This window comes from Ambystoma mexicanum, chromosome 5q (assembly GCF_040938575.1).
Source record: "Ambystoma mexicanum isolate Mex_15411 chromosome 5q, UKY_AmexF1_1, whole genome shotgun sequence".
Lineage (NCBI taxonomy): Eukaryota > Metazoa > Chordata > Amphibia > Caudata > Ambystomatidae > Ambystoma > Ambystoma mexicanum.
In genome coordinates, this window is record NC_090933.1 from 1,005,673,943 (window position 1) to 1,005,746,031 (window position 72,089).

A 72,089-nucleotide genomic window follows, 5' to 3' on the forward strand; every position below is an offset into this window, starting at 1 on the left:
CTTCAAAAGTCAATATACAGAGCACCATGACTTGGTAAACAATAACATCCATTATTGTGCAATTAAGGAGAGTGGAATTCTCCATGACACGGTGTGTATATCACTAAAGAAAAAAAATAAACACCCGATTATTCAAATAGCAGGAACATACGCCGTCGAGGATTTGTAGTCACTAATGAATTTGCAAATTGATTTAAATATCGTGACAACCACCCAAAGTTATTCTGAGTGCTGACTCACAAGTGTACAGAAGTGTACCATGAGATCACCCAGGCGGTCAGAACAGACATAGGGCCTGATGTGAAAAGCACAACAGCTTTACAATGGTGTAATCACTTTGCAAATGGCGTCGTGTCCGCATTTTCACTCCTAAACGTTCTATAGAGCAGCGTGGAGCGAACCTTGTGCCTTTTTCATTGATGCAGCTCAGAAAGATCATTTGCAGGTTGGTCCTTCTTTCCCTGCTGTGACTTGTGTCTCTCCCTCCGCGGCAGCTGCTTCGTCTTCTGCGTCAAAAGCACGCCACTTCATGAATAAATTACAATTGCGGCCTGGCTCGCGCTGCGTCCCCACACGAAATATAAGGTGTAAGTGATGTGCAGTGCGAGGCTGCCTACTTTCCAATGCTACCTTTAAGTGCATACGGATTTACTGGTTAATGTATCACAGTCAGGGTGAGCTACTTACGCAGCACGTGCAGGCAGAGACTCTGTGGTGATCATTCAAGGATGATATCTGCAATTCGGCTTTTTTATCCTGTACTTTGGTCCCCCATGGCGGTCATTGTTTCTTTCTCCGAAAATAGAATACATGTATAATTATAAGAATGGAATGTACCTGAAGTGGTTGTTCACATGTGGACATCCCGCATGGACAAGAAACAGCGTTTGCGCTGAGTAACTTTGCATGGATCGTTTCTGCTTTGACGGTATAAGAGATCTGTAGATTTCTCTTTGCACAGTTAATAGGTGTACATGTGTATTAGTATATCAGTGTTGCCTTATTTGACATTAGATGATAATGCTGATAAACTGCCAGTGCTGGTTGATCTCTACGAATAGCTGAGGTGAGTCCCTAACTGTAAAACGTAACTGTCTTGGAATCTTCCCCAATCACACTGTTATTATCTCTACAGTACAGGGCAGCCGGGAATACTGTTGTGGTAGTTTATTGTTGGAGTTTAGCACAATGGTGCAAGAATCTTTCTGCATTGTATCACTTATATGAATCCACAAAATCCATTGTGCATTGTATTAAAGTTCCTAAAATATGCGTCTACAGTTTGGCGATTGTGACGCCATAGTTATAGTTAAGTTGCACTCCACATAGGAGGAGCAATATTGATTTTTTTGGGAAGATTTGGGCTCTTCGACGAATTCGCATAAACCTTTCTAAAAAATCGGAATATTTTTGGAAACTATGGTACAGTCTCGTGATTAGAGGTGGGACCCAAGTTATAGTTGGGGTCCCAAAATTTGAATCCCGATTGACATGAATTGGAAAACAATAGGCCTCATTATAGGTTTCCCGGTCGTAAAAAACGGTGCCGTTAATCCTACCGGCACCATTGTTTCCAGATCGGCAAACTACAAGTCTGCCTGCCATAGTCGCTGTGCCCGACAGGTCTGTCCCTGCCGGGCACAGTGGCCACAGTAGGAAGACTTGTCATGGGGGCCTATGGGAATGGGAATTAAAGAAATTGCCGGTGCCTGACTTCTCAGCAGTCGGACTTGCAATAGCCTGGTGGCACCGGGAAGTCAGGCGCCTGTAATTCAGGGTTACTGACAGACTCGGAATGAGGTCCAATGTCTTTTGAACCTATATCCCAAACCACTGGATACCTAGATGATCCTGAATGCATGTGTTTGCAAATGTGGTGTTAGGTAGCATATTTTAGAGAATTCTGGGTCCCTTTTCTCTGACTTAGTCCCTGGTGTACACACTTATAAGGGCCAGTTTGGGAAACTAAATATGAGAGGATTATCAAAATATATATATATATATATATATTTTTTTTTAAATTGCCTGGCCGACTTCAGAAACTACCAGCCAATTTGTGGATATAGCATTAAGCATTACACAATGTCAGATATAATTTGTGGTAGGCACCTGTATGAAAAAATAAGGATCTTGGACACTTTTACAAGTTAAAGCAGACCACACCAGAACTTTGCTAGCAATTTATCTGGCTATGACATCGGATACATTTACTGATAGGTTCCAAAAATTGAGTCTTTTCAATTTCTAGAGGACTGCACCATGCCATTGAGGTAGCTGACCTATAGTTGCATATGTTTGGATGCATTTACGTGTAGGTCCTAGTAAGAAAAATCTCCAAAAGTCCAGAAAATTGGGATTTTGACATTTTTTCAAGCTATGGAAGTCCCACTGGGACCTAGCTATAGAGGTACCCAACCAACAGTTTCATGGGTTTCTATAAATGTACTTGTACGCCACATTATGAAAACATTTCAAAGTCCAATGTCTTTCAAGTTATGGATGACCACACTGGGACCTAGCTGTAGAGACTGGCAATTAATTGAGGGCAAATACATGTATTACCAGTGTGTATCAATTTTAAATTTCATGAATGGGGACTTTGAAATATTGTCCAATTATAGAGGACTGCACTGGGGCCTAGCCCCAGAGGTACCTGACTGACAGTTGCATGAGGTTGGATACATTGGGCCTTTTTTTTTTTTTCGGTGCCTGGGAATGGGCAATTACTGGGGCATTACAACCCTGGCGGTCCCGGTAATTGCCCATACCCGGGCACCGCAGAAAAATGCTCCCTATTCCCATTCAAGACCCATAGGGCTCAATGGGATTGGGGAGGCCGGATGCACCGGCACCATCATGAATGGTGCCGGTGCATCCAACATGGTCTGCTCGCGGGTGCCAGTCTGGTACTGGCAAGTTTACCTGTACCATAGTTACTGGACCGGCAAACTTATGAGGCCCATTGACTGGTAGGTCCTGGTATGAAAACATTTAAAAAAGGACCACAACTGGTCCTATAAACAGAGGTATCTGATTGACAATTCATGGGTTCATATAGGCTTACTGGCAGATTCCATTGTGAAAACATTTATAAAGTCCAGGGACTTTGACATTTTTTCAAGTTATCGAGGACTGTTACAAAAGATTTCTCTTGTAGCAAACTTCCCCTCCGCATATTCTCTTACCTGAAAGTGGGCTCTGTGAATTGAGCGTTGGACTTTGTTTGAAGCTGACTTTGGCCCCAGCAGCACTGCGAGCGGAGCTCTTGCTGCCTGCCTGCCTGCCTACTGTATTTCCTGAAAGAGGCGGGGCCCACTACGCTCACGTGACGGATCACGTGACCGCAGCCCAGCACAAGTTCCCGGCCCAAACACCCTTGCGGCGTTAAGCCCTGGAGGCACTAAGGGCTGGAGCAGCTGTTTTGCTGTTTGGTTGTGACTTGTCCTCGCCCTGCGGCCGTGTGAGTACATCTGACTAAGGTCATACGCTCCGCCATCAACTCAACTCCAAATTGTAACTAGGGTAAGGGGGGAGAGTCGGACTCTGGCCGCTCCTCGAGCTGTCGGGCGTTCCTTACCCTATTACTGGGAGCTTTTCAGGATCATCGCTGCTTGTCTGTCCTTTTTAAACAGATTTTTCAGTACATATAATTGCTCCCATATCCAGCCCTGCCTTTTTTTTTTTTGAAAGAGACCCATATCTACTGCATTCGAGAATAGTGTTTCAAACTGTCCTTGTTGTGTTATTGTATGTATTTTTACTAATCTTTGGGTTCAGTGCATTTTATACATTGCATGGCATCTGACTATAAGAGTGTACTTTGCCCTAGTTCCAAAGACGTCTAAACTTATTAAGTGCTTTTTATTGCATGGTAATTCTTGTAACGCTTTTTTAATCAGCGCTCCAAAGTGCATTTCTCTTCTCATTACTTTCACTTGCGCAGTCTATATTGGTACTAGCTGTCTGTTATATACTCCAAGAAGTAGCCATACTAGAAGGCCACTTATGTCTCGCATGCTGTATACGCTAAAAACAGACATGCCAGAGGTAGCCGCAGCAACCCACACAAGTAACATTTCGGGTGATGTGTTGATTAGTAACGCTACCTCTGAGACTGTGGCACCAAAGGTAACGCTCAAAACTCCAGTAAATGGTAATAACTTCAAATTGAGTGAGGAAAAAAAGAATTCCTCACGAATTTCCAAGAAATCTATCACTCTTACTCCTGTTGCTAAAACACCTTCCCTAAATCAGGACATTAGGCATTTCTATGACAAAATAAATGATCCTGCAGTAGAGATTCATGCTCAAGGCCCATTGGAAAGTGCACTGCCGGTAACGAACAAGCAGCCACATGATTTTAAAAACATCCCATCTCCAGGCCTAACTGAATCAATCCCTACTGTGATGATTTCTGATCAAACCCTACTCACCTTACCTCAAACTCCTATTAAAATTTTTCAGGTTAATCAATTGGTAACTGTAGTTGAGGAAGACAATCTGGATGACTCGGTCGCACTTGTTAATGCAACATTTCAAACACAGTCTATTATCGAGCCTGGAACAATTTTGCAGCCCCAAACCTTCCACCCATCAGTAGGTGATACAGCTTGTGTGGATGTGTTTGACATTATTGACGTGAATGCTAAAGAATCTGTAACAATCAATACACCCTCACGCCAGTGTAACATTGACCTAGAAAGTTCGAGACTGTCTGTCATCATGGACTACAATCTTCCTGGCTCTATGACTCTACAAGGCATGCAATTGAAGAGTCCTTCATACAACCAACCCCAAGACGCTGCTTGTCAGCAAAAACCCCGAGTGACTCATCTGTAAATCCGGCCCTCTTGCAGATTACCTTAGGGGCCGTGAACACAACAATATTAAGTCTCTTCAAACTCTTTGAAGAGTTGGATCGAAAAATAGCGCTCCAAACAACTAAAATTGATCAAATTGGGGAGTGGATGCAACGATGCTCGCAAAACTCATCCTCCCCCTCGACCTTAAACCTTATTATGCACAGATTTACGACCTTAGAAAATTTGAGCACTGCGAGCTGGTTGGCCACAGCCCCCCTCAAGTCCACCATTTTGCAGAGTTGGTCAGGTCTGGAATTGAACAATAATTCGAATTCACAGGGCGCTAGAACCGTGTTAACAGTGGTTCCAACATTTGAAAAAATAATTCGCCCTGTGGAGTCCATAGATGCCATAACTAATCAAAAAAATGATTCTTGGATTAGCGTTGATTCCCCTCAGTCTTCTCCACGCACTAATGTCACTAAAATCAGTAATACCAATGAAGGTCAGCCTCTTTCTCAGAAAAACAAGAGAAAAACCACAATCTCAAAACGGTCTAAATTGACAACCAAAGTAACAACAATGCGTAAGCCCGCTAAAGAACCTAATAAAAATCCGCAGGTCATATTTCCACCAACCAGTTTGGTGATTGGCGCCTCAGCGCCTATTGTGCCTCCCCCTCAAGGCTTGGGAGGTGTTATAGATCTTGTTACCCCCTTAGTGGTAACGGTTGCCTCTGAGGCCGCATCTAGTTCTGCTCGCAAGTCCCCCAGGGTGACTTTGCGCCTTTGAATGAACTGGTGGACCTTTTTGAACGCGAGGCTTCTTCAACCTTGCCCCTTAAGCCTTTTATTCAAGGCAGCATGACTCACTCCATCGCGACTGGTACTGATAGGGGCTCCTCTGGTCCTCAGATACTTCCTATACCATCTGTTGACTCTGAAGATCGTCTATCCACTCTGAAAACGGTGGTAGATGCCTATCTTGGCAAAAGACTGTCCGAGGCACTCCCAGAGCTAAATCGAGCAGCTGAAATTCTAACCGTTCCGAGCTTATCCAATTCTGTCAAAGCTCAAGAAGAGTGTCTCTGCCATGATCCGTCTCTGGCCCGCCCAAGTAACGCACAAGGATCAAGGGCCCAATTTAAACCCTCCTCCTCTTGCTCAAACATGAGAGATCCGAATCAGAATTATTGTATGAAGTCCAAAATTCAAGCTCATAACCAAAAAGACATCAAAACTCAGCGTTTTAATTCATTCCACACCTTAATCTTAAAATGTCGTGAGGGCCCTTTTCCGAAATATGATTTGTGTCGCTCTAGTGTTTTGAATATCTTTGGAGATATCCAGTCCATGGAGGACTTGTCCTCGAGTGATTTTGACCAGATTGAATGTATTTGCGAAAATAATCTATCAATTGTAAGATTATGGATTAAATCGGGCCTGGTCCGGAACGCCCTTTAGAAAGCAAAAATTGACTTATTCAATCTGGGCTTTTTGCTTGCGTTAGACCCTGCCCGTCCACCTACACATGAAAATACAGTTCAAAATGAAATACCAGTACGGATTCCGACCACAGAATGCTCTTGCACCTTTTGCACAGAGGTTATCTGCCCACAGACCAGATTGACATCAAAAATGTGTTATAACCATCAATAGTTGGGAAGAGAGAAATTATCTCTCTGGCTAGCTGGAATACTAGAGGGCACTCACATCTACAGTTGTCTGCGAATGTTCAATTAAACAGTTACGATATTATAGCCTTGCAAGAGACGTGGCTGGTATGTGCCCCCACTTGGGATGATCATATTATTTGTTCTCTCCCAGCAGTGTCTTCCAATAAAGGTGGACCAACTGCGGGCTTATTGGTGGCCGTTGAATCTAGCAAAAATTTCCAAATTGAGGAATGGCTGTCGCCGAATAGATTCACCCAGGTGGTCAAAATCACTCATAGACTGCAGGTTTTTGCTCTCATAAACCTTTATCGTAATCCTGCGGGCATTACTGATGATGCTTTTTATCATGCCTTATCATCAGTTTTTGAAACTATTGCCCTACAGTCATTTTCTGGCATAACGGTGGTGGGAGACCTAAATTTTGTATGTCTGCATGCCCCTAATAAGGGGTTATGCAATGCAAGTATGAGATGGAGCACCTTTATCAAAGATCTTAATTTCTAAAGTGATGAATGGTTCAATTATGGGCGATATCCCGCTGCAAAACATGTGGGAAAGGGGAAACTCTAGTTCCATCATAGACTACATCTATGCAAGTGAAAGCTTATATGCTAACGCCATTAAGTTCGAAATTATAAAACAAACACATAGTGATCATCACATATTGTCTCTTCAATGGTTGACTCCCTGTCAGACAGTCTCCACTACTAAACATTGGTTTAAACAATCGCTGTTACTTAACAATGGTAAGAATCGTTTTCATTGGTCAGCAGTTTTGCTGCAATCATTAAACACAGCTATTTTACGACACCAAAGCACAAATTCACTATCATCTTATGTTGAGGTACTTGACACGTTCGGAAATTGTCAATTTTTAAATACTAGATCTTCTCGCTCTCATACTCACGGCTTTGATTTAGCTTCACACCAACGCAAAGCTCAATTAAGAAAAGAGATACGTTATTTCCGCATTCTGCCGCTAAAAGAACAGTTCCAAGCAATCAAAACAGCGAAATGTTCATATCGCAATTGGACGTGTGCTAGAAAAGCGCATTTATTTCAAGTTGACAGTGAAAACTTCCTGTCTGCTTGCTTCTCGAAAAACTCAGCACAAGTGTGGCATTTATTGAACAAGTGCACTACCTCTTTCCAACTGGAATCCAAAATAAATGGTGTTGCAGAAACGCAATGGGTAGAACATTTTACCCACCTATATGTTGATCATAACATGTCTAAATATAGGGGCGTGGCCAGCGCGCATGCCGTAAGGACAGACCTCCACGGAGCTCCGTCCGCGATCCTGTGAATATCGCTTAACTTTCGCTGAACCCAGGTCTACAAGACGAACGGAGGCCAGAATACTGTGGGGGAACCGATTGCCAGCACTCGGCAACAACTCTGGGTGGAATCGGAGTCCGAAAGGCGGAGAACGGAAAGCCCGAACTCGAGCCCCCTGGGATTCCAAGATGGCAGCGCCCGCCGCGGAATAGGAAAAGGTCAGCCTCGGCCCCCTGGGTCATACCACAAACCGTTGCGGCTGGGGGCGGCCGCTGTGGAGGAGCCTGCCGACGACGAACATTTGAGAGCAGGGGCCGGCGCAGGAGACTGCTGCGGAGGTAGGAGAAACCGCGGCGCGGGCGTGGCCGGGAGGAGGTCGCATCTGCCGCGGACGCCGGAGCAGGGAACACGGAGCAATTCCAGCGGTGCGAGGGCGAGACCGGCCGCCGGGAATAGAACGAAAGGCGGCGGGCCCCTTACTAACGCTGGAAGCGGGATCGGGTCCCCTCCACAGCACTCCCTAACGGGACCACCCGCAATTGCCTCACACGGCCTCAGCAGCCTGGGGGAGCGAGGCTCGGCCGGCCCTGAGGCCCAACACTGACTCCTGCAAAGAGGCCTGGTCTGAATCTGCGGGGGCCCGATCGCCCTAGAGGCTGCCTGATACGCGGGAAGACCCGCGGGACGAAGACCCCAGCGGACTGGACCCACTCGCACCACTAAGGCCCGAAGGAGAGAAGGGTGACAAATATTCTGACTAGTGGTGGGAAGACACCTACATGCCGGTACCCCCATTGGAAAGCCGGCAGGAATCAGAAAATACTGGACACAACCTGTGGCTCCGGGCCTATCTGCACCACAACGACTCCCAGAGCGGGGCCCCCCATGCAACCTGAACCTAATTGCTGGAAAACACCAGTAGCCAGAAACAACCGAATACCTGAGGTTGGGTCCCTGGGACCAAAGCTCCCTAGTAGCCCACACGAAAATTTCAATACAGGGGTCGCCGACGGATTCCCACTCTGCAGGGGGCAGCACTTACAGAACATTAGTCAGGAGATGTCTCCCCCCAGGACCAACCCGAAACTGGTCACGATGGACTCCTTCACGACGGTCAGACCCCAACGGCAGTCAACACAACAAGACCGAGAAACCCCCGAAGACCCGCCCCAACAGGAGGAAGACCTTAAACACACGCAAGTCCTCCAAGCAATAGCTGCCCTCCGCACATCACTCGAGGGACGGCTCGAAGAGGTGAAATCTGACATGCAACTTATGCGGCAGGACGCCCGCAACCTAACAGAAAGGGTCACGGTGACAGAGACTGCCCTGCAGGAAAATGTTGAGAACACCCGAGACTTGGAGATGACGGTTAGAGATTTGGAACAAAAGGTAGCAAGGCTAGAGGCCCGCTCTGAGGACGCAGAAGGTCGAGTGCGCCGTAATAACATTCGTATACTGGGGGTCCCTGAAGATCTGGAAGGCCCGGACCCGACGACCTTTATCGAAATGCTGCTACAGCAAGAAATAGGGGCGGCAAAACTCTCCCAGGGGTTCTCCGTCGAAAGGGCCCACAGGTCTCTCCAGAGACGTCCCCCACCTGGATCGCATCCACGGCCAATTATAGCAAAGATCTTAAATTTCAGAGACCGCGAAATCATACTGCGGTTCTCCAGAGAAGGCGGGGAGATAAAAAGAAATGGCTCCACAATAGTCATTTACCCAGACTACACCCCTGCAGTACAGCGAGCCAGAAACTCTTACATTCCAATAAAAGCCCGGCTGAGAAAGCTCAACTTGAAATATATGCTCTTATACCCGTCCCGGCTCAAGATTCTATATAAGGGGAAAGCAACGTTCCTGGAGACCCCAGACGCAGCTAATATGTGGCTTGAGCATAACAACCTGGCGGATGACAAGGAGGATCCACCGAATTCGGATCGGGGATGACTACCCACCCCCGGGTGCATGCGGGCAAAGGGCAATCCCTGCAGCAAATAGAAGGGATGCTACACGAATCGTAGACGAACGAACCATCATGAAAGACCTACTACTAATCTCGCTACATCGGACGCGAGACCCGAGGAGCACACAAGCGGCGGACAAACAACCCACCCCACCAACAAAGGTGTAAGCTGTTTGCTCACACACAACCTGATCCGCAAGTTTAAAGCAGCTGCTAGGGTCAGTTTGGAAAGTTTTGTTTGGTTTTCTTCCCATATAACACAATGGGATCTACACAAGTTCATGAATCTCCAACCTGCGAAAGACCTGGGGCCGGAACGAGAGGGCAGGCGGGGAGAAGTCCAGGACGAGATGGCGGGACATGTGAGGACAACAGGGGGCGGACAACTGTGAGTGTGACTCAATTACCCTGTAATGGCGGCTAAAATAAATATAAAGATACTGACCTGGAATGTGAGAGGCTTGGGATCATACCTACGCCGAAATAGAGTCAAGTCCTATTTGAACAGAAAGAAAGTACAGATAGCGTTACTCCAAGAGACACACTGCACGGCTGAATACTTAGCGAGGCTAAGTGAACACTGGGGAGGCCAGGGGGTCGGATCTTCGTATTCCAGGTATGCGAGAAGGTTAATATACTTGGATTCACCCACAACTCCCTTTCCGGTTAACTAAGTCCGAGTCTGACCCAGAGGGAAGATTTGTAATAATATGGGGCAGGCTAGAACAATCAGATATTTGTATAGTGAATTCTTATCTCCCCAACACTAACATCCCATCACACCTAAACTCCATGTACACTAAGATTACGCTAAATAGGCATGAAATCCTTTTCTGGGGGGGAGATTTCAACTGTGTCCATGATCCAATACTTGATAGGTCCTTCCCGCACCCGAAAGGGCCCTCAGCAGCTACTACAGCCCTCACTCTATTAGTCAATAGGTTACACTTGGCGGATACCTGGAGGGAGTGTCGCCCTGATGTTCGGGGGTATTCATATTTCTCCTCTCCACACGGTCTCCACACCAGACTGGACTATGTTTTTATAAGTAATGAACACCTTTCACAGATAGAAGAAGCTCAATATCTGGGCAGAACCATTTCTGACCACTCGCCTCTTCTGGTGGGCTGGAATCACACTGGCCCCAGGCCTCCTATCCCAATGTGGAGAATGCCGATAGATGCCCTGGGTGACCCGACATTTAGGGCGGACCTACACGAATTCATAGAAAACTTCATAGAGAGAAACACTGGAAGCGTAGACCGCTTAAGTACAATGTGGGACGCCCTGAAAGTAGTGACGAGAGGAGAAATAATAGCAAAGGCAGGGGGCATTAAGAGACAACTTAGGGGCGACCTGGCCCGCTGGGAGCAGGAAATAGAACAATTAGAAGCAGCCCCGGTCGACACAGAACAAAGGGAGGACAACCTCAGAGCACTTAGAACTAACTCTACCTTGGCATGGAATAGGCTCGCCAAATTTGATTATGACACCAAAACTAATAGAATACACGCGGAGGCTGACAAACCAGGCAGAATGCTCGCCTGGCTCTGCAAGAAAGAACATCCCAGACACACAATCACTGGAGTACAGACTGAAGAGGGGGGGGGGGGTAGCACAGACACAACAAGCTATTAACGAAACGTTTAAGGGCTTCTACGAACACCTTTACTCTCATGACGACCAGGTCCCCCTAGACAAAATCATGGACACCCTTGAAGAGATAGGACTCCCCAGGATGCCCCCAGAACAATCAGAGGTCCTAGATGCAGATATCACAACAGAGGAAATCACGGAAGCTATTAGTTCACTAGCCACTTGCAAGACGCCTGGGAGCGATGGCCTGCCCACGGAGTTTTATAAGACGTATGAGCCTACATTAACGCCCCTGCTACACGAGGTCTTTCGGGAAGCATATGAGACAGGGATATTACCTGATAGCATGAGAGAGACCCTCCTGATCCCAATTATTAAGCCCAATAAACCCACTGATAGATGCGACTCTTACCGCCCGATAGCAATGCTTAACTATGACGCGAAAATCCTGACAACAGTGTTAGCAAATAGACTGGCCAGAATCATAGGGGAAGTAGTACATGAGGACCAATGCGGCTTCATACCAGCCCGAAACACAACCATGAATTTGCGCCGAGTGCAGCATGTCATCGCCCAAACTGTAGATAGCACAGAAGCGTTCGCAATGCTGTCCCTGGACGCCATCAAGGCATTCGATTTGATCTTTTGGGAATGGCTGCTGGCGGTTCTGGAAGGGTTTGGTTTTGGCCCTAGGTTCATTAGGTGGATCAAGATACTTTACACGAAACCTAGAGCCAGAGTAAAAACTGGGAAGCATATATCGGAGGTCTGGAACATATGCAGAGGAACCAGACAGGGTTGCCCCCTCTCTCCCATGCTCTACGTATTGGGCCTGGAACCCATTACTATCTATTTTCGAAAGCAATTTTTTGATGCTGGGATCCGGCTGGGAGACATTGACCACATTATTTCTCTTTACGCGGACGACGTCCTATTATTTGTCAGGGACCCATACTATAATGTGCCCACGATGCTGGAGGTCCTAGATAATTTTGCGAAGGTCTCTGGAATAAAATTCAGCAGAGCCAAATCCTGCCTCTTCCCCCTGGCAAATCTTAAGGGAAAGGAAGCATCGGAGCTTCCTTCGGTGGGAATAAGGTGGGAACACACCTCGTTCAAATACTTAGGCATACACATAATGCACTCCCCGGAACAAATGCATGAGCGCAACACTAAAGCTGCTCTCCCGGCCTTGAGGAAATCTATGGCCTTCTGGGCGAAACTCCCCCTATCCATGATGGGCAGAGCCTCAATAACTAAAATGATTGTCCTTCCCAGACTCTTGTATGGATTTCAGAACGTACACTTCTACATCAAAGCGCCCTTCTTTCGCCTACTGGAAAGTATGCTGAGAGACTTCCTATGGGGGAAGGGAAGACGAAAGATTGCGCTTGCCACGTTGTCACTACCGTACACTCAGGGGGGAATCCAACTCCCAAACTTTGAAAAGTACTTCCTAGCAGCGCAGCTTGGCTTTGTCACCAAGTGGCTAGCAGACGATGCCACATCGGAGACGCCACTCCTGCAGCCACTGGTCTCCCCGTTATATATGAAAGAACTTCCCTGGGCCCCCACCAATTTGACAAGAAACGCCCCCCTACTGGTCTCCCTTGGACGCAAAATCTGGCATAGGGCTGAATCCCTTGCACACGTCAAACACCAATACTCCCCGAATATACCGCTTGTCTCAGACCTATGCAAATCCCCCGCAGATCTGCAACACCTCAGGCACTGGGAACGGAAGGGGATTTACTCATGGGGGGACTTATACACGGAGGGGGAGTTCATGGAGTTTGAAACACTTCAAGAACAAAATGATGTCCACGCTGGCCAGTTTCTATGGTACCAAAAATTAAGATCCACGGCACGCACCAGATGGTCGACATGGCCGGAGGAACCAGACACGAACCCCCTGATTACGCTACTATATGAACTAGGAGAAGGAGGGAGACCGGTGTCTCAGATCTACGGCCACCTAAATGACACCCCCAATCCACGCAGTGCTGGGCTAAAATCCAGATGGGAAGCAGACATAGGCCGAGAAGTAACGGATGGGGAATGGGAAAGGGCCCTCATATTTCCTAAAACAGTGTCCAGAAATCACAGATTTAGACAAATACAATTGAACCTTCTGCATCGAACATACCTAACCCCATCCAGGCTGGCCAAACTCTATAACACTCAAAGCCCTGATTGCACCTGGTGCGAAATGGACAATGCGGACCTGTTCCACATGTTCTGGCGGTGTGCTAAGACACAATCACTGTGGTCTTTTGTACAGCAGATAAGCGAATCTCTGGGGCTGACCAGATATGAATGGACCCCTGCGGAGTGCCTACTAGGCACGTACCCCAGACCAGCAAAGCTAAAACACCTTAGTAGATTAATGGACATTATGTGTATTCTGGCTAAGAGGACAATTGCAATGTCCTGGAAGAAACCATCGGGACCACAACAGAAAATCTGGCACAGAGAACTGAAACGATGGGTGCAAACCGAAACGAAAGCCTGGGAAGAAAGTGTAGCTAGATCCACAGATGCCTCGAGTGTGACCCTAGATGCCTGGAGAGGACTCACAGACCCCTTGTTTTACCCCTCGGACGATAAGCCCCATGAGTCAGCACAAACCCGCAATAGGAAGTCCCACGGACAGGAGTGGAATCCTCGAGGAAGCCCAACCATAACTTCATGCGAGCCCTGCTAAAGGAATTCCTCTCACCCCCCGAAACTCCCAATCCCCCCCGGTGTCCCACCTGGCACCGACTTCTCAAGAAGCAGTCATTTGGAGATAGTTAAAGTTTCTATGTTAAGTTATGTTAAGTTGTAAATGTTAATAACCTGAGACGCAATCTGATTTATTGTTTGGTGGAAGATTTGACATTTTCTTGTGTTTATAACGAATAACAAATGCCAATAAACAGATTTAAAAATAAATAATCCAGGATGTTAACAGTTATGTTTTATCCTGCCCGGTTTGTGCTTGTAAAAGGCTACTACGGGCAAGCCCATTGGACTACTACAACAACCAATGTTACCTGGTTGCCCTTGGGAACATATCTCTACGGATTTCATCATGGGTCTACCCGTGTCCAATGGCATGACTACAGTTGTGGTAACTGTTGACTAATTTAGCAAGTTGGCTCACTTCTCAGCGATGTCTCATCTTCCTTCCGCACCCGAAGCAGCGGCAATCTTTTTACGCGATATCGTTCACTTGCATGGACTGCCGAGAACTATTATATCTGACAGAGGTTCGCAATTCACCTCAAGATTCTGGTCTACCCTATGCCATCAGTTGGGTATTCACAGAGCACTTTCCTCAGGCTACCATCCGCAGAGTAATGGCCAGACTGAGAGACTTAATGCTAGTCTCGAACAATATCTCAGATGTTTTTGCAGTGCCAAACAAGAGGAATGGGCCTCCTTTCTCCCTCAGGCCGAATTCGCCTACAATAATTCCATTCACACATCGATACAGATGAGTCTGTTTTATTGCACATACGGTTACCATCCTCAACCACTGCCCTGGAGAGGATTACCAGCACACCCGCTATATACAGTCTGTTAACAGAACTTTCAGACATCCATTTCACAGCAAAGAAGGCTCTAGAAGACAGTAGACAGACACAAAAGAGATGGGCTGACCGCAAAAGAAGAGCCAACCCAGACTGGAAGCCAGGTCAACTGGTTTGGTTATCTAAACTGACAAGAAAATGAGGAACCTTTGGGGTGGGTATTCCTTTGGTTGGACCTCAGTGCCCTTGAATTTCTTTTTGTGTGAATTGTCTTGATGGTTGCATGGAATAGTAACAACGGAGTACTAGGTTCCTCTACTCCGTTAAGTTGAAAGACAAAAATTTGACAGTTACTTGAGCATAAGGCCCATGCGCCCACGTCTTTCTGAGAGTGCAAAGATCACAAAAAACTCTTTTCTCTGTTTCCCAATGTAGTTAATTTGAGTTTTTATTATTACAACAATGTCCTCTGTGATAACATGTGTTTCGATGGGTTCTCCGTCTTTCTCAAATCAGGGCTTAGCAAGTTCACAAAGTAAAAAATATATGTATTCATGTAATTTTCAAACAGTCATTACACACATATGAAACATCCATTCATAGATAATGGCCTATGAGGGAGGGGAAAAGAGTAGGAGTGTTTAGGAATGAGAGAAAAAACATAAAAAAGAAGAAAATAACATGTCTAAATATGAATATATACAGAGATCTTCTGGTATTTGGTCCCTGGAATGCTCGTTGGAATCTGTGAGGGATTTCATTAATAAGTCATCCTCCTAACGAGCGGCTGGGCCGGATGGTCTTACGAATCATACGCTTAAACAGAACCCAGAAGAATGGGCCATTATCTTGTTTAATTCCTTTCATCACATCTTATCCACCAAGATAATTCCAAAATGTTGGAGTACTTCTCTTATAGTTCCCATCTACAAGAAAGGTGACCGCAAAGACCCAAAATGCTATCGCCCCATTGCCCTCCTAGACGCGCTGGGAAAAATCTTTTCACGGCTGGTGTTGAAGGAATTTAACCAATGGACCGCCCAAACAAAACAGCGTGATCCGGCGCAGACAGGCTTCGTGGCAGGTCTAGGTACCTCGGTAAATTTAACAACACTTCATGCCATTAAACATCAGGCACAGTCCGTTAAACAGCCCATGTATTTTGCGTTTGTTGACCTACACTCGGCCTTTGATTCAGTTTCTAGACCCCGACTAATGGATAAATTGTTAGAGGCTGGGTGTCCGTCAACTTTAAGTGACATCATTTTCGCATTGCACTCGAATACCTCCATTCGGGTACGATTGAACTTTTAGGGGCTTCTATCACCGGATGTCCTTACCTATCGGGGGCTGAAGCAGGGGTGCATTCTCGCCTCGGCGTTGTTCAATTTTTTTATTAATGATGTTAGAAGCGCATTGGAAGAAGTACGTGCAGATGCACCAAAATTGAATAACATCAAGGTGAAAGCGTTATGGTACACAGATGATTTAGTACTAATATCTAAAACTCCCATTGGCCTGCAAAATCTTTTAACAGCGTTATGTCAATATTTTCGAGTTAATGAGCTGGTAGTGAATGATAAGAAAACCCAAATCGTAGTCTACACTCCGAAAGGCAAGCGCAGTCATCGCATGACTTGGAAAATAGAGCACACAAGTCTAGAGGTGGTTCCCAATTATACATACTTGGGTATCCTATTTGACGGATCGTCGAACGCTCATTCTCAGTTAATGATAATTGAAGTTAAAATTCTTGCAGCAATTCGCCAGACTCGTCTCATTATGCATAAATTTGGGAAATTCTCCATTAAACCTGCTCTGATCTTCTGGATTCAGAATGTCATCCCTACCATCTTATATGGTCTAGAGACATACAGTGCAATTGATCCAGTATTCCTACATGCCTTGGAAGCACAATTTTGGCGTGCCATTTTAAATCTGCCACAATGCATTCCAGGCCCGATCATTCGATATGAAGTAGGTTTGACCTCCCTTTTGGCAATGTATAACTGGCGCTTCTGCAGCTTATTTAGAAAATGTCTATTATCTGTTCTTGATAAATCAACTTTAGCTACAGTTGCCAGTTACCTGATGTCTTCCTCTCATCTGTTTCCGAAAACATGGTCTAAAAACATCCTCACCATACTACTAAATGCAGACATTTCTATTGAAACCCTTGTCACCGATCCTGATAGAGCTACGAAAAAAACTCTACATGATGGATTGGATTGACACTAGAGATCTGTGTTTGAAGTATAAAGATTTTGATCCAGCTGTTTTTTCAGCAAAGTGTTATAGAGACATGGCCTTCTATTTATGCAAATCTCCTTCTCCTGTTGTTAGGAATGCTTTGTTGCGCATGCGCTTCAATTTATGTCCTACCCGTGAAATTCAAGCCCATAGGAAAGAAATCCCGCGGGAATCTTCAGGATGCCGTTTTTGCAATAATGCAACAACTATTGAAACTTTGGAGCATGTTATTGTGGACTTTCCTGAACGTATGAACTTAAGACAAAGTCACTTCAGTAAACATTTGCCTTACTTTAGCCAGATGAGACATGAGCATAGATGGCTTGCTATTTCCACTACCAACTGTATGAGCATAAGACTGGCCACAATTACCTTTCTGCGAGCCTTAAATCTACTAAAATAGTTTGATTCCTAATGATATCTGCTATATGGAACAGTGATTGTCATACTTGTTCATTGCCTTATCAATCGTTTAATAATGCAGAACCCAAATGTAACTATTAGCATTAGAAGTGATGGTGTGACATTTGGGGTGATCTGTAAGGTTTTATGATTGCATGTTTTATAATTCACTGTGTTTTATATGTAAACCTTTTGATAAATGGTTGTCTTAAAATGAAAAAAAGTTGTTTAAATTCAACTAAATTCATTAAATAAAATTAAAAAAAAAAACTTCCCCTCCATATAAGCAAAGTTTCCCTCCGTATCCAAACGCTTTTCTTTTATTTTTAACCTTTCCTGACTTTGTACAGGGAAGTGATTCCTTCCACTTCACTTCAATTTTCTCATTTTATTATTGGGAAACTGGATAGTCTTTCAGACTATCAGTACTGGGAAACTATGATTCCATTTTGTAGTTTTACCTTTTATCTCTGCGGTAATGTCTTGGCAGTGCATAATGCATCTTCCAGTGCAGTGCGATGGGTATATATTTGTATCACCCTTGTCTTTTAGACTTGGGATTTTTGGTTACTTTTATGTGTGCCTTTTGACAGGCTGATGGCCGCAGATACCTTTTTTACATGTGTTATTTCTATTGTGCACTTTCCTGTTTACCGCATATAGATTATATACATGGCTAGCACTCTAAAATGGGTGGAGCACACGTGTTTTGCTTATTTTTTTGCCATCTTCCTTCATTCTCAGGTCAGGAAATCCCATATATTGTCATGAATTTTCCCGGGATGGATGCTGCTTTTGCAGGCTAGTGATGTTTTTGAGTGTGCTTTGCCCAGGAATGGGTGAGACTGTCTGGTCCATTTCCACATCCATGGTGCCTGACAGTCAAGGTGTGGGGCATGAGTGAAACCCACTGCTCGCTGTTTGAATGGTGCCACTTAATATTGGTAGGCTTGGACTTGCTGCCAGCTGGATTTAGGCTAAGAAGAGGACTGCTGCAGAAATGTCTTCAAATCAATGTTGGGGCCATGGATCCTGTATAGATGAGCAGCCGACTGAAGATCTGTGGACAACTCCTGAAGAGGCCAAGCATCCTTTCTTGTGATTGGCCGGTTGAAGCCTTGATGGACTACCAGATCTGTGAAGGCTCTGAGTGATGCTTCAACCCTCGGACCGGCAGTTTTACCACTCTCGAAGCTCTACTGAGGATCCAGCCATCCTGAGCTGTCAGGAGTGTCCCTGGATCACCCATGGACTGACCAGCTCTCCAGTGGGCTACCTTGGTAGAATCGTTGCCATTCAGTTAAGTATTTGCTGCTGGAACTTCCGTGGCTGGCAGCTTTTGACATAATTTGCATTCCTGCCAAATTACTGCCTCTCATATTCAAGGGATCCTGTTCTAGACGGTCTTCTTCAACTGTGACTGAAAGGATATGTGCTGTCACCTGTGTGCGGCAGGAATCATTGGAATGCATCTTCCCCCATCTGGTGAAGTGTCTTGAAGAGGTCTGTATTGGTGCCTTGTGTATTTCTTCTTTGCAGAGTGCTGCACTCTGCTTCTGGGACTGACTGGAAGACTCCATGTACCCCCAGCTCCTGGGCACCTCTCACTGTAACCAATGGCAGGAAAACCTACCTTCAGCGTGCCCTAGTCGACCAACCTAATCATCTGGGAAAATTGGAGTCAGGGTGGGTAAGAAATTGCAACACATTCACCTCCCCCTGTTCTCCATTGATCAAACCTTAAAATAAATGTTTGTCATTATTACATCCCATTGCTTTTTGATCTTCAGATCTAAAAGCTAGTATACAAAAAGAGAGGATTATAATTGTACCTACCTGTAATGTTGCTGAAGATCTTCTGGAACATTTCACCACCACAAAAACTCTTCCTACATCATCCTCTTTTTCTAAGAAGCATTATGACTTTTGGGCACAAAGCCCCATACATCATGGGAAATGGACTCATAAAGTTAGGGTATAATTCTTGTGAACAATTTCATTCTATGGCATCACTACGTACCTCCATTTAGTTGTTTAAGTTATTGTATGCATTTCTAAGAACCTAAATATGACTGCATATATGTTTGATAATTGAGCATTGTGTGATATTCCTACCTGCTTGTTTAATTTCCTAGTGTGTGTTTTGGGGCCTAGAATAAATGTAGTATGTTTGTACTTACCTGTGTAAATTAAATGATTGGGTGCTTCACTGTTTGGACTCATTGTGGACCCCCGATTCCACTCTCACTCTCCTGAGAATAGCCTTGACCACTCGCCACGTTTACCATGATTGGGTTTCGCTAACCTCTCAGAGTTCCCCTGTTCACTGTAACTAGGGTGGCCTCCAAAAATCTATCCACCAGGCCAGATTCTAGAAATCCATCTTAATATGTTGGTGTTCAGTGGTGGCATAAGGTCTTGTTTACCCCAGTGGTGTAGTTTCATAATTATCTTTACAAAGGAAACAGTGATGTGAAAGCTAATGTTGATGTAACAGTTGCCTAACGTTTCTTTTTAAAATATGGAATCATTCAATATCTCTACACTTGCTGCACTACAATAGAATATTTTAAAACGTTTGTAGACAGAGGATTTCACCTTCTGGTATCAAAGCTGATTTGATACCAAAGTTATTAGATCAGCAGGAGTCTAGAATTGTTAATTAGCCTATAAATAGTGATGCAGTAGTTGCTGGGGAAGGCCCCACCAGTAGCAATGGGCTTGTGGTATCTGGCACTTTTGAGAATGCACAGGGAGAGGAAGAGGAGTCTCCCAATGTTTCACTGTCAACTTAGGAAGAAGAGGCTTTGAGGCAGCTTAAAAGCGAGAAGCTCAGTCTCAGACAGAAGAGTTAAGTTGGAGTTGACAGGATTGAGAAACAAAAAGATAAGGATGAACAGTCACGGTTGTACAGACTAGAAGGGTCAAAAGGCTCCTCCACAGGTTCTGGGAGTGGGTCAGGATCCTCTTTTCATCCTAGATTTCTTAAGGATCTGATTAGTAAGTATGATAAAAAGAAGGATATTATTGGTTGGCTTGCAACCTTTGAGTATGCTTTTGAGGTGCAAGATGTAGGTGAGACTGACAAGATTGCTTGGTTACTCAGCAGACTACCCCATTCTGGCTGCGTTGCCAGAATGGGGTAGTCTGCTGAGTAACCAAGCAGGTGTTCCTCTTAAGGTTTTAGACAACTCCTACCCAATACTTAAAGAGGTTCAGAGAGCACAAGAAAACAGATAATAATAACAGCGTCTTTTGTTACGGAATCCTTCAAAAATCTGAGTTGCTGGGTAGAGGGCCATAAAGTAAACTCTTTTGAATGTATGATCAACTTAGTCATATTGGAACATATGTTTGCCTCTTGTTCTCCTCTGTTTAAGCAGCATTTGGCAGATTCAAAGGAATTAGATCTTACGAAGTTGGCCATTGCTGCTGCTAACCTTTGGTTATTCCGTAGATTGCCCCTTAAGGAAAATCATGCTTCTAGTAAGCATGAGGAGGGGGAAAAGTAAAAAGAGAAATAGGGAGGGTCTACTGATAAAATGTCTTTCCATAAAGGACACGGAAGGTTTCCTAAGGGAAATAAGTCTTATGAGCATGGAAAGGGTTGTGGACTAACTAACTCAAGGATGAGAGTGGATACACTAAGCATCCCTACAGAGAAAGTTCCAGTGGATCCTGTGAAACCTGTGGAGCACGAGACCATATGAAGGGGGACCCCAGATATAAGGGTACGATCTGACATTCTCTCATAAAGAAAAAAGATAATCACAGGAGTGTCCTTCTCTTTAGATACCTTGGACAATGCTGAAGGATCTGAAGTAGATTTAGTTTCCTTGGATTCTCACCTTGCTGGAGCTTCTCCTCCCATATCTGATCATCCACAAAATACATTGTTTCCTTGAGGATAGTGTACTGGTAGTAGGTGTAAGTGCCTTTACTATTAGGAACACCAGGCCCAGCCCAACTGTGGAAGATTCCACAATGGTAAAACCACAAGATCTTGCCAGAGTGTTAGGGAGAATTCTCCACAATGGCTAATTTCCCTTACCTACTGAGTCCCTCAGCAGCTTTGCTGGATTTCTAGGATTTTTTTTTTCACCTGGTACGAGTGTGAGCCTTTTTTCACACTCTTACATGTGTTTTTCGCTATGTGTTGTACATTTTTGTGTGTCCATAGGCTATGGAGTCTCACCTACTCCGTAGGCATCATCTTTTTACTGTGTGTCACACAGCAACTTTAGTGGAGTGACACAGGGTTGTCTTTTTCAGACTTCCCATGTTAACTCAATTTTCTGGGACTGACTACTGTCTCCCAGAGCATGTAAAGTTATCAATGACTTTATTAGTCTTTTTAAATTCGCAGACCCAGTACAAACTATCTTACTTAGAGAATTGGAAAGGGTTAATAGTTATCCCTTTTTGTCTGTCTCTCATGTAACATTATTTCGTTCCCCTTTCTTTAAGGTTTGGCTGGTGACAGTGGTAACTACCCTTTTTTTCCTACCGCGGTCTATGTAAATATCCTTGATACTGTTTTAGGCTATCTTGGTAGCCTCGAACTTAAACCTGCAGGACCACATTTACTTGTATTTGGTTCTGGCTAGGTTTATTCGCCATTTCTTTTTGTAAAGGTCTTTCTCATGTTTTACTTTGCACGCCAAACCAGGTTTGGTTCCTATGTTCGCCGTCCTTTGGCGGGCTTCTGCACAGAAGCCCTCCTTAGGCGCCTGAATGTCTGGGTGGGCAGGATGTGAGAGAGGGGTTTTAGGACCCCTGCCAAGGGTTCCCTTGGAAACCCAAGTCGCACTCCTGTTTGATTGGCTAGGTGACTGTCCTGCAAGGACAACCACCCTGCTGTGTGATTGACAGCCAGGCTGTGTCAATGGGGGAAAACTGCATAAAAATCAGGTCTCTGGGACTGGAAGGCAGAGTTGCCACTGGATAGAGAGAACCAAAGAGAAGCTGAAAGAATAGGACCACTACCATGACTGAACCTCCCGGGGAAGCCTTGCTGCGGGTCCGAATCTCCAAACTTCGACGACAGAGCAGATCTGCAAGGAATCTTCTTCTCTTGAGCTGGTGGGACCAACCAGTTCACCAAACACCAAGCAAGTCCTCCCTCCCCTGGTCGAATTTGCTGTACACAGCTACAGTGAACCGGATAGCCAGGAGGCTCGGACCCTGTTTGGTTTTTAAGGAGCACACCTTTTATTCATCGCTTTGCTCTGCTGCTGGTTTCTTCCCCGGGCAGTGCAGGACCCTCCAATCTTCCTCCTTCATGTCAGTCGGACAGTCGCTTCAGGTACCGTGAGCCTGCAGGATCTGCCAAGAACTTCTGCCTCAGCTACAGCATTCTTCTTCTATTAAGGTACTATTCAAATCCGGTCGTTTGTTCCGCCGTCTGAAAGTGTTTGAAATCTTTTGCTAATCCGAGGGCTTGCCCATTCTCTAGTCTTTTAAGTAACTTTTCTGCCGACCCACTTCGTTTTGAACTCTTGGCAAAGACTTAACCGCAAACTACTCTGAACTGTGTAATGCTGAGCAAAGTCTTTGACCCATTATCATTGGCCCAGGCCTATTGATTTTAATCCTCATTGTAGTAAGCCTTTTCTATATTACCCTGTCTACTTACTTGTTGGTGCTGCTTAATTTTGTTTAACTGTGTCTTTCCCTCCCTTTTAAAGTGCTGGAGTGCCATTTTGCTCACACTTCATTTTGAGCTTAACTTGTCCAGAATTCCTTGGGTGGTGTGTAGTGTATTCATATTGTGATTTTCTGCTGCTTTACATTAGTGAATTGTTTTCTAATTGATGGTGTAAATAAATGTATATTCATTTACTCAGAAACCTTGAGTCGTTGTTTGTTTGAACCATAGTAATTGCTGTCCTTTGTGTAACTTCTGATACTGCTCACTTTACTCTTGAGATAAGTCTGGCTGCTCAGCCATCGCTACCATTTTACTGTTTAGTACAGGCTTGTACCAAAGGTGAATTTGTACTTTCACTTGTAGTCTTAATTGTGTGTGGTGTTCCCAAAGGGTACTGCATATGATTCTGTCTAACACAGAGCACAGCTGGTGACAACTCAGTTGACTGTGGGCCCCGCTCTGAACTTCCCAGAAAAGCCTGTCATTGCAGCTGTGAATAGTGAAGTGGATAGGGCATCTGTCAGTATGAGTAGGGGAGTTCCTAAAAGAGATCTGTCAGAGATCAGCCTTCAAGACTTGACAAATCCCCTGCAGCCCCTTCAAGCACTAGGTCTCAAAATCAGCTGTCCTAGCCAATTCTCTGGGCACACCTAAGCCAAAGATGAAACCTAATGGTAAAGGTGAGACAAAACACAAAGGAAGATGAAAATAAAAAATATCCTGGCCATATCTATAACTGAGGTTGAGGTAGTTAGGAAAATCCCTGAACCTTATGAGGAAGAAGGATTGTCAAAAACAATTCCTATGGGTGTCTTACACCACCAGCCTTGCTTGCAAAGAGGATTACCTTAGGGTTGAGATTAGAAAGGGCCAACAGGAAAGTCCATCACTCAAAGGCTTATGGAGAAAGGCTGCTTCAAATTGGTGGATGATCCTCTTGTGAAGCAAGAATCCAAATGGAAGGAGGGTTACTAGTCTTTAAGCCCACAGGAAGCTATATGTAGTTGGTTGTTCCTTAGGATGTGGGGCCCTTCCTCACAAAGTTGTTGCATGAGGTTACCCTGGCAGTGTACCTTGATATAAAGATAGCTCCATGTTAGTTACCCATGCGATCATGCTGGCCCAATATGGATGTCCCACTGGAAAACCACCACAGGAGTTTCACTTTCTGTCAGCAATCCGACAAAAGTGGGACCAGTAGTGGGTACATCCTTTGAAGAGACAGGGCCTAACTTACTTAGATCAGTGAACTGTTTGTACATCCTCAGGCAATAGGATGATTCTAGTGGATGCTGATCACCCCACTAGATATCCTGAAGCCAACCCATTCATAATGACCACCAAGCCAATCAGTGAATCTTTACTGGATGTTTTTACAAGGGGTAGCTTCCCTGAAGAATTTGTGTCTGACTCAGTCAGCAGCTTCACATCCAGATATAGCCATATTCTGTGGAAGGAAGACAAGGTGACGTATCTGTGGTCATCCTCATCTCCCCCACATTCAGTTGATCTGATAAACAGATTCTTTTAAACTCTCCAAAGTATGTTTGGAGCCCCTAAGAGCCCCAAAGAAGGCATTGGGACCTTATTCTATCATAGTTATTTTTGGAAAACATGATTGTAGTTCATGGTCTGAAACTTACCAAGTTGAAAGACTCAGTAAGGTAACCTATTCAGTAGACCTTGGAAGGCCTACAAAGGCTCCCATAGAGTTTCCTGTGAATAGATTGAAGGATTGTAAATTTGATTTCAGAAAAGGAGATGGAGAAATCTGAATATCTTTCTCACCTGTTAAAGGGAATCCCTTCGTATGGCTCATTTGAGAGGGCCTAGTGCACCCTCAACTGAATCTACAACACCAGGGTGACATGAAAATGTTGCTGCAGCACTTTTCCCCCTTGTTTTCCCTAATTGCAGGTATAACACTTTGGTGTGAGCAGGATGTTGTCACCAGAGTTGGTGCACCTACCAAGTTTACGATTTGTAGTTCTTCAGACAAAGTAAGATACTACATTATGATTGAGGTCAACAAAATGTTGTATCTAGGGGTGATAGAGCCCTCTACCAGTCATTGTTCCAGTCCAGTGGTTATGGTACCAAAAGCGGGTACATCTGGTTTGATATTATGGGTGGACTAACAAGCTCTCAATGTTGTCACCAATTCAGATGCTCACACCCTTCCAAGAACAGATGAGTTAGTGGACAAGCTAGGTGCTGCCAAGTACCTTGGCACCTTTGACCTCAATGCAGGGTATTAGCAAATATCGCTGACAGGAAATGCCAAGAAGAAGACAACATTTTCAACACATTAGGGACTTTACCAGTTCAGGGTGATGCCTTTTGCTTTGAAGAATCCACCTGGCACTTTTCAAAGGTTTGTAAACCATGTCCAGAATCTGTCATGACTCTCGCCCAAAACCCCCTCTGGGAAACCCATTGGCCAGGTGGAGTCAGGACTCGGGCCTCTAGAGCCTTGCATCCTCTTCAAAAGCCCTCATGAGGCCAGTCCTGTCGCCTATGGTGCCAGGCTCATACATCATGAACAACAATATGCTTGGGAACTACTTTATTGTATTGTCAGCCTACATGGAGGCATCCACATAGCTTGGTTCATAAGAACCAAGCTATGCGGTCTAGTGTTTTGGGTTTGGCAGGCGTTGAACTACTTTCCCTGGTACTACTTTACCTGGGCTATATAAACCACACCCTGACTCAGAACATGCTTTGTGTTACTTTGCAGCTTGCAACGTGACGCTCACAGTGTCCAGCTATTCCCTCGAACCTCGGAGAAGCAGAACCTGCAATGAGACAAAAGGAACATCATTAGCAGCAGCATCTTACCTACAGTCTTCATCTTTAAACACTCGCAGCTACTCAGAACAGCTTCCTCGAATCTGCACGCCTCCCGGACAGAACGACCTAAAAGAGGAAGATAGGGGCAACATTAAAGAAAGCTGTAGAGACACTTACAAATTACGAACTGCTCAAAAGGCTTACCTGGCTGGTCGCATCTCGGCTGGCACTCCGAACATTCCACTCGCGCTGAAGAACACCGCAACCTACAAGGAAGGAAAACACAGGTTAGCAAAGACAAGACTTTGCAGCGCTGCGCATAGCTCTTACTTACCGCATCATAGCGCTCTTAATGCGCCATCATTTACTAGCGGGGCTCAACCAAGCCAGTTCGCCGCGCTGGAGCTCCGCGTACCTAAGGGAGAAAAAAGAGACATTTTAAACCAAGATAGCAACAAAACTAAAGAACAGCAATAAGACCTACCTGAACAATATCAAACGGGCCGGCGTGAGTGAAGTAACCGGACTGCACTCGTCCATGAAAGACAACGCGCCCCTGCAAAGAAGCCAGGACGGAGAGCACGCCTAATTCTACCACAAGGTGAGGAGAGGGCACCAGAGGGACTGAAAGCATACGGGGTGGAGGGAGGATACTTACCCCAGTCGGTCAGTCTTGAACACAGTCCTCCTGTATTTTCAGGCAGAACCTTCCCCGCAGACCACATCAGGGCAAAGCTGAGAAGCATACCAGCGAGTAACCCAGCTGGGTGGCGTCCCTGTGGATACCAGGTGAGCGTAACAGAATCTCTTGGGTGCATTTTCCATGGCTTATCTTGATAATATAGCAATTGTCAGCACTACTTAGGAGGAACATGTGAGACACCTGGAAATGTTGTTGTAGGCACTTCAGCAGGCCTACCTGACCACCAAGGCTACCATGTACCAGACTGGGCAAAGTTCAGTGATCTACTTTTGGCATGAAGTTGGTGGGGCAAGGATCAGCTTCTTCAAAGCCAAGTACAGGCTGTACAAGTTGGGGCAAACCCCACAACCCAAACCCAGGAGAGAGTATTTCTAGGACTCACTGGGTATTTCTTAAATTTTATGGATGACTATCTGACTGCCCTCACAACTCCTAAGAAACCTAAGAACGTGTATTGTCTGAGGAGTGTGAGAAGGCCTTCCAAGGCCTGAAGGATTCCATTTGCCAGGCCCCTGTACTCAGGGTACCTGGTTACCAGAGACCCTTTCTAGTGCAGACAGATGCCTCTGATGCTGGGATAGTTGCTACCTTGCACATTTAGATGATAAAAGCATGGAACATACTAAATGTTTTATTAATCACCAGTTTAAGGACAGAGAGATCAGGTGGGTGACTTTGGAAAATGATTTTTTTTTTCTATTGTGTCGGCCCTTAAGATTCTAAGACCCTACCTCTTTGGGACTCTCTTCACTGTGCAGACTGACCATAAGCCATTCAAGTGGCTAATGAACATGAAAGGAGATGATCAACATTTCCTCAGGTGGTCCATCAGTCTGCAAGGGTTTGACTTCACCATTGAGCATAGGCCAGATTTAACATAGCAATGCTGATGGTCTGCCTATAATGTATAACAGACTGGAACAGCAGAGGTTGATAAGAATCCCCTGTTGCTAATATGTGGCGAGGGGGGCAAGTTTTAGGAAGGATTTCTCTTCTAGCAAACTATACCTGCAAATTATATGATCCCCAAAACGTGTTGCCTTTGTTTTTTTCATTTTTTAACCTGTCCTGACTTTTTTACATGGAATCTGTTGGCCATGCAATCCTTTTTTTATGGGAAAGGTGATCAATCCTTCAAAATATCTGTACTGTAAATCAATTTTACCCTTTTGTCTTTTAGCTTTTACCTTGTCTGTACATTTTTGAGAGTGCACACAGCATCTTACAATGCAGTTCAGTTGGGATAATTTTGTATCACCCAAGTCTTAAACACTTGGACTGTTTGGTTATGTTTAGATATGTCTAATGACAAGCTGGTGGTAGCAGATTAACAGTCCAGCCGTTTTACCATTTTTGGATTATTTCTAGTGTTTTCTGCTAGCTGTTTGAATGGTACAGCTCCTTACCGTTGGTTGGCTTGGACTTGCTTCCAGACAGGATTTAGGATAAAAAGTGGACTCCTGCAGCCATTTCTTCAGATCAGCATTGGCCCCAAATATCATGTGTAGATGAGCAGCCAAATAAAGATATAAGGAAAACACCTGAAGATGCCCACCATTCTTTCATGTGATTGGCCCAGTGAAGCCATGCTTTACTACCTAATCTGCAAAGACCCTGACCCTACTTGAATCCTTGGAGTGGTGGCACCAAACAGTCTTGATGCATTCCTGAGGAGTCAGCCATCCTGAGCATCGGGATAGTCCCTGGACTGCCCGGTGGACTGACAAGCTCTCCTGTTGGCTACGTGTTTAGAATCGTCACTGTTCAGTGTTCTTTGCCAGAACATTGGTGGTCTCTATCTTGTGGTAAAAGTCTCCTTCCTGCCGAAGTTCAGCCTCCTATCTTCAACGGATCCTGTTCTGGACGGTGTTTTAAACTGCAACTGGTTGAATGCCTGATGTCGCAGGTGTCTGGCAGTCGTCGCAGGAACTCACCTTTCCCCATCTGGTGAAGGGTTCTGAAGAGGTCTGCATTGGTGTGTTTTGCATTTCTTCTTCACAAAGTGTTGCGCTTTTCTTCTGAAACTGACTGGGCACGCCACTCTATATTTTAAAACACTTGTAACGCATCACACTAAGACATCCATCAAATGCGCATGTGAGAGTAAATGATTTGACACGTACCACACACTTTGGTTAAGCAACATGCTACAAGCCCCTTATTTTATGGCCGGTTCGTTAGTGAATTTTGTGATACATTGCACCACCCCATCTAACCGCATTTAAGCATCAAGGAAAAGGGGAAAAAATGAGAGGCTGCAAGAATAACATATGCGCTTGCACTTTTGCCCCCATTGCGAAAATCAAAAGCCAGCACCCATGAATATACGCACAGTAAGTCTTAAAGTGAAATATACAAATGTAGTTCAATTGACCTTTCCCTCAGAAGATATTGTGCAAGACAAAATGGCATTGGACTTTTAAATAGAGTAATGAACACCAGAAAAATAACCTGAGAGAGAAAATGTTCAAAACAATATCCTGGAAAAGTATAAAATGTGCTTATCTTTAAAACCCAGAAATCTGTAGTAAAATATTCTCTGGAAAGCAAAATACCAATATGAGACAAGAGCTTGTGTTCTTGAGGCAAGTCTCTGAACTGGGAACATGATAACCTGAGTAAAATCCTTGTAGCCAAATACTTCAGAGCAAGCTTGCCAACCTAAAAAAAAAACAAGGGGTTGTGTCCAACCTGTAAATAAAATGTATGGCCTTCACCCCCTTCTGTCCTTTACTTGTGCCCTGAAAAGTAGCTTCAATCAGGGGAGAATAACTGCACCAGTGTCCAGGATTACAAACTCTTTTGCCACATCATTTGCAAATACTCATGAGTTACTTGCTCTCTCATCATTTCCCCTCCTGACCCTCATGTCTGGTTTTCAACAATACCCTGCTTTATAAAGATAACTTGAAAAGTACACATTACATTGTGTCACTCAAATATATAAATCCTTATTTAACTATGTTAGGCAAAAGGTATGTGGCATTACTCCCCCATCTTGACTTGGAGACCACAAATAACCAAATGCAATTCAACAAAAGGGTCTCGGAGTGCATTCCTTTCAAAGTCTGACAGTAGCACGGTTTACAAAAAAATAATTTGGATGCTGTGTGTTTTCTTAGTGTGTTATGAAATATTTACAACAAAGAAAACACACAGCACTGGACTGTGGACTGTCGCCCATCCATGCAGTAACTGGGACCCAACATGCTTAGCTTCAAAGCGAGGAAGGGGCCGGCCCCCTCATTCCATGTTGTTCTAAGTGGTCTTGTAATTTGGGCTCATGTATTAGGCATATCTGAGGGGGCTGGCCTTTTCCTCGCTTTGAAGCTAAGCAGGGTCGGACATGGTTACTGCATGGATCGGAGACCCGGCTCACATGATTGTTCACCCCCATGGGACACTATCACTGTAAAAATATCTATATTACATTTGAAGGCTTTGAGAATGTGCAATGTTTTTAGTTAATGCGCTTTGTGAATAAATTATTTGCCAATGATCACACACTTTACTTAAGCAGAGTACTACAAGCCCCTTGTTCCATTTCTGAGTAAAGTACATAGACTCATTAAGATGTTCCAACATTTCCATTAGCATTCTGTGTTATGCTAATGGGAACAATGTGGCTTTCATCCCCCGTTCCAGGAACTGGAAACGGGGATAACGGCCCGGCAGCCAAAGATATCAAGCGAAGCAAGGGTGGATAATGAGGACTCCGGACCGTTATCCCCTCTCCCATCCCCTGCAGTGGGGGATGAAGACCATTAGCACCCGAGTTCCCAAAGCAGTAACCTGTGGTTCTAAAAAAAATGGATTTTTCTTCCTACACCGGGACTCTGCGGTGTCCCGCTGTAGGAAGGAAAATCGTTTTCCAAGATGACCACTATGAAAGGGAAGGCAGGGCTCCATACAGAGCCCCTATTCCCTTTCCATGGCAGCCTGCAGAAGGCAAAGAGAGAACCCTATGACCACATTACCATGAGCATAATTATTTTTCCCTTTCAAACCTATCCACTTTCAAATAACTTTAGCACATAGCCGGTCCCAGGTGGACATGGCCACTTAAACCCCATTTGTCATCCCTCATGGTGATGGTGAGTAGCCAGATTGTCCTGTTCATGACCTTATGCCATGACCCGGACAATCTGGCCACTACCCATGGCCACAGACTATACCTCAGTTACTAAAAGTATACCACTATTTTTTAACCTACATTATGACACTTGTCAAGAAATAAAACACAGCACATATGCAACACCATGCTTTAAGGTCCTTGACAATGCTCCATACATAAGTTTGCTGGAAATCCGCCCGTGTTTTATTTTTTCAAAAGTGTCAAAATGTATATACATACAATAGTCATATAAGTTAGCCCCACTTGACAAAACCCATTTAGACTTTACAGACATTCAAGGTTGGGTCTATAATCTTTCTGAAAACTGTTGTCCATATTCGTCAAACAGCAACAAAGTTATAAGCCATTTAGAAATGTTGATACCCCCCTCTAATTTAGCCGACTCTTGTCAAAATCCCACCAAAACTTTACAAAAACATTTATATCTAGATCTAAAATGTTTCTGCAAGCTTTTGTGTAGATTTGTAAAATGGCACCACATTTATACGCCTTCACAATATGTTGGGACTCCCCTCTAATTTTGACCCCTCTTGACAGAATCCCACCAAACTTTGCAAACCCATTCAGAATCAGGTTCATTGAGTGGCACCAAATTTATAAGCCATCCAAATACTGTTTTTCATCAACCCTGTAATGCAGAAATAGGCATAGATGTCCCCGAACATCTAAAGTGTTCACGAACATCACAGGACTGCCCCCGCAAACATCACAGGACTACACCCCCCACCCTCGAATAGCTAGAATGTTTGCAGACTTTGGGGATGAAACACACCAATTTTTTGGCTTCCTATAGCCATATCTCATCTCATCCTCATCACCCCTCATCTCCCCAGAGATTGTTTGATATGTTTGACAAATGCAATGTTGTGTTTTTTTAATGTTTTTACTGCTATGTCCGCGGACACAGCCCTATGTCCGCAAATCCAAATGGCTGGCGTTTCAAAAAATTTGACGCACCTAGCGCTTTTCACCATCCAATCAGTGGGTTTATCCGATGTCCGCAGACATCACACCGCTCTATAGGTCAATCGGATGCATGTCTGCGGTCTGATCAGGGAAGTGGGTCAGCGGACCAAGCCCAGATATCACAACATTTTTTTTACCTGCTTTTAGCCCATTTTAAAGAAAACTACTAGACGGATTTACACCAAATTTACAAAAGCAGGCGTTTGCGACCAAGCCGCCACTCCTCCCATAAATTTGGTGAAATTGTGTCCAGCGATTTAGGCTGTAGGCATGAGCAAAAATGAATTTCCATTGCGTCTATGGAAAAATAAATTGGGACCCTCCTTATAACTTTGCCCCCCCCCCTTAACGTAACGTCGCCACTTACCAAAAAATTCAGAGCGGGCCATATAATTTTTTTTGCAAAGTTTGGTAAGGATTCGTCCTGGGGGAGTGAATTTATAAGCCGCCCAAAAGGTGCTCTTCATATGAGTTGACCAACTTAACCATAACTACACGGCCGGTAGGGGCCATGTAATTCCCTCTTTATTTGGGCTTGCAGTGAGTAAGAAATCATGCAAGTCATCCCCTACATATTCTGCCCAACTTAAAATAACAAACCATGTGGTTGGGCCTATGTTCCTTAGCATACAACATATGCTAGTGTGACTTCAGAACAAGTATTAATATGTACCAATGTAATGAACTCATGGTGGCAACAGTAAAGACAGACACAAGTGATCACAGTTCAAGGGTTATTATTAAACTGTATGCAGGTTGGAAAAACACCAAATCTAAACCTAAATCTAAAATGGGAGCAAGTCTAGACCATCAAATGAAAAATAAGGCAGTTTTAGTGGCGTTGTGTCAAATCAAAAGGCCTAAACGAGGAAAAACCAATTGCCAATCATTACAACTGATACTAAAAGGATGTGGGATAGTTTTCAAGAAAAGAAACAAGTGTTCACAAATAATATGTCAGGATGTGGAGCTGGAGTCTCCCTTCTCCACGTTTTAAGCACTGGGTAAGGTGGGATCTTGGAGCATAGCACAAAATGACAGTTCTGTTTCAGCTATCAGGGCCGCGGATAGCCAAGTCTCATTTCTTGTGAAAGTCTCTTACTTTCAAGGACCTGATGTGTTGAAATAACTAAAACAAAAGTTCCTTCAACAAAATGAAAGTTTGTGTTCCTTGTTTTACTTAGGGTGAGGATTCTTCGCCCCTGGATCCCCCTCTTCTGGGCGCTGACCCTTCTCGATTCTTTCAGCCTCCCTCTGCCGGGTTCACTATGGCTTTTCTGTTTCTCACAAATCTTAATGTTTTTTTGAACAGTTCTCTGTGCACACACTGTTTCTCAGGACCTTAGACTTTGCCCCTCTGTACTTGCATCCCTCCTCCAGGTTCACTCTTGCCACTTCACAATTCCTTTTACTTTTAATTCTGGGGGATTAATGTCCCTTGCTTTCTCTCGATGCAGGATTCACTTACCTTGCTTTTCTTACCAGAATGTCCACCAAAGACTGTCCAGGGATTTTGCTAAACCTCCTGCATGACCACTTTGACCTGTTTTGGCAGTTCTCCTACGCCTTCTGGTATTTGTAGTTTCCACCAAGATGGGATTGACCAGAGTTGCTTGAGTGAGCACCCACGTGGTATTGGTTCCCTCTGCATCTGGTCTTCCCTAAACACTTTTACAGTTTCTTTAAACTTCTCTCAATATGCCACTTTGTGACTTTTATTCAGCACAGCCCGGTTCTTATAGGCTCTACCATCGACTCACCGGCGGTGATGAACAGCTAGGCTGCTTGGCTTTCCTAGTAACTGGAGTCAAGGCCGGTACCACGGTAGCAGGAGTTTCCCTCGCCCCCACTTACCAGCATTGACACGCTTGGTGTACCATTGATATCTGCTGAGGCACACTTGGGCTATTGTCCTCTGGTTTACTATTCCTTCTGGAGAGGTTTCACAGGGTTGTGTCAATAAGGACAAGGTTGTGTCTCCCCTTATCGGCCTCTCAGTATTTGCTGCCTTTCTCATCCTCTTGAACTGCCGGGCCTGGATAGCTGTCTCATTGTGTGGTCTGCTTTGCTCGTACCGTGCTCTCTTGCTCCACCTTTTATCCCTGTGGGGAAGGGAAAGGGCCATCAGGTGTGTGTTATTCTGATCAATACATCTGGCATTGCCTGACCCTTGTATTGGGATGAAGTGGGAGAATGGAAGACCAGGCTCCCGTCCTTCCCCTCTCGCGCCTGGCCTAAAGGATCACGGCCCAGGCACCCGCCACGAGAAGAGTTTGCCCATCTACCAGACGACCAAATACCCTGGTACAGGAACATACGGATGTGTCCATCTGCCTGCCCAGCAGCCCGCCCTGTCCATGCCGACACCTGCGGCACGGATCAACTAGACTAAAACCTACACGTCGTTAGAGATGCCATGACGACCTAGCCAACGGTCAGCACACCTGTGCAAATATACACACCGGACACTCCCGCACCAATCTACACGAAGAATATACTCAGTGCTATGACGTAGGCGACAGACATACTCACGGACGTGCATCTTTATTATTTTCCACATAGGCTCTCAAAACGCAGAAACGCAAGACGCATCATGAACCCATCTAAAGAGCTTGCTTACGCTTCTCCTAAAACCAGGTGACATAATGAGAAATATAACGAAGACACGATACTGGGGATAAGACAATATGATACTATAACCTAAAGCGCCTGTGCACCAAACGGTTCCACCTATACACCAGGCCTAAGTAGGCCGCAAGCAAGAGCTTCCATGGACGTTAAAAGAACAAGAGTCAGGTTGCCTATCCTGCAGAATGAGCCCGGCGAAAGCAGACAGCCAAGGTCGCAATGTTGCAAACCCACATTCCGAAAGCGGACAATCAAGGGCACGATGTTGCAACCTCGCACGCCGCACACCAACGTCAAAGTCACACCTGCAAATTAAACCAGGCACACAGTGGAAAAACAATATTAATTGTGCAGAATTCTGCCTCAAACACGGTCCCACCTCACGTGACCAAGCCGAACCTGACAGGATGCCAAGGCCAGAAAAGGCGTCTGGATCCCTCGTTACAAGACACAGGCAGATACAATTAAAAGGCTCAATGGACATCTGCGACAGTGGGAGTAGTCGGCCTTCCAGCTTATGAATAAGTCCTCACATTGTCTGCACGTACTCATAGTGAAACATTGTTGCAAATGACAGGTGCACCGAGAGCTGGGAACAGCGATGGTCCCAGACTGGGAGGCTCGCGAGCGCACCAATCAGAACATGGGGCTCTTATCACTGACGCCATTAACATTAACCAATCATCAGGGGTCTTCATGTAACAATTCTCATGTATCTAATTGTAGGGACAACCCAGATATATCACCTGACTAACCCTTGACCACTAACATTGTTCTCTATCCGTATGCTATACTAACCCTACCACTCGAGCAACCAATTAAGAGTGGCGATAGGTTTTTTGCTAACTTTCCAATATGACGCAAGTAGCGCGTCATACTAAGGTAAAAAGGGCCTGCAAGCCCCACGATTGTGTGTGTGTCAGGACGGACGGGTACGCTCCTTGACCCATCCCTGCCGTTTTGTCTAATAAACAGCAGAGTCACCTTGCTTCTTGCGTGTGTCTCATACTCTATCTCTTTTGGGATATACGGGAGGAGTTGGGGCCTCCCTGCCCGGAGGTCTGCGGACGGCCCGGCCGACCCCGGCAGAATTCCCCCCCCCCGACAGGGACATGTCAGGTAAACGGCTCTGGTGTTATTCCGTTGTCTTCCATGTTGTGCAAAGGTTTTTGTGTCGGAAAAGGGTGGCCAGTGTTTTTGAATCGACTACATGAGAGGATGGAGAAGAGGTGTTGCAGGGAGGGGGATACCATGTCTCACCCATTGGTGTCCCACTCCCACTCCCTGAGGAGCCTCCATGCAAGTGATCCTCCCTCACTGGTCCACCCCCAGGAACTGGATCCAATAGCAACAGCCCTGTCCTGGCCACCTGGCTTACAGATCCCCAGGGACTAGCTAGGGAGACATGTGCAGGTTTCTCACACCACGCATGTCTGTGAAGAGATTTGGAATACTTGCCTGCAAAACTACAAATCATTTCCAGCATTTTGCTAATGGGTTGGCTAGAGGAGGAAGTGGTTCTTTCATATATCCTCTCACAAAAAAAACCTCTTCACATAAGGCCCGACACACCAGCACGAATACCTATCACATAAGTTGTAATATATGACCAAATGCAATATCTGTAACAACAGTATGAAGTTTTGTAGTATTCATAATGTGTCAACAACCGCTATCATGAATGTACCCTGTAACCAAGTTATTGCAAGTAACAGCGCCTCAATGCCCCTGGGCTGCTTGCGTGCTATATAAATAAATACATAAATAAATAAATACATACATAAATAAAATGTCATCTTTGTCTTTTATCTTTTGAAGCAGTTGGATAGCTGACAGGATTAAAAAAAATTAGAGCCTGTTTTTAATATGTGAGCAACACTACATTGGGCCTCATTACAGGTCCGGCTATTACTCTGCCGGTGCTACCGGTGGGTTGCCACCGGACCTGTAATACATTACCAGCGCCTGGCTTCCTGGTTCATTTCGAGTCTGGCGGCCCGAGAAGTCAGGCACCAGCAAATTGTAAATCGCCATTCCCATAGAGTCCTACGATACTCTACGAGAGTGGAGAAATGGAAGAAGTGGCACTGTTAGCAACAGTGCCGGTGCTTCCGTGACCAGTCTGCCTGCCATGGCCGCTGCGCCCGGCAGGGTCAGACCTGTCGGGCACAGCGGCCATGTCAAACAGACTCAGAGTTTGCTGAACCGGAAACAAGGGTGCCGGTAGATTACTGGCACCCTTGTTTCTGGAACCTCACATTTAGAATGAGGGCCATAGAGTTGCTAATTTGGTTTCAAATAGGAATTAAAAAATGTATTCTACAATTTGTCTGAATCTTGACTGACATTCTGATGCACTAATTTGGGTGGATCTTTCATCATATCTCCCTTCTTTTCCTGTGCATATTCGATGTTGTCTTTGGAATGTAGTGGGTGAATTGTGTATTGGTCTAAAATGGTGGCTGCAGTAACAGGATTCATATGCTCAAATTGGCCATTTTGTGATGAATCTTCAATTATTTAGGTGGTTTCTCTTCAGTTTTCCTCTATCTTTATATCTCAGTACTATTCATTGTTCTCTTTAAGATATTGTAGGGCTTGTCTAACTTTGTTTAAGTCGAATAGTTGTTGCCAAATTGTTTTGTCTATTGTTGATACACCATGAACTAGTGCAATCAAAGATTGTTCTATTGGCCATCGTACTCCTGGCAAATTTACTACTTTGCCACAAGTGCCTTTTAGTAACTCAGATGGTGGCAATTTGACTGTTTTCTGTTGAAGGTGTAGTATAGCTTGAAATGGGTGTCCTGTTTGGATTCTAATGCTGTCATACAAGTTAAGTTATTGGAGAGCTTTTGGAAGTGGGACGATTATTAGTGATAGCCCGTGATTTCGTTATTGTCAGCTTTGTATTTCAGTATGTGCAAACTATTGAAGGGTCAGTTATTTTGTATTTATTTTCTGCTGTTATATACAAAGCTAAATGGAACCATTGTGATTCCTCATTGTCTTCTATTTTGTAGGTCATATCTACTATTTTTGTATCCTATTTATAAAAAGTTCTGCAATAACAGACACATACTTGGTATTTCAGAAGATGTGTTTTGAAACTTTTCTTTTTCTTTTGTGAATGTGTTTCAAAGGTGATTGGTGTTTTCTAAAGTTACTGTCAACTTCCGTTCCAAAAAGTTTATTTTGGATGTGTTTTATTTGTCAAAGGAGTTACAACAGACACATACTTTGGTATTTCAGCAGATATGTTTTGAAACTTTGCTTTTTCTTTTTTGTATGTTTTTCAAAGTAGGTTGATGTTTTCTAACTGTCAACTTCACTTCCAAAATATTTACTTTGGATGTGTTTTATTTGTCAAAGTAGTTCTTTGGCTGTTCCATGTAAGAGAATGTTATTTAATGTTTGTAGTTTTAGAGAACAACTTTATGTATGGACAAAGTTTCCTATAGTGTAATGGTGTGTTGTTAATATTTTGATGTGATGGAAGGTGCTTTGCAAGCAGTTTGTGAAATGCAGGATAATGAATGTCCTCGCAGTCCAGTGTGGATGCATACTGGGCAGGAGTCTGTAATGAAGATGCAAGTTCAACGCAGTATGAAGGAGCACACTTATACGCTGTGAGAGTAGCACTGTAAAAGGGTATGTGGGCTCATTCTGATGCTTCTGTAATAAAACCCATACTAAAACAAATCCACAAATATAGGGGCACAGGTAAGTATAATCAAACTTACTGTTAGGGTGAAATTCAGTAAATTGCCCTTTGTGTGCGGAGAAAGCCACTGTGACTGATGACTTAGTGCAGAATATGCGATCTCAGGCCAATGTTGAAGGAAATACACAGTGGTTGTTATTTTTAAAGGTCATAGATCAGACCTCACATGTCCCACCAATGGAAATGAATGCATGACCATTGTACAATTCAAAATCACTTGTAATCAGTTGAAATTTACGATTTTCTAATGGAGCCGAAAAGAACCACAGCGGTTTCAAATTGCCCTGTAGTAGTTTCTCTGGGAAAAGTCCCTGGGAGATTGTCCCAGCTCACCCGGACTTCCAGGTAAGCACATCCCCCATTGAGACCCTCCCTGTGACTCGATCAGCCCAATCCACCATCCTCTGCTGGCCCCAGTCCCCCTGTGCTGCTCCGTAGCCCCAACCCTCCCTCGCTTCCCAGCTCCTGCTCAGCCCACCCCCCTCCATCCCTGATTGGCCATCTGAGGCCCACAACACCGGCCCTGATTGGCTGGGACCTCACCAGCTGGGCCTAGAGACCCGTACTGCAAGCACCTCTCCCACTTCTCACCCGGACTTCCAGGTAAGCGCATCCCCCATAGAGACCCTCCCTGGGCCTCGATCAGCCCAATCCACTATCCTCTGCTGGCCCCAGTCCCCCATGCTGCTCTGTAGCCCAAACCCTCCCTCGCTTCCCACCTCCTGCTCAGCCCGCCCCCCTGCATCCCTGATTGGCCATCTAAGGCCCACAACACCGGCCCTGATTGACTGGGACCTCGCCAGCTTGGCCTAGAGACCCGTGCTCCAGGCACCTCTCCCACTGCTCACCCAGACATTCGACCACCTCCCTGCGCTCCTGATTGGCTGCCTAGCCAGATATAAGCCAACCCTTCCTAGGCAGCCCACTGCCTGGCAGCCCTGCGGCTAAGGGCCCCAAGACCAAGGGCAGCTCCAACAGAGGCGGCTCCAGGGAGTTTCAGCAGACCACAGGGGAAGCCAGTGACCAACCGTCAACCATCAACTACAAGGACCAGTAAGGTAGGAGTGGCCTGGTTCAGGGGAGAGCTACAACTCTACCCCAGATTCCTAGCCATTTAGCAAACCAACATTAGACAGTGGCCCTCATTACGACCCTGGCGGAAATCGTGGCGCCAAATGCACCATGGAGCACGGCGGAAAGCTGCCGATAGCGCCATGGGGGTTGGCGGATTTACCGCCCCATTCCGAGGTTGGCGGGGCGGTAAATCCCCATTCCCCATTTTACCCTTCCCCATTCCCATTTTTGCCCCATAGGGTATAATGGGAGTGGGGAAGGCGTTAATTACGCCACCGTAAAATACGGTGGCGTAATTAACAACAAGGTCCCGTAGCGCCATGGATTTCTCCGCCCGGAAAAACCAGGCGGAAAACGCTCCATGGCGCTACGGGAACTCGTAGTGGGGCGGACGGGTCCGCAGCGAATACCGCTGGCGTAAACCCACTCCGCCAGGGTCGTAATGAGGCCCAGTGTGTTTAGGCCACCCTCCCACTATACAGGTCTCTGAAATTTAGTAGGGGTTCTATTTCCAGGCTGCATTGTGTGACAATTAGATTGCATTGATAGGCCTCTCTCCACTATACAGGTCTCTCCAATTTAATAGGGGTTCTATTTCCAGGCTGCATTGTGTGACAATCAGATTGCAGTGATAGGCCTCTCACCCACTATAAAGGTCTCTCAAATTTAATAGGGGTTCTATTTCCAGGCTGCATTGTGTGACAATCAGATTGCATTGATAGGCCCCTCTCGCACTATACAGGTCTCTCAAATGTAATAGGGGTTCTATTTCCAAGATCCATTGTGTGATATTCTGATTGCATTGATAGGCCTCTCTCCCACTGTATTTGTCTCTCAAATTGAATAGAGGTTCTATTTCTAGGCTGCATTGTGTGACATTCAGATTGCATTGTTAGGCCTCTCTCTCACTACACAGGTCTCTCAAATGTAATAGGGGTTCTCGGTATATATTGCATTGTGTGGTATTTAGATTGCATTGATCGGTCTCTCTCCCACTATGCAGGTCTCTCAAATTTAATAGGCATTATATTTCCAGGCTGAAATTGTGTGAAATTCAGATTGCATTGAGAGGCCTCTCTGCCACTATAGAGGTCTCTCAAATTTAATAGGGGTTCTGGGTATGTTGCATTGTGTGATATTTAGATTGCATTGATAGGCCTCTCTCCCAATATACAGGTCTCCCAAATTTAATAGGGGTTCTATTTCCAGGCTGCATTGTGTGATATTCATATTGCATTGATAGGCCTCTCTGCCACTATACAGGTCTCTCAAATTTGGGAGGGGTTCTGTTTCCAGGCTCCATTGTATGATATTCAGATTGCATTGATAGGCCTCTCTCCCACAGTACAGGTCTCTTGAATTTGTTAGGGGTTCTATTTCCGGGCTGCGTTGTGTGATTTTCAGATAGCATTGATGGGCCTCTCTCCCACTATGCAGGTCTCTCAAATTTAATAGGGTTCTGGGTACATATTGCATTGTGTGATATTTAGATTGCATTGATAGGCCTCTCTCCCACTATACAGGTCTATCAAATTTAATAGGGTTTCTAGGGGCATGTTGCATTGTGTGATATTTAGATTGCATTGAAAGGCTTCCCTCCCACTATACAGGGCTCTCAAATTTAACAGGGGTTCTGGGTACATATTGCACTGTGTGATATTTAGACTGCACTGACAAGCCTCTCTCCCACTATACAGGTCTCTCAGATTTGATAGGGGTTTGGTCTCCATATTGCATCATGTGATATTTAGGCTGCATTGATAGGCCTCTCTCCCACTATACAGGTCTCTCAAGTTTGGTAGGGGTTCTATTTCCAGACTGCAGAATACGATATTCAGATCTCATTGATAGACCTCTCGACAGACCTCTCAAATCCCGCTGGCCAACTCACTCCTAAAGTGAGACAGAACCCACCAGTGAATTACTCTGAAGTGACACCCTGATTAGGGGCTCATGCCTCATAAGGCACAAGTCCTAGCTGCGCCCCTCAAAACAACCCTCAATTAGTAGATAACCTTTTTAAACCAACACTGATTGTTCACTGCAGTGAACCGCGTATAGGGAGAAGGACACTAAAGAGAGCCACCGATAAACCCAACTATGTAACCCCTAACCACCAACCCTACCCCTCTCAAGACAGCGACTGAACGAGTAGGCTACATCACCAGAAATACCACCAACAGACGGAACCCTAACTGTTAGCAGACAGCCTCCACACCCATTACTACACCACAAGACAACCAGACCAAAGCAGAACCATCTGGACACCAGCAAATAAATAAAGACTAAACAACTCTCTATCTTATAATGACATGCAAACGACCCATTCTGAGGTAAAGAAAAAGACAAGAAAGAACAATCACTCCTAAACAGCAACAAAGAACCACAACTACAGAACGCACCCCCACAGTCAGGAACAAGAGTCAAACCAACACTGAGAAGAGAGAAATCCCTCTACTAAACTCCTTACCTTGCTGACAACTGCTCACCAGAGCAAACCAACCCAACGCTAGGAGCAGCAACATCAAACTACCCAACACAAATGCACAGAAAAAGGACGAACAACACAAGAAACAACAAACACATGACCAATGCGTGTTAAGATGGATTTCAGAACTCTGTTCTGGAGGGGCAGAGGTTCAGAAGGCCAGCCTAATTTCTTGGAACAGGGTAACCTCTGGACAAGCCAGAACAATCAGGGTAGCGATGGCGGCGGTCAAGACTAGGGCCCTCATTACAACCCAGGCGGTAAGTGTTTAACGGCGCCGTAAAGAGCGCCAGCGCCGTTAAACACTTACCACCTGATTACAAGGTCCCTTAGCGGGATGGTGACTTTAATGCCTGCTTTTTGCAGGGGTAAAAAACCAACCCGCTAAGGGACCTTGGCGATAATTACGACAACCGTAATTTACAGTGCCGTAATTATCGCCTTCCCCATTCCCATTATGCCCTATGGGGCAAAAATGGGAATGGGGAAGGGGCCATTGGTGAATGGGGAATTACCGCCCCACTCACCTTGTAATGGGGCGGTAATTCCGCCATCCACCATGGCGGAATCGTAACCTTAGCGGCATGGACCATGGTGCTTATAGCACCATGGTCCTCCGCCAATGTTGTAATGAGGGCCTAGGTCTCAAGAGGGGTGAGGGTGACTGAAAGCCCGCAATGAGCACACAAAGCAAGGATGCTTACACATTACTCCAGACAGGTGTAATATTAAAAATATGGACATATTTATTACAAGGCCTTTGTAACATCGACCATAGTAAAGAATCACGGTAAAACTCCAATAAACCAACACATCACAAGCAATACAATATATATACAAGACCGAGGGGTCTAAAGAGTTAGAAGCACGAAATATGCAGACCACCTAGATGGAGAGGAAAACAGGCAGTGCAAGTAATCGTTAGACCCAGTTCGACATCATAAGCCACCTAACTAGAAGGAAGTCAGAGCCCTACGAAGAGTGGAGCCTTGTGCTCAAAAGTACCTGCACACACAGGTGCCAACGGGCAAAGAAGAGTCTCTTCAGGGAGATCAGGCAGTTCAGAGAGGTGAACAAAACGATGATGAACAGTTCTCTGCTACTCAAGCGCAGCCTCCACTTGTGGGCAGAAGCAGGGCGCGAGTGCGGAAAAGGGTTGCTGTTTACGACAGCGGTGGAGAGCCACCGGCTCCTGCGGGAGGGTGACTGGTTAGGGTATTGACTGCTCACCGGTCCCCGATGCAGGCAGACCCAGGCTTCTCCGGTTCCGCTTCGGTACTGGCAGGTTCAGATGTGATCAGCAATCAGAAGGATGTCTCGAGGCTGTGTAGATTCCACGACAGCAGGAGTCAGGGTCGAGGGTGTCCCAAATGCAGCGAACACGCACAGGTTTGTTACCACAGCAGGGCAACTTGGCAAACGCAGGTATTCCGGTCGCAAAGCACATGTTTCACTTCAGACCTGGGAATGCCAAGTGTACGAATCTTGTGAGAGTGCTAAGTACACGGGATTAGCAGTAACCAGACGGCAGTGACAGAGCAAGGTTCCTGTGTAGGCTGGTCAGTCCACTGGATGGCCCAGGGACGCTTCCGAAGGCTTACGTACAGGATTTGGTGAAGATGCCGAGAATGGTTGTTCCCGCTATTCTAAAGGGTCGAAGTGCCAGTACAGGCCTTCTCGTTCGATCAGAGGCAGAGGGGTCTCACAGGACGACAGCAGTGCAGGGTGCCAAACTTTCAGCGGGTCACCAGCGATTCCTCGACTAAGCTTCTTAGTTGCAGGATACTTGGCTCTTTATCCTTCATTCGTGAGAACTCAGGAGATCGACATGGTAGTGGTGTTTCAAGCCTGCTCTTATCCAGAGTTCCCTTCGCACCAAAACAGAGAGGACCCAATGGGAGATCTGCTCACAAAACACTCACACCATACGTGGACCTATCACAGACCACGGTGGTCCCAGGCATTCAAGACACTCTAGACTCTCTGGCACCCAGGATGTGTATTGGGAACAGACATCCCACCTCACATCCTGGAGGCACACACAAGGCATGCAGAAGCCTGCGAAAGCGTTGTGTTTCGCAGGAAAGTTCATGACCAAATACGGACTGCCCTGGGTCGGCTCGACCTGGGGGAAGGTGAAGGGGCAAGACGGTCAGCAGACTGGAGAAAGAACGTCGTGGCATAGCCATTTTGGAGGCCAGGCCACCCATTTGGGCCAAACGCGGGAAGCGCAGTTAAAATGGCAAAAAGGGGTTCAAAACACAAAGAAAAGATAGCTGCCACCAGTCCCGTCCGTGACACACTTGCACATTTCATGATAAGTCCAGCGAGAGTTTCTAGGGCCATTGGAATGACTAGAGACCCAGGACCGCGGTAATGTAAGTTACGGTGCACTCTTGTTTCATGTTGCTCAAAAGCTGCAACATGAGGAAAGGACTAAGGGAAACAAAGTCTCCCGGTACTGACTGTCTTAAGGGCATGTCAGTTTCCCCGTAAGAATGGAGAGAAAGCCCAGAGGAATGCGGCAGAAGGCTGCGCTTCTCCGGCAAAGTCTAGATCAGGTAGTAAAACAACAGCAAAATGTTTGGGGGTTGCCACATGGAAGGTAAATTACCTACAATTATGAAATCTTTCCTAACAATGTGATAACACCTTACATCACCAAGGCAAGAAGAACTTCCAATCGACAACCACAACTCGTAGAAGATGAACCGGATGAAAAGAAAAACCCAAGACAGAACCTGGAAGAACTCTTTGATGACGCTGACACCCCAAAACTTACACATCAACAAGAGATCGACCAGGAAGGAAACCCCAACTCCAATCAGAAGATGACCTCAACAAGAAAGTCCAAACCAAACAACACCTCCAAACTCCACTGCAATCTTATAAACGCAAGATCCATGTCAAAACATTCAACAGAGATCTTCGATCTACTCGTTGACAACGGCATTGACATCCTGTTCATCACAGAAACATGGCTGGACTACAACTACCAAATCACACTCCAAAGCTGCCTTCCAACGGACTTCAAATGCCTTCAAATAAAAAGGAAAAAAAAAAAAAGAATGAGGCATCGCAATAGCATTCAAACGGCACCTGAAAATAAAAACAGATGGATCGCTTAACATCCTCAACTGTGAAACCATGGTAATACACCTAAAAGCAAGCCCAATAACCAACGTCACATTCATCCTGGTGTACAGACCACCGACATATGATGCAACCTTCATCGATAACTTCATAGATGCCATCACCAAAATATAGCCATCAACCACGAACACCTATTCATCCTGGGGACTTCAGCATCTGGTTTGAAAACAGTCACGCCAACTCCCAAAACACACTTATTGAACAACTCACTACCATGAAACTACGACAACTAGTCAAAGGGGCAACACACTCGGCACGACACACCCTCGACGCAATTTTCACCAAGGAAGAACTCATCACCACGGTACTGCCGATACAAATACTGTGGAGCAACCATCTCATCATCCTATTTGTGATAACTCTGCCTACTCAAATCTGCATCCAACTTCCTAAACTCACAACCACCACAAAAAGAAACTGGAAACACATCAAAGAAAACAACCTATTCGAACAATTGGAGTTAACCAAACCCTCAACTGCAGAACTAGAGTTAGCTGACCTAGACAAGACAGCGGAGCTACTACAGAAATGGATTGCAGACACAATTGACAATATTGCCCCGCAACCCAGACAAAGAAAACACTGTTCTAGAGACAAATCTGTGCATACAAGAAGGAAATTGAAAAGGCGAAAAGAAGGCATATGATGACAGAATCACCAGTGGCACCAACACTCAAAAATAAATGTTTAACATAATTAAAGAGATGAAAATCCCACCAGGCTGTGACAATACCCCGACCCCCTCAATGAATCTATGCAATGACCTGGCAGACCCCTTCAAGAAAAAATTCAATGACATCCGACAAACCATACAAAACATACCAACTGACCAAAACATACTACCAAGCGCACCTATCACAGAACCTCAGTACAAACTCCAAAACTTTCCTCAATCATCAGCAGTTGCATTTGCAATGCTGGTAAAACACAGCAAGAAAGCTGGATCACCCATGGATCCCTGGCCCCCGGACATCTACAAATCAATTATTGCATAAGGAACGCCAGCAGAATACTACAGAAACCTTCTGAACCTATCACTAGCAACAGGAACTGTACTGAGGACCTTCAAAACAGCATATATCAAACCACTTCCGAAAAACACAAGTGGCGATGTAGCAGACCTCTCCATCTACAGGCTGATTTCAAACCTTCCCTACCCGGCAAAACTCCTGGAAACCTATGTATACAAACTAACCCAAGAACATGTAGAAAAACACCACCTGCTAGACCAAGCTAAAGTCGGTTTTAGACCCGCAAGAGGAATGGAAACAGCACTACTATCCATCTGGGACGACCTAAAAACTATCACAGAATCAACGACAACCTCAGCTCTTATCCTACTCGACCTCTCCGCAGTCTTTGACACAGTTAGTCATGAAACCCTAACCAAAAGACTAGAAGACATAGGCATGACAGACACAGCACTACTCGGACTAAATCCTTCCTAGCAGACAGAACAGAAACCGTATGGATTAAACCCTTCAAATCCACTCCAAGAGCTAACGACTGTGGAGTGCCACAAGGATCCTCACTATCACCACTGTACTTTAACATCTACCAGACACCGGTTATCAGAATCTTCAAAAAAGTACAACATTACATGCTACAACTAGGCAGATGATACTCAAATCATCTACAAAATCAAAGACACCCAAGCCGATCATTCAACCCTAATCGAGTATCTAAAAGAAGTCTTCAACTGGATGACTGCCAACACCCTGAAAATCAACCCAGGACAGACAGAAATCATGATCATATCCAAAGACCAAGAGAACAAAACTGCCATCCCGTGGCCAACGGAATGGGAACTGCACCATCACCATCTAAGGTAGTAAAAAATCTGGGCGTCATGATGGTCAACAACCTAATCTTAGAACCACAAATAACCACAAATAAATGCAACAGTCCATACGCCAAGAAGAATCCTACCTTTCCTCTCCTTCATGCACAAAACACTCACTATCGTGAGCCATACTACTCCTCAAACTATCAAGAAGAGAACACATCACTCCTGCTCTAAAAACACTACATTGGCTCCCAGTAAAACATTGCATCACCTTCAAAACAATGTGCATAAGGCACAGTGCAATCAGCGGACAAGGAGCAGAATTGCTACAAAAGAAATAACAATCTACAAGCCAACAAGACCCCTCATGTCCATCAACGACATCAGCCTGGAACCAAAACCCTACCTCAAGAAAAAACTTGGAGGCACCTCCTTCTACCACTTAGCCGCAAAAAACTGGAACAACATCCCAAAAGAAATAAGAAACACCAAAAATCACCTACAATTTAGGAAATTACTAAAAACCTGGCTCTTCAACACCACAGTCTCAGACTGAAAACTGAAACAGAAAGGAAAAGGGATGACTAAACTAGATGGACACGGACAACTCCCAGAACCGACTGGGTAGCTCCCACGACACCCGGACGAGTGATGCCGAGTATAGAGTGGAACCAAGCGAAACCATGGAGACAGAGTCAATGACCCCACCCTAACCCCACCCAAGACCCACACTCGCCCCTTAGTTCCCACTAGGTACCATAGTGTTGTGGAATTGTTGGGATATTATCAAACACCACAATAACTGAGCTATGGACATTGGCAGGTGCACTGGCTGTATGAGTGGGAAGGGAAGACAGATGGGGCTGCGAGGGAGGCGGGGGGAGTAGGGGGCAAAATGTGAAACGACCTTGAAGGCCCGACGGACCCAGAGCAGGACAGAGGTGCAGGGCTGCTCCAGAAACCCATATGGGGAGATCACAGAATGCCGAATCCCACCGCCTCAAGTGAAGATAGAGATGCCAACTAACCAATTTGCACTAACAATTTCCCCCTCTCCGCATACATCTCTCAAACTCCAAACAAAACACAACCACAAACCTACAGCACAAAAAACGCACAAACTTCACTACATTGCAACAACAAAACAATAACACGATGACTACTGGCCGCAAACACCCAAGGCCCAGCCAACGGACCCACCAGGCTGAGGCCACCAACAGCACATCACTGCTCTCTTGCACTTTTCCAGCTTCCTCTCACTAAGCCCCTCCCTTCCACTTTCAGAGCCACCAGAGCACCAGGGGATCACTCCGGTGGTGATAGTGCTCGGTACAAATGTCCTTTAACATTAACATATGACACATTTGTGTAACAGTGCGTCCGTGTTCCAAGGCTCTGACAGTGACATCATGGGTATCGCTTCCCATGTGGAACCAGGATGAGGTGACCAGGGAAGTCGATTAAAGTTCAGTAAAGATCTGCTGGTCATCTCAGATGTTACAATGAATTAACTTTGTGTTGTGGGAATTGTGGGTCGATTGTGACATCACATGTTGTAATTGAGGGCGGTGTAGGAAGGTTTGTGGACCAAAATATTGAATGTAATGTATGCTTTTCTATAAGTTTTCAAAGTATGAACGCCAATCAGTTTTGAGTGTGGAGATTTTTTTTATGTCACACGATCGTGAAAACTAATTACTTCACATTGTTTAAAAGTTCTAACTTTAGGGCCATTTCTTTGACATCACCTTTTCACGTAGTTCTGTTCTGTGATCTGTTTACATTTGGTGTCCAAACTGTGTTTGGGATCTGAATAAAACTGTGTTACTTCTTGCACCAGTGTACACTCCTTTTTCACTCCTTTTATAATTTTTTACTGAGTTTTCAAGGCGATCCCGACTCATTTGTGGAGGACCCAGTGAGATACCTCAGCCTATCGACCAAGATGTGGCAATTGAAGCGGGAGGAGTGCAGGATAGTGTCGTTTGGCCAGTACTAAGAGCTTGAGCAAGAGGAGGTCCATGGACTCCGAGCCGCGAAGGTCCATCTGGTCTGGTGCAGCCTTCACTCTGACTGAAGTGCAGGCCTTTAAAGGGAGACCCCGAGGTTGAGAGAAGTGAACAATCTCTTATAAGGATACATGAGTGTACCCGTGCACAAAAACACAGGAGGGATTATTTAATGGTGTATTGCAATGCACCCTCATAGTGGTGGTGGGAGACTGACCATAGTGGTCATATATGTTAGGTCTGCTGTTCCGATATGGAGCAGGTGGATGGTGGAAAATCTGCATTAGAGCAGAGGGGTGCGTAGTAAGTGGCGGACCTTGTTAGACAAGAGTTGCGCATACTGCAGGTAATTGGTGAACACTTCTTTTGAGGGACATGCGCACAAGTGTTTTGTAAGTAGCAACGGTCTGTTTATGTGTTGTGAAAAGTTATCATTTTATTTGTTTTATGTGACTGAGGAAAATACAGAAGTGCCAAAGCTGATAATAGCTTGTAGATAGTTGCAGAGCCGCGCACTGTGAGTAAATGACGCAGTCGATTGAGAAGAGGAGTCATCACTTTTTCTAACGTACTAACATAGGGCAGTGTTGTTAAGGTGGTGGGCCTGGGGAGAAGGCCACTTCTGTACTAATATGATATAAGAAGGCGGGCCTGTGGAGAAGGCCAGTGTGTACACGCATATAGTGTGAGGTGTGAAAGGGCGGGGCCTGTGGAGACGGACACAGTGAATGAAAAAAGGGCGATTGAGTTAAAAGGTAAGTATACAAATTGAACAAGTGGGACTGTTTGAAGAAAGAGGGAGAGTTTAAAGGTTTAAAAGGGCAAAGAGGGAAAAGGGAGAGAATAATAGTTCAATAAAATGGATTAAGGCAGGGACAATGATGTCCTACTGGATGGATGCCTCATTTAATCACATGTGCAGGAAATTGCTCCAATATCATGAAAAAATATCTAAGTATCATTTTGAGTGGGTACATGACACAGTGGGAAAGTGTTATAAAGAATGGCCCGAGGAGGGAAGGTTTGATAAAGATATTATAGAAAGTATGTTTTCATGCTTGGCAGCTACATACAAAGGAGCAAAGCTTAAAAATAGACAGGATATACTATGGCTTTGGAAATTGTACAAAGAAAAGGAAAAAGAGATGGGGAAATTGAAAGAGGAGGAGCTGCAGGGATGTGCACTCCTCTCTCAATATGATATACCCATTATTGAAACCAGCTGTGGGTTATACAAATCCAAACGAGTGCCTCAAAACAAGGATGGAACACATAAAAAGAAAGAGGAGCACTACCAGCAAGGATGAGAAAGGGAGGAGAAAATATTTAAATGACATAAAAAAGAGTGCGCAGCAGCAACTTGACAGTATTTTCAAGGAAGCAGAAGAAGCAATGGAAATGGAGATCGAGGAAAAAGAAAAGAAACATGAGAAGGGAGCCAGTAAAAGGGGATGGACAGCAGGATGCATACAGTTTAAAATAAAGAGTTGGGGGCAGGACTCAGGCCATAGTGAAACTGGAACGGCAGAAGAAGGGCACACCATATCAGACTGGGAAGACAGTAGTGACAGCCATCATGGGGATGATGAAATAGATGCACACAATCTGATAGACAGGAGAAGGGAAAGGAGAAGAAGTGAGAGAGAAGATGAGGAAAGAGAAGAGTCACCGGGTGACTGGGGAAAAATGCTTTGGAGTAGGAAAACAGATAATGCACACAGAAGACCCTTTTGCAGAAAGTGAGGGGCGAGGCTCACTACATTCCATGGCAGGCAATGGACAGGGAAAATAAAGTTTACAGTCTACCATCATTGATGGTAGGGGCAAGCAAGTGGATTTATGTTTTTGGAAAAGGAGACTGCAGGGATCCCATTGGCCATAGGAGATATAAAATGTTTATTGGCATTGTTGGTTGGGGAGAGAAGTGACAAAATATGGCAGCAGGCCGGGTACGCTGGGGTAAAAGTAAGCTCTAACATACATGATGGAAAACCCTTTAACAACTATTGAGCACATGTTTGGAAGGCTTTGAGAGAACTGTATCCAGACACGTCAGAAATGGATTCTATATTGGCTCATAAAATAAAGCCTGATGAGGACCTCGCATAATACATACGATCCATACAAGAAATGTGGACAAAGGAAAATTACCAGTCATGTGATGAAAAAATAACATTGTTTTACCACAGCTTAGTTAGGAGGCTCCCCGCAGATGTGCAGACATCTGCGAACACATTTTCCCAATCGGGTACCCACGGGCAGTGCAAGTGTGTCCTGTTATAGAAGTAACTGAAGACCTCTGGTAGGAACTGTAGGTTCATATATGACATAGGGATTTCCTTTCTAATAGATATTGGAGCAACTAGATCATTCATCAAGGAAGATGGTTTTCCATTATCTAATGAAGGTTTTGACACACAAGATTATACGGGGACAATTTTTAAAGTTACTCTAACGAAAGCTATACCCCTGACAATAGGGAGATAACATCCTGTAGCAGTGGCATGACACAAAATGTGGTAGCCTCCATGCGAGCTCTGCTGAGAGTCCCTCAGCCCCAACTCAGCAACAAATTGCGTGTATCTCCACCCTCTAGGCTGGCCAAGATTACTGTGCTGGCGTTATGCACACAAATGTGCATCTGCATGGGTATGCCGCACACTGCACTAGGAGAAAGATATAAATATGTGTTTTCATCCATTATACAGCACACTTTCTGAGAAACATTGGCTAAGAGGCCAGATCGTTTGCAATTGTTTCGTACAGTAACACCAATCCCAACATCCAATACATACAAGTCACCAACAGTGCACATGAACATTAATGCTTTAATTAATATAATGTGCTGCTATGAAAAATGCCATTCCACAATGAAAACATGTACAACTGGCTGCACAATGTAGACCAGTCTAGACACTTAATAACATATTACAGCAAAGCATGCCAGGCCACATTGAGACATACCTAGACTGATTGCATCAAAATGCCAGTGGAAGCAATACAACTTATCATGGTTATATTATCACAGATGCCCAGAACAATGTACAATGCCACAGTAAGAAATGGCTAGACTGGCAGCACCCAAATGCCAGCCTAGCCAGGTAATAACACTTAGCAGGCCTTCTTTATCAGAGATGCCCAGTTAAAAAAAAAAGTCAAGCCAAACTAAGAAATTACTTGTCTGGCTGCACCTAAATGCCTCTCTAGCCACTAACACCACATATCATTCATGCTTAGCTTGGACATGGGGTACCATTACGATTTATCACACAATCCCTATCCCACCCCACCCCTCACACATCTCATCTCCCTCCCACCCCCTGCACCAACCCCCAAAATCAGCTTCTCGGACAGAATTAGCACCACATCCCTTTTCATTGTCCCAGTGCTTACGTACGAGGCTCCTTGCCTCATAGGTAAGTATTGGGATGAGTAAGAAGGGAACTAGGAGTAATGAATATTACAGGTAACCAAGCCAGGAATTACCTCCATGTTAATGTTAATGTTAATGTTAATGTTAATGTTAAAGGACATGTGCACCGTGCACTATCACCACTGGAGTGGTCCCCTGGCGCACTGGCAGCTCTGAATGTCCCTCTGCCTCATCCAGTACTTGTGTATGAGGCAAAATACCTTGTACTGGGATGTGAAAGAATATGGCTATGAGTAATGAAGATTACCAATATGTAACCAAGGATCCAAGGGATTAAACACTAGTAGTAGTGCACCACCTTTGAGCTGACTAGGCTTCACCGCCCCCCACCTGCACCCACCCTGCTAACATTTTGGGCTATGTTGGCCCGGCCTGGCTGACCTACAGAAATGTTTCCAGAATGAACAGGACACATATGTTAAACGGCATCTGGGTTTTGATGTTAGTAAATGCCCGCCAATTACTAACGTAAAGCATCTCACTGTTAGTACCTACATTCAAATGCAAACAATGTTAAGCAATTGAAATCATGATGTGGGTTTAGTACGTACTTACATGTCAGGGAAGTGATTGGAAGGGTAGACAGGGGGCAGTACACTGCTTATTCTCACAGCAGTCCATAAGTGGGTGCTTTCAGACTTAAAGGAGAGAGTTAACTGCTTGTAAATTTGAAGCCACACCAGAATAATCTCATTCAAATGCATAAAGAAGTTAGATGCCCCCACAAAAATAAGTTTGCCCCTCCCCCACCGTCCGTTAAGTTAGCACCTCTCCCAACATTGGAAGTGTTAGCACACTTGAAATATAGGTATTGTTACACCCCTTAACACAAGCACACAGACCATTCACCATACACACACAAGCATACCCAGCCACCCATACATTTAAGTGTGCACGCTTTCACCATGCAGACACACCCAGGCAGCCACCCATACATTTAAGTGTGGACCCTTTCACCATTCACCATACAGGCACACAAGGCAGTCACCACTACATTTAAGTGTTCACCCTTTCACCATACAGGTACAAACACCCAGGCAGCCACCCATACATTTAAGTGTGTACACTTTCACCATACACTGACACAGGCAGCCACCTATACATGTAAATGTGCACCCTTTCACCACATACTCACACAGGCAGCCACCTATACATTTACGTGTGCACCTTGATATATCCAATGATCTGCTGAGCGAGATTACTTTGGCCATTAATGCGTCCTGTCAGTCGGGATACATCCCCCGGGAACTGAAAGTAGCTACTGTGATACCACTTGTAAAAAAGCCTTCTTTGGACTCTTCACTTCCTTTGAATTGTCGCCATATCTCACTTTTGCCCTTTTCTATAAAACATCTGGCCACTTCTGTAATCTTTTAGGGAGTCTTCTCATATCTTTGACCCACTCCAGTCAGGATTCTGGCCTGGCCGGGGTACAGAGAGTATCCTGGTGTCAGTGCAGGGTGATATGGCTAGGCTGGTCGATGTGGGGGGTGCCTGATTCTTCTCAATCTGTCAACGGCTGTTGACACCGTGGACCACCCTACCCTGCTGACCCGCGTTGCACAGGTCGGTATTTCTAGCCAAGTATTGGCCTGGTTTACCTTGTTTTTGACAGAGAGAGCCCAAACACTCTCACTTTCTCCCTTCTTTTCACATCCCCGTCCCCTCTCTTGTGGGTTCCTCAAGGCTCTGCCTTGTCTTCCATTCTTTTTAATATCTACATCCGGCCACTTGTGTGTCTCATCCGCTCCTTCAGCATCAGGTGCTACTCTTATGCAGATGACACTCAGATCCTGATTCAGTTAGATCTTGAAGAGGCTGAGATGGTGTTGTGCCTGTGTCAGTACCTGTCTGCCATGGGGAATGGATGAACCACAAATGGCTGAAGCTTAATGGAGACAAAACTGAGGTTATTGTGGTGGGTACTCCCCTGATCCCTCACTCTGGGTGTCCTCTTTCTGGCCATCTTCCTTGTCCCCTGTCCCTGTTACCACGGTTAAGAATATGGGTGTTGTTGTTTCATCTACTCTCTCTATGGACTCACAGGTGTCTGCAGTTTGTAAAGCTGGTCACTTTCACTAGAAAATTCTGCAAAGAGTGCCCCACTTTATACCTCTGAATCTTAGGCCGCAGGTGGTGGTCGCCTTGGTTTTGAGTTACCTAGACTAGTGTAATGCGCTGTATCTGGCCGAGCCTAAAGGTCTTGTCCAGCGGCTGCAGCGGTAACCAAATGTGGCCCAACCGAGTGGCCTACATTGGCTACCTGTGGCCCAGCACATTAAGTTCAAGGCACTCTGTTTGGTTCATCATGACCTTCATGATCTAGGAGCCAAATATTTCTGGGTCAAATCTGTCCGTTATCTCCCTAACCGGGTGATACAGTCCGTGTCCGCAGGCCTGCTCTGTGTGCCGTCTTTTTGTTTGTTGCTAAAAAACCTGTCTAACCATCTTCTGTTAGAAAGTCTTTGAAGACCTACTTGTTCTAGAATGATTGGCCAGTCTGCCTCTCCACCATCCTAGCACCAAGATACCTATGGGTGACCGTGCGCTTTACAAGCTCTCTTAACATAGCATAACATAACCCTTTCACCATACACTCACACATGCACACGTCATGGGGTTGAGGGGAGCCCTATTACTTCAAAAAGATACGGTTTCTTTTTTAAGTCACTCCGACTTAATAAAGTAATTATTTCCATTAAGGACCATACCATAATGGAAATCATTTCTTTACGAAGGCAGAGTGACCACAACAAGAAAAGAAAACATTTTTTTTAAATCCAAGGGTGCCACTCTTCCAGGACATGTGGAGGTCTTGACCCCTGCACCACGGGGTACGCTGGGGCCTCCATTATGCCAGTGTATTATAACACCTTTGATGTATTCAAAAGACACTCCCATCAACATTCTGGGGAGTGACCTAATCAGTGCCTCTGAGTCAGAGGATGAGTGGACCAGGGTCACCTGAACCAAGAAAGCCAACAAGGTCAAGAGAGCCTTGCTCAAGGATCCCCTAAAACAAATCAAAGCCATTAGGAGCATCATCACACCCTATCATAAGAATGCAAAGTATTTGGTTTGGGAGCACCCTGAGCTCTTTGAACAAATGATGGAGACTTTCCATTTGAAGGACAGCCAAATCTGTATTCAATATGTAAAGTGGACCTTCTCTCCCGAGTACTCCAGCTTCTTTGCGCGGTTGGAGGATCAGAATCATTCCACATGGTCCACCTATAGGGCAGCCATCTTGAAACATTTTTCCGTGCACAGGAATACTCAGGAGGCTCGCAAGGCAGCCTATAACTTGCAATGTGGGGAAGATCAGGCCCCACAAGAATTTGTTCAAGAGTTGAAGCGTGCAATTGAAGGGTGCGCACTGAAAGCAAAGAGTTTGTAAATACTTTATTCCATGCTCTCCCTAAGTACATCATGACCCAGCTAGTGAGGAACTTTCATGAGAAAAGATCGCTAGACCGGGTCATTGAACAAGCCACAGACATTTATAAGGTGCAAAAGCCAGTGGAGAAAAAAATAGTCCCAAAAGCACCAAAACAACCAACACCCCTGCTGCTGCTAAAGTGGCGTAGGTGAAGGTTACCCCATTTTAGATTTAGAAATGGGGGGCCTAAAAACCTGCCCACATAGAATCAAAACAAACCCAAATCCAGAAGGCCCTCGTGCCAATCACAAACAGGGAGCTAGGTGGCCAACCCCACAAATGGGACCCCTAACTCCCCTGACTACATCAGCCCACACTATGAGGGCAATAGACCCATCCTGGGTTATGTGTGGACTCCTCCAGCCCAAGGGGGCGGGGGATCTAACCAGACAGCAGCTAACCCAGGGAACTTCCCTCCTCACTTCCCCCAGGTGGGCAATAATCCCCCAAATACCGGACAGAATTTCTTCCCAAGGTACCCGCCAAACTTTAACCCCAAAACAATCCATCCTTCTTTCCCCACTCTCCTGAACCCAGACAGCCCAATCCGGGAGAGGGGAGGTCAAGGGTGGAGGGGTACCCAAACTTTCCTAACTCGGGGTATTTTGGGAGAAGGGATAGCTACCCTTTCCGGGATCAGCCCAGGGGATACATGAGGACCCCGTACCAGCCAGAGCGGGTGTCCCAACTAGAGCGCCAGGTCCAAAACATGGCACAGGATCTGTGTCCCATGCTGAGTGCTCGACAGAACCCTCAAATGAGAATGGCGGCGCAGAATGCCTCAAACCCAGGACCTGGTGCTCCAGAGCTATGACAGGGGAAGAACCCTGACAATCCACTGGTTCCCAGGGAGGAGGCAAAAGGGGAAGGGGGTATAAAGCCTTGGAGGAAGCTGCCTTCCTACCTTGTAAAAAGCCCCTGGAAACCCAGGAACCGGAACCAAAATCTCCTGCCCCCTAAAGTCTGCCACCCAAGGAGCAGAGGGGGGTGGAGGTAGGAGAAATAAAGAGCCCAAAAAGACCCATTTTGAGGAGGAGGTACAAGTCTTCCAGTTTGAAGGAGAGGGATCCTTAGAGGATCCTGGGAAAAGGATCTTCTCCTTCAGAGATGGGGGAACTCCTCCCAATGAAAAATGGGTCCCAAAGGATCCAAATCCAGACTGGGTAGATGTGAGGACTGAGTTACCACCGCCCATCATCAAACCCCAGAAACACCAGCATGAAAATCCCCTGGTTCCAACCAATGCTGGTGACTGCTTCCAAAAAGGGGGTGTGGCCCAGAACAAGGAGAACCCAAAACTACCCCCATGTCTAGCTGTCACCTTTTTCTTTCAGATTCTCAAGACTTCAAACACTATCCTGCCCAAATCACCTTCCTGTCAGGGTCCAAAACCAAGAAACTAACCCACCAGTTGTCAAAAAATGTACATTATCTTTGCCCCCTTGAAGAGAAGGAGGGATGATTCTATGCCCCGGTCCAAATACAGGGGCAATGTACAATTTTGGCACTGGTGGAGACAGAATCCCAAGCTACCCTTCTGTCAAAAAGAGCCTTTGATCAACTGAATTTGGGAAGGGGGGAGAAATACCAAATTCCCCTCACCCCTCTTCCTGGACAACTTCAGAACTTCGACGTGAAGGAAATTCCCATCGAGGGGACTGTGGATTTGGACATTAAAATTGGGCGACACAAGGTGAAGCACCCGGTCATAGTTGTGACTCCAGAGGGCACCCCTTGTTTACTAAGGAATGGCATCCTGCGAAGGTTGTCACCCCTCATAGATTTTGTAAACAAGGTCCTCTAGACCCAGACTAACCGACCAATAAAATTGAAACAGAGTGTCAACCATGTTAGTTTAAACGGCACATGGTTAAACAAAAACCTGACCAAATAGAATTTCACTTGCAGAATAAACAATCCCAGACGTGACAGTAATTGCAGTAGGACAACAATCTGGTGATGGGGGGTTCTCTCTATTTCTGAAAATTAACCTTCCTTCCAGTCTAAGGTGGCATTCTGAAATTCTTTACAAATTCACAATCAGAAAATCCCATTCCTATAGTCCAGAAAGATGAGAAATCAGTTCAAAGCCTGGCTGATATTCAGAAAATTGGAGAGCAGTTGTTCATCCCCATTCAGTTAAATGAAGGGAAGGACTCTGTTCTCGCCTAAGTGTGTGTGAACAACGGTAAGAGCTTCATCAGCGAGGCCATGTTCCGCAAACTCCCAAAAGATCCAGCCATTCCCACATTTAAACTGATAGACAAATGGGAAATGGACCTGGAAACACCCATACTCATAAAACCGCATCATCATGATGACACACTGTTTTCTCCCCCAATCCCGGGAGAGAGCATACTTTAGCCAATAGACTATCTAGGGGGTGCGCCTAGGATAATTCAGCTTACCCACCCCTTTATCAAACACATAAATAGAGACAGCTGAGGACTTAGAAAAACACACTGATCCACCCACTATCGCAAATTTGGTGAAGCACTCTGAAGGAGATCCATTCATACTCCGTTTTCCAGACCATAGAAACGTTGCAAGCAGAAAGGCTCCTTGCATAGCTGATCCACTTTCAGCTGGGCCTAACTTCCAGAACCCATCCCTCAAATTAAAGGGGAAACCAAAGAAGCAGCCAGGCTGTGCTGTAACTGCTTGCCTGCCAAAGAATTATCTTCATAACCAGAAGGCCAGATTAAATCCCAATCTGATGTCATGCCTTGCTGTGCTGTGCAGGCCAGAGAGCCATTGCAGATCCGGTCCAGTCATGCTCTGCAGTGGAGACCAGAGCACCTTGCTGTCTAGTCCTGCCGTGCGGTGTCCAGAGCGCCTTGTTGATCGCTGAACCAGACCAGTCAGGTGTGCCCAGAAGTCTGTCCCAGAAAGTATCCCTGACCAAAGCCAGAATCCCTGACGGTTCCATTCAAAACATTGCTAGTGAGTATCCATAGTATAGGATTGTCACTAGCACATGTACTGTCCAGAGTCATCCCTATCCAAATCTATCTTATATCCAGAACTGTATTGCTAGAAATCCTTTTTGTCTAACCTGAACTCTCTCTCTTATCCTATAGTCCTTCTGTAATAATATTGTTAAAATCATCTTTGCGCTGATATATTGCATCTGAAGAAGGCAAGCGTTTTGGCTGGCAGTTGCCTTGATCAAGTGACTGAGCATCCGTGTAGTTTGTTTCTTCATAGTCCCTCCCTAGTGTAAAGAAACCTTGTTTGTATTTTAAAAGCGCATACTTGTTTTACCATTTTTGAAATTTAAGTGAAATTTAAGTGTCTACTTGTAGCTAACATCCTAAGCTTTCTAAGGAACCCAAAACGCATCTCAACTCATCTCAACCGCATCTCAACTCCGTATAGTTTTTCCGCAATCGTGCTTACCGCGTGGGGAAAATTTTGCCACAAATTTTTCGTTTGGCCAAAATCTATAACGTGTAAAACAGCTTTTCATTGCACCCAACCTCAAAATTAAGTTCTCAACTTGCTGATTATTCTCAAATCATTGCTAGTGTTTGTCGTTAACCAGATAAAGCGGCTCCCATTAGTATTTAAACAATTTCAGTGATTTAGCCCATATTTAGTGTTTTCCCCATTCCATTCAAAGCCAACTTTAAAACCATTTTGACCAGTTTGCAATCATTCCTGTTTCTCTCTTGTGTTTGCTGTGGGGAAATTGGGATTGATATATTTGCTTGAACTCTGCATTCCTGCGACCGGTTCTCTCTCCTTCTATTTCTTCATATTGCATATTGGGGGGATTGAAGAGTGTGCAGGGGGAAATAGTAACCATACTGCTATTTGATTGAATATACATGAAAGTATCATTTCGGTGCTGCATTGTTTGCCCATCATTACTCCTTGTGATTAAAGAGATTGTTTAGTGTGACATCACCCCATTGGTGATCATTGTATCCCCATTAAAATAGTGTGATATATTGGGCAATACATAAAAAAATATTTTAACTTTGCAAACCAGCCTGATTCCTGGTTCAGTGTGACCGGGAGAGGTGGGGGGGATTCAAAGAGAGGGGCGTGATATAAGTGGTATATCGTTCAGAATAAAATAACTTATAGACACAAATAAATAAATAAGGGTTTCGGTTGTGCATTCCACGCTAGGCGTGGACTTGGGTGAAGTGCCGGATTGAAATCACTTACCCTGCCTTAACCTATTTTTGGGAAAAGGTGACCCCTATATTTTTATATGGTTCTGAAACCTTCCCTTTCTTTCCGGAGACCACATGGTGTAAATCTGAGTCAGAATTGTGGAAGAAAATGCTTGGGTTGCCTGACTGCACGCCTTTTTCACTGATTAGCAATGAGTTGGGGTAGATATCTCCCTGTGCGCGCTATTTATGGCAACTGTTAGCTTTGTGCAGAAAATGCCTTTAAGTTAGAAAATCCAATATGCCTATGGATGCTCTTGCACGTTCCATTCTTTTATCTAAAGATAATTTTGCACATAAGTGGAGACAAGAAGTCATAAATGCCTTAGCTTATGCTGATGTATCCATTGGGACTCTCGTGCAAAATCCCACTCATGTTAAGACGAAATTGTTCAAATAGGATTGGGCAAGGAACAGAGCCATTTGTCTTTTATATTGTGACTTTGATGGAGACGTTTTCTTACATAATAAGTACAGCACACCTGTACCCTATTTGATCACATGTCCTTCCAAACAACATCGATCAGATTTCTTAAGGCTGAGGTTCAATTAGTGGCCTACTCGTAAGATACTGGTCAGGCGCAAGGTCATTGCACCACATGAACAATGTTGTCGGTATTGCAAAACTGAAGCACAAATGGAGACCTTGCATCACCTGTTGGTAGAATGTAACGCATTATGTGATGAACGATCCCGATATTTGAGACCAGCTGTAATAGACTACAGAGGTATAGCTTCTGAAGTTTTGTGGTTGATGATCATGTGTGGCTGATCACCTTCGTTGAGAATAGAGGCGCTAACCTTTCTGAGAAATTTGGAACACCTGATGAGTTATAACAAACTGGCAAATTAACTTGCTCCAGAACTCATTAAATCAAATGCTTAAAAAATGTATGACTTATGGATGAAATGACTAAACGTATGATTTATAAGATGTATAATAATTTTAAGGAAACATGTTATGTTGTATGAAACTTTTTTATAGTGTTTTATGTTAAATGATTGTAAAGTTGATTTATCTCAACTTAACTAATCAATAAAAAAAAATCCAATATTTACATAACTGCCATCACTACCCTCTATTTATTTATTGTGCATTTGTAAGGCACAACATACAGTACATTTTGTTTTAAAACACCCACAGTGCAACAGGAAGGGAACATGGGAATAAAACAAATATATCAATAAAAGATAAAGGTGAACTTGTGAGCATTCAGAACATGCAAGTGAAGAGAGAGGGAGGGAAGAGGATGTGGGTTTGGGGGAAGTAACTGCTAGGTGTTTCAAGAGGGAAGTGCTAGGGAGTGAGCAGCTGTAAATGCACAAGTGGAGTGGTCAGCTGTCAATAAATAAGTGCAGGCCTATGGTGGCATAGGTCAGTGGGGTGCCAAGGCGAAGTGCTGGGAGGGTTGGAGGCTGTACGCAATTGGGTGTGGCAGGCCAGGACCCGGGAGGACCCATAAGGGCACTGGTCTCCAATCTCAGCAACTGTGGGATTTAGCAGAGGAGGGAGTGAGGGAAGGAGGAGGGGAAAAGGAGAGTCTTCAGAAGCTTCTGGAGTTTGAGGAGATCAGGCTCAAACAGAGAGGGAGAGAGAGGCTGTTCCATAGGAGGGAGTCTGCTGAGGAAAGAGATTGGCCATCAGCTCGCTGTTTAGCCAAGCGCTTAACACGCAGACAGTTGGTGCCAGAGGAACGTAAGGATGGGAGGGAGAGTATTTAGTGAGAGCAAGTTGTAGATAGTGTGGTCCTCGACCCCAGACAGCCTTGTAGATGATGCAGAGGGTCAATCGTCCCTTAAGCCAATCGTCTAAGCGGACTGCCGAAACTGATTGCCCCAAGACTGAATATACCCTAACCAGGAACAAAAGTCAACCAACAACACTCCTAATTTATAATTAGGTGTTCTTTGAAACTTGAGAGCTAAAGCTCTGCTTATTTAAGTACATTCCCAAGGTAAATCTGGGCCTTACTGATCCGTCAGGCGCTTCAGCACAAGCACTTCACTAACAAGCCGATCTTCGCCGGACTATAAATATACAAGCAGCCTACTTCTCTTTAGGTATCTGCTATGCTGAATGTGATTGAATTGAATTTCCGTGAATTGTGAAACTGCTGGGTTTCGATTGTGTTTGTTGCTGCTGGCGAACGTGTCTATTCCAGAGCATCCGCTGTGCTTAGCATTACATTGGGTACTTGAATTAGGCAGCGAGATAACGCACTCTCACCCCAAGCTCCAGGCTTCTAATTTAGATTTTTTTTTTCTTTGTGACTTGAGAGCTCACGCTCTTTGGCGTGCTCAGTGTCTCGGTTCCAGAATAAATACATCAAGTGCTCTGTTTGGTTTCCCTTCCCTTTGCTATTTCCTGCAGCTTCTCCTTAGAGGTTCAGTAGCTAGGATGGGCTACCCACCTAGAGAATCACTATCGGTAGCGGTGGTGAGAGCTAAACGGCTAGCCCATCTAAATAAACTAAAAATGACCAAACTTGGCAGCCTTCCAATGCCTCCAATGGTGGCTAATAGACCATGTAGTGACAATGGATCTGCTTGTCTTTCAACCACTCGTACTTATACAACTAAAGTAGCCTTAATGCCACTAACTCTCATGACCGGACTTTAACATCTTTAGCTCACCCATCTGGTGTCGTGGAGGCTAGACTCCTGAACCATGAATCTGTTTGGCATTGCAATTAACTTACCACAAATGACAAATGTCTGGTTTTTGACACTGCCACCCTTCCTTCCCCCTTGCCAGGTACAATATTGATCAAAGGCACCTCCTTGCCCAGCCCTGTCAATCTAGCCGAAACTGCAAGGGACACAAATATCTATCCTCTCCATAAAAAGGAGACCAAATAGAAAAATTGTCCTTTTGAATACAAGATCTCTAATCACGCTCGAGATCGTCACGATCTTGTAGTTGACAATAACCTCGATATATTATGTATCACGGAAACATGGATTCGGATACAAGTGGTCCTGCTATCAGTTTAGCAGTTCCCACAAGCGTCTCCTTTTTCTGTGCGAATCGCACCACTGGCTTTGGTGGAGTGGCAATTTTTGCCAAAACCTAAATAGGATTTTTTCCAACCCCAGTTACATGCCTCGGGTGTGAAATCCTGCATGTTAAAATGACCCTGACCAACAACAATTTCATTAATATTGTCTACAGACCACCAAACCTAATGCCCGATTTTGATCATGAAATCATACAAAAGTCTCTCCAGCCCTAACTGTGAGAACCCCTCTACTCCTGGGCAGCTGAGCGCGTAGAGTAGCTGACAAATTCTTCTAACCAATGTACCCCTCTGAGTGATATTAACACACCGAAGGATCTATTAATGAGAAGATGGACACCAGATGGAGATCGCAGGCTTTGAAGCAAAAAGTACACCGTCAGTATTGGTGAAAACACAAGATTGAAACAGTGTATCATGTAGTAGAAGGAGAACTAACCTGTATGGTAAATTCTCAAGAGATCATGGGTTTTGGAGGTGAACCCTTCTTGTCTTGGTCTTTCTCCAGAGTGTGGTGACTGTAACTCTTTGTGGGAACATGTGGCAATGAACAATAGTCAGTGAGACTTACCGTGTGTCCTTTGAGGATGGAAGACTTGGAAAGGGAACCAGACGCTTTTCCCAGATTGTTGCAGCAAGGAAAGAGGGAAAACTGACCCGCCGGCACGAGGACGCCTAGTACTAAGGTGGTACTAGTCTCCAGTCCCAATGTGCCACCGGAAACCGACAGCACAAGGATACCTAATGCTCATGGGTAGGTTAACTTCACGAAAGTCTCTAGTGAGTGTGCAGGTAGTTATTTAGGGGTTTGTGATGTGTAACAGCAATCCAGAAATAAAAACAAGTTCAGCAAGAATTGAGTGGGTGTACAGTGCAAAATGTGTTTGCAAAGGCAATCCAAAAGGCGGTTTGAGTCGAGAATGTAACTTGAAGGTAGCAGACAGAATGAACCACAAAGCAGAAGAAATTCTAAGTCCAGGCAGAAGTCGTCAACGTAATATCAAGTGAGTGTTCAAATAAGGGGCGAGGTGCAGATAATCCAGGGGAAGAGCAAGGGGCGGTAATGAAAAAGCACAATGATCCAAAAAGCAAGACAAAACGCTACTGCACTCAATCAGAAACACTGCACTAGTGAACGAGTGAGGTTTAAATGTTGGAAGTCACGTGACCCTGCCTTAGAGGCACCGCGTGATGCAATGTGTGCAGAGGATGCCAGCATTGCCAAAGCAACCTCCAACGCTCCAGTTTCAGGGATCTGCTAGTAACAATAATCCGGTGCAGACCACGTGAAACCTCTGGTAAGGAGCGCGTCAGGTGAACAGTTATAGAACATGGGTAGGTACCTTTGTTCCCAGCAGTGTTACTTGATGTGCCTACACCACAAATCTTGACACTAACACCGCTACTCTCTTTTTTGGGGATCTGAACCGATGGAGAGGAAACAAACTGGATAAAGAAGCAATCAAATTAGAATCCGCCCTTTTCATTATTGAAAACAAAGTCCCTTCATATGGTCATATCACTTTGTCATCAACTTTTCCATTCAAACCTTAGAACCCTTGCCTAAACCTACTGAACAGACAAAAAAAGTCACTTATCAAAATTTCAAAAAGGTACTCAATCAAGAAGTACAGCCTAGACACTATTTTGACCAAGACACACACATATGACCCATTTGACAGTATGGTGCACTCATTTTCTGAAACACTCACCAAAATGCTAGATCTAATGGCCCCCCAAATCTGGTTCACCCCAGAACTTTGAGAAAATAAAGCGAGCACTAGAATCACGTTGCTTGAATCCAAGGACCCCAGGAAAGCCAGGAAGGAGGCCAACAAATCATACAAATCGTTAATACTGGACACAAAAAAGAAATTCTTTAATGCTGAAATTGAGCTCTCTCCAACCGTACAATGGAGCTATTTGAATTTCTAAAGTTACTTGAAAAACCAAACATATCTCAGACGTCCTTCAAACCTTCAAGCCTAGACTATTCCACAGTCCAGGCTGCTTTCGATGCACAAATCAACAATGCTCAAAACAAAGTAACAATAGCCGAAAGCTGCTACCCCATGTGATGCTGGAAATGCATCGGAGGGACAGGGCCTCCATATCCTTGTCCTTTACTGCCTTTTATCGTGTGTACTGCCGTGTTTTCCATGCATGAGTTCATGTGGGACTCCAGGCGGTGCGGCTCTCTCTTTTTGTTTTGGTGAACAGACCCATGGGATACCCTTATGGCACCCATGGGTGGGGGGGTACGACCCTGTGCCCCAAGTGTATGTTTTTGGGCACCTGTGTGTGGCCCAGAGCAGGGTATGGGCTGGTGACAGCTTCATGCTAAATTTGACAGGTGCTCTGAGTATCCTCCATTTTGGGATACCCAGGCCCTGCCATTTGAATCAGTTGATTACTGATAGGAAACAAGATGGCCCCTGTGGCCTCTAGCTTTCTATTGCCTGTTACCTTGTTTTCCCAAAGTCCTGGGAAGCCCTGACTCTGTCCCTTCCCCCTGACTGGCTGTTGCGTGGTAGTCCCATATATGGTGTATGTGGGACCTGGGTGAATGGAGTGTGTGACGAATGCGCATTCTGTGTTGTAGATGTCTAGTATCTGGTGTTTGACACAATGACTTAGACAGCCCTGCCCAAAACTGGTATGAATGCAGTGTGGAGTGTTGAATGGCTGGGTACACGTCCCAATACACATAACTTGTTGTGAGTGTCTGGAGAGAAGTGAATTTCCTAAATGCACTATGCACCTGATTGGCTGCCTGCCTGCATGAATGCCCTTCTGACCGATTGGTTGCCTGAGTGTGACCCAGCAGAATGAATGGGAGATCAACTAGTATATCTGGAGGCCTCTCACTGCTAGAATTGCTGTTCAGAAGCTGAAGTCCGCTACGACAAGTTACTGAAGTAAACCTGAAGCTTAACCTTGAAGCCCTGGTGGAAGAGAAGAATTGCTGTTGCTCCCCTTCATCAATCTGAAAGCTGCAGTGTCTCCAAGGACTGACCCAGAGAGGACCTGGTAAGGGGCCCTCTTCCCGAGGTACTAGGGACCATCATGCACCAGCTAATCTTTTCCAAAGCTCACTGGTAGACATACCTACGACAGGCTGCCAGCCAGAGAGGAGGACTCCCGCATAATCCCAAAGAGAAGAAGCCGGACTGTCCGCCACTGTCGATGACCACCATCGCCGACCGGAAGCGCAGTGCTCCAATTTGCCTAAGAACTTAAATTGATCCAAGGACGTTCTCGTCCGCACCCTCGCCCACTTTTTCCCGCCAGAGAAAGTCGAGGCCGTCGACGCACCGAGGAGCATCTGCCGGTGTGTTTCCCGCCAACCAAAGACCACAGAGACGCTGATGACTCAACGCCCTCGCTGGGCCACAATTCTTCAAACTCTTTGCAGTTCAGAGCTATCGACATCGAGGTGCCCCGCATGCCTCTTTCTGGCAGAATGTTTACGCTTCCCTGTCGACGAGCACCGCTAGGAACGAAGCTGCCACTTCACCGCTGTAGTTCACCCTCTTCTCCGTCGGACGTTCTTCGACCTGTGACTCCTGCCTTAAAGGGAGTGCCTTAAAGGGAGTGCACTCAAGAAGGCCCGTCGATTCCCCGACGAGGAACGCTACAATGGCAGGTACTTTGGGGTTGCAGAAGTATTGGAAAGTCTCTTGTGAACAATATATGGACTGGGCTTGTGATATATCTTTATTCTACAGGTTGCCCAGGTGGGGGGATCTTCACACAGAACTGTGTCTAGGTAATAGGGCCAGTATTCTGCCAATTGCTCACCAACTGCTTTCCTCTCATATCTATTGTTGGTTTCCTTTACACACTGATTTGTGTGACATTTAACCGTACAGTTGATGCACTTTAAAGAGATATAATAGTAATGGTGGTACCACGTAATACTGTATATTTGCCATTATAGATAACTGAGTACAAAGTGAGTAATCGTGATATTGTACATAACCTTGAATGTTAATTATAAAAAGACTGTGTTTTAACTAATACAGTGTGCAGACATTCCTTTGTGGGTGCTTGGGGACTACATTGTACTTAAGAACCAGCCTGCATCTCCTCCTGAGAAGCTAGGCCTTGATTGCTCGACCAAATACCAATAATATAGAGAATATTGGCAGGGGTCCTCTGTGCCTCTCCTCTGCCATATAGAGAGCAGAAGTACAGACACCCCCCTCCGGTCTTTACACTGGTGCCAGTGGTGTTATGCTTTTGGCTTTAAGAATCAGTGTATAACCATGCCACTTGCAAAATATCAGCACTTTGTTAAATTGATGTTTAGTTGTGTACAAGATAACTGCATTACAAGCAATGGAATCTATAGCGAAGGGTAAATTGACTCGGATGAGCTTAGAGGCTCTCCAGGATGCTTGTGAAGGCAGGGAGTTAGACTTTGTGGATAAGTCTAGGGCTGAGCTGATAGCTGCCCTGGTGGACTACCATACTGATGGTGAAACTCTTGAAGGGGGCATGCAGCCAATGAGGACTCTGCCCCGAGGGTTGTCGCTGAATCTGTTTCTGGGAATGCCACCATTCCTGCTGCCTCTGTTCCAGACCCCAGCAATTCCTTGGAACTTGAGTTATTAAGGATGAAATTGGCCTTTGAATATCGCAAGTTGGAAATAGATGCTGAGCTTAAGAAAGAGGAGCTGGCACAGCAAGTGGAGCTCAAGAATAGGGATCTTAAACTCAAAAATAAAGACCTCGAACTCAAGAACTGGGACACTGAATGTCAGCGAATCCAGTTAGAGAAAGTTCGAGTGGAGACTTCAGCTAAACCTTTTGAGAGTGTCAGGTCCCCAGCAACCAAGTTTATGAAAGATTTGGTTGGTGTGTATGCGGAGGGTTCTGATATCCTCCAATGGAGAGAAGCGTTTCAGATGACTTGTGCAATTCATGGTGTTGATAAAAGAGATTGGGCTAAGTGTTTGTTAAGCAGACTGCCTCAAACTGGATATGACTGTATTCTGAAACTGAGTGTAGAAGAAAGGGGTCAGTATGAGTGCATGAAGTCTGCTTTGATTGCCAAGTTTGGTACATGATGGGGTGGATAGATGGTTCCAAAGTGAAAACGTTTGTTGAATTGCCCCACCTTTTGTTTTTTGAGCATTTTTCGGAAGCCTGTTCACCAGAGCTGCGTCAGTATGTTGCTGACCAGAACATTTTGGACCCATTTAAGCTGGCTAGGTTGGCTGACAAGTGGGTCTACCACCAGGTGTCCCCTAAAGGACACCAGTGGGAAGGACAAGGACAAAGAAAAGAAAAAGTTCCAGAAGCAATCACAGTCAGGTAAACCAAAACCTTCCTCTCCTAAGACCCAAAAACCTAGTGGGGATAAGTCTGTTGTGGGTGGGAGTAAGAGTAGTGGTCCGCCTGCTACAAAGCAGGGTCCCAGTGGCTCCAGCACCGTACCCACACTCCTGGCACTTGTTGGGATTGTGGGACTCTGGATCACTGAAGGGGTGACCTCAAGTGTAAGGGTAAGGCACTTGGAATCCAGGCTGTCAGCCTGACATACGCCTACTCTGTACCTGAGGTGGAGGCCACTGTCCTCCCCTCCTCTACTGGGATCACCTTCGGTGCTCCCGTAGAGATTTCCTTAGTGTCCCTTGGAGCATGGGACCAGTACGCAGAAGTACTGGCAACTATCCCAAAGAACACTCATAGGTTTTTGAGAAGTGTCCTCTCGATTGACCAGCTTTCTACTGGTTTGAGAAACACTGGGGCCAGCATGACAGTGGTGGACAGGACCCTGCTCAAGCCAGAAGACTAGCTGATGGGCCTCCCAAATTATCGCCTGTAGCCTTAGTCAACATTATGATTGGAGACAAGACTGCAAAGCTTCCTGTCCTGGTTCAGAACAACATGCCTGCGAACATTTTGTTAGGAAACGATTTGGTCGAGTTTGGGATGATCACGGATGGTCTACCCATGGCTGCTGTAGCGGTCACCCGATTACAGGTCACACAGGGTCCGGCTGCGAGCCTGGTACCCTCGCCGACGGGGAAACCCAAGGCACAAAGGAAATGGAAGAGTAAGAAGTCCACCTGTGTGGAGGGAGCCCTGGCTCTTCCTGCTGTTCAGACAGCAACCATTGGGATCCATGCTCCGGACGAGCTGGGTCCAAATTTAGGTTTAGTGGAGAACCTAAATTCAACTCCTGAGGGAGAAGAGACAGAAGACTCTCCTGTGGGAGAGGTACTCAACCCAGAGGAACACCCCGACCTTCAACGCTTGTTAGCTGAAGGGGGACCCTCCCGGGTGGACTTCTGTAAGGAACAGAGGGAGTGCCACTCTCTTGAAGGTCTGAGGAACCAGGCTCTATCCCAGGCACAAGGAGAAGTTACTAGGACATTCCAGATCTATTGGGAGGGTGAGCTGCTTGTTAGTGAGCCCACTAAGCCTGAACATGGTGCCCTCAAGAGGTTGGTGGTACCCCAGGTTTACATGCCCTTGCTGCTGCAGTTGGCGCATGAGGGGCCCTTAGCTGGTCATCTTGGTACCAAGAAGACTAAGCAGAGGCTCTCTGCCCATTTCTACTGGCCCTGGATGGGAGTGGAAGTGGAGTCCCACTCCAGGACCTGCCCAACTTGTCAGTTGTCTGGCAAGACTGGAGGCAGTTTCATTGCCCCACTGCAGCCATTGTCAGTGGTTGGCACACCATTTGAGAGGGTGGGTATCAATATTGTCGGTCCACTTGACCCTCCCACTTCAGGTGGACATCGGTTCATCCTGGTCTTGGTTGATCATGCCACCAGGTACTCTTAGGCTATATGCCTTTGGACTGTTACTGCCAAGGTGATTGCCAGGGCTCTCATGGGCCTTTTTACCCATGTTGGATTCCCTAAGGAGGTTATCTCTGACAGAGGATCCAACTTCATGTCTAGTTACATGAAAACCATGTGGAAAGAGTGAGGGGTAACCTACAAGTTCTCCACCTCTTACCATCTCCAGACCAATGGTCTGGTTGAGAGATTTAACAAAACTCTCAAGGGCATGCTAGGTGCTTTGGAAGAGCCCCTAAGTAGGAAATGGGATCTCCTCCTGCCATGCCTGCTGTTTGTTAACAGAGAGGTTCCTCAAGAGGGTTTTGGTTTCAGCCCCTTTGAGTTACTCTTTGGACATCCCGTGAGGGGGGCCCTTGCCTTGATCAGAGAAGGTTTGGAAGCCACCCCTCCAGGTCCTGCCAAGCAAGTGGGGGACTATGTGTTAGGCCTCAGACGGAGGATGACACTGATGATGGGTCAAGCAACAGCGAATCTCAAGGCCAGCCAGGAATTAAATAAATACTGGCATGACCTTAAAGCCTTGCAAGTGGATTGGACGCCAGTACAGGAAATCCTTGTGATGGAGCCTACCAAGCCTAGAGCTTTGGCAGACAAGTGGACTGGACCCTTCAGGATCATCTCCAAGATGGGCAAAGTCAATTATCTGGTTGACATGGGTGTCCCTAGGGTAGCCCCTCAGGTATTCCATGTTAGCAGGCTCAAGACTTTCCATAGGCGAGTAGAAGTCTTGTGTCTCTCGCTAGCTTCAGGCAAGAAGAGGATGAGAGTGAGTGTTAGGCAGAATCCTGTGCAGTGCCCTTAGGGACCACTACACACAATTAAGACTACAAGTGGTAATACAAGTTAACCTTTGGTACAAGCCTGTACTACTATGTTAAAGTGGTAGCATTAGCAGAGCAGCCAGGCCTATCTAATGAGCATATGAGCAGTAGCAGAGATTACACAAAGGGACCACAATTACTGTGACTCAAGCAAACACTGACTCAAGGTTTCAGGTAAAACAATGTAAGTACATTTATGTTTTAAACCATTTGTAAAACACAACACTTCTATTAATTCAAAACCACACATAAAACACACTACAAACAACCAATTCTCTTGGCAAAGAATAACTCAAGGTAAGTACCTTCTGTTTTGGCGGACCGGTGTTGTGAAACAAAAGACGTTACCGCGGATACACATGCGATCACTTTTTGACAGCACGGTCGTATTAAAGAAATGCGTATCCGCAGTAAGACATGTTACCGGGGCAAAAACAAACTTAGCACCTGGGCTAACCAGAGATAGTTGGGGGCAAAAATCATAGGCAATACTTTTGTCAAGGCAGACAGAATCAGAGAATACTTGCTGACAGAGATTCAAACGTCAATGGAAGAAGAAGAAGGAGGACGTCTGGAGGGGTCTGCACCACACAGGGATGAAGCCAGCAGCAGCGACGGTGAATAAAAGGGGCGCTCCTTTAAAGCAGGAGCGGCTCTTCAGATGGCTATCCGGACCACTACAGCAGTGTGCAGCGATTTCGACCATGATAGAGATCCTCTGGCTTTGGAAGATGAGTTGGTTGACCTCACTATTCTCAAGGGAAGAAGACTCAGGACTGGATCTTCTCTCGTTGTCGTCACCGTGACGGGGTAGTTGCAGCAGCCGGCTTCTTCTCCATTTCTCTTCAGTTCCTTGTAGTTCCAGTGGCAACTCTGACTTCCAGCCCAAGAGTCCTGCCTTTTGTGCGAAAATCCCCCATTCACACAGCCTGGCTGTCAATCACGCAGCACGGGGTTGTCCAGCAGGGACAACCACCTCAGCCAATCATGGCAATGTGCGACTTGGGTTTCCTAGGATACCCTGTGCAGGGGGTGACTACACCCCTCCTTCACATTCAGCCCATCTAGACACCCAGGCGCCCAGAGGAGGGCTTCTTCGCAGAAGCCTGCCAAAAGACGGTGAACAAAGAAAGCAAACCTGGTTTGCTGCGCAAAGTAAAACACAAGAAGGATCTTAACAAAAAGAAATGCCGAATAAACCCGACTGGAGCCAAAAGAAAAAGTATTTGGTCAAGCAGGTTTATGTTTGAGGCTAATATAATAGTATAATTGCGGTAGAAAAGTTAGGGTAGATACCACTGCCACCAGCCAAGTCTAAATATTAAAAGAGCAAAACAAGGCTCTATGAGGTACAGATAAAAAGGGATACAGAGTAACCTTTTCCAGTACTCCATGCACAATGGGGTGTACTGGATCTGTGGTTATTTGACTAAGTAAAGTTAATGGCAACTCTACACTTTTCTGGGGGACAGTAGTCAGCCTCAGAAAATGGAGTCGGAGCGAAGTCTAAAAGACAACCCTGTGTCACTGCACTGAAGGTGCTGTGTAACACACAAAAGAAGGGTGCTACTGAAGTGGTGTACTCCAGAGTCCACAATCACACAAACAGATGAAATACAGATGGCAAAACATGGGTAAGAGTGGGGGAAAAGCTCACACTCTTACCAATTGGAAAAAAAAATAAACTCCAGAAATCCAGCAAAGCTGCTGGGGGACTCACTAGGTGAGGAAAATTAGCCATAAAATGAGAATTCTCCCTAACACTCACCCCCCCCCCCCCCACA